Source organism: Ochotona princeps, chromosome 22 (assembly GCF_030435755.1).
Source record: "Ochotona princeps isolate mOchPri1 chromosome 22, mOchPri1.hap1, whole genome shotgun sequence".
Classification (NCBI taxonomy): Eukaryota; Metazoa; Chordata; class Mammalia; order Lagomorpha; family Ochotonidae; genus Ochotona; species Ochotona princeps.
Genome location: NC_080853.1, coordinates 15,793,529 through 15,862,523, shown reverse-complemented (window position 1 = coordinate 15,862,523; position 68,995 = coordinate 15,793,529). Strand labels below are relative to the sequence as shown.

Here is a 68,995-nt window from a genome sequence, read left to right as displayed (position 1 = left end):
TCCCAGAGTGGATCCTGGGCTCAGCCTTGGGCCTGGAGCTGGCCAAGGGCGCCAGGCATGAGTCACCCTGCTTCTTGGGAGCTGCAGTGGGGGCAGCCATAGCCAGGAACTGCCAGCCTCTTTCCAGCCTCTGCCCATAGGCTGGGCACCCTTGAGGTCCTGGAACTCGCCAGAAGCTGATTCTCTAGACCCCCGGGGTGCACCTTGGCCTCGCTGATGAGGAGGGGACTCAGGCTTCAGCATTTGTGGAAAGGGTGCCTGGGAGGAGGGCTGTGGCACTGAAAGTGAGTCATCCCCTGGGCCTGGGCCCTGTTTTCTTCCCCTGGGAACACCAGAGCTGGAGGCCTGGTGCCCGTTCAGGGACCTGGAGACTTTGTGCCTACACAGTGGCTCAGAGCCAAAGGCCTCCCTGAACGTGACCCTCAGCCTGCCACTAGACGGGTGGAAGTCTTGGATACCAGCCTGGCAGGGGCCAAAATGCTCAGTGGCAGGGCCGGTGGGGGGAGGAAGGGGCTGCAGATGTGCCCAGACCTTGTGCCAGGCACTGGGGACACTCCGTCTGTTGTACATCTGTGGGACAGGTGGACTCATGGATGGATTGAAGAGATTGGTGAACTGACCGTTGTGGGTAGGCATGGGAATGTAGGAAATGTACTATCCATGCCTGGAAGTAGTCCTAGGGAGTTCCTGGATGGAGGTGGCGATACCCCATGGCCGGCATCTGCTGGAAGGAGGTAAGGACCAACAGCAATGGGACCTTCGATCAGCCCCTTCCACACCCCAGGCAGGGGCCAGGAAACACTGATTTTGGCATCACAAGCCATCCCATAAGTTCTGGTCAAAACTGAAGTCTGAATCTGGCCCCTGTGTGGGCTTCTACTGGGTTTCTCAGTTCAGTAAACAGCAACCCTACCCACCTTCCCCGGGAGCCTTGCTCTCCAAGTATCCCACGCTTGCAACTCTAGTCTGTCATCAGGGTCAGTGGGCTTCCTGTGAATGGACTTGAAATGTCCTCTCCCATCACCTCTCTTGTCCGACCTGAGCATTTTCACCTTCACACCCTCCAAGGAGTATTTCAGAAAGACACACATTAGCTCATGACACTGCCCCTGCACTGAATATCTGCAGGGAACTCCTAAATCTCTGCGTTTTAAATTTTTATTTTCTATTTGAATGATAGAAAGAGCAATATCTCATTTGTTGGTTCATTCTCCAAATACCCACAGCAGCCAGGGCTGAGTCGGGCCATCACCAGGAGCCCAGAGTTCCATCTGGATCTGGCAGGGGCCCAGGTACATAGACAGTCACCTGCAGCCTCCCAGGGGCAAATCAGCAGAAAGTTGCTTCAGAATTGGAGCAGCTGGAGCCAGGCTCTCAGGTGCAGGACGTGGGTGGCCCAAGCTGCTATGTCCAAGGCGCTCACCCAAAAGGTCTTCAAGCGAAGCTCATGCCCTTCCCCAGCAACCTACTAGGGGCTCCGGCTTCATCTTGCATCACCCTTCCTCTACCCACAGTACCTGTGGAGCTGTCCAGATCAGGTCCCACCTCTGGGTCTTAAACCCCCACCCCGGGCTCCGTGCCATCACTATTTCCCTCCCTTCATGCTGCAGCTCTCATCCCCACTCCTCCAGGAGCCCTCTCCTCCTGTTTACAGTGTCCCTGCCCTCCCCCCATCCCACCCCATCGCTGCCCACAGAGCATGAGTGTCTCTGCCTCCATAGCTCTGTCCTTGGCTTCACCATTCCCACACCAGCCCGTGGGCTTCCTGGCTGAGCTGGGAGGCATCTTCCACACTGCTGTGAATGTGTGTGTGCTGAGGCAATTGGCCCTGTCCCAGGGGCCCAGGGAATACAGAAGCCACCCAGCCCCGGCCCCTCCAGGAACTCACAGGCTGCAGAGAGCCAGCTGGAGGCTGGAGAACTCACTGTAACCATTGGGTGATTCCAGGTGCCTGAGTTTTGGGAGGTGTCCCTGGAGGCTTTGAACAAACTGAGGCAGTGGGGTGGAGTCTCCCCATCAGCTCTGGGTCCCCCACACCCGATCAGCTGCACAGGAGGCCTTGAGGGCTGCAGCAGAGGAGCAGGGAGATCTGCACTGGCGTGGGGCTGGGCTTCTTCTTGGCTTTTCTGGGGATTCCCCGCCCCTTAAATCTTTCTCTGAGCTAACAAGGGTACCAGGGAAGGTGGAGGCCAGACTCAGGGTGTGACCCAGGGCAGGGTGATTGGCTGGCTGGGCTTCCATGAATGTGCTGGCCTTGGGCAAGGGCCAGGCCTGCTTGGCATGGCTCCAGCCAACCTGGGGAATCCAGGCCTGAGATTCCAGTCCCAACAAGCTGGGGCCTGGTCAATGTCAAGTCTGCTCTGAGCAGTACGGGAATGCTGGATGACCCAGCTTGAACCTCTGCCCATTCACTGGCCTGCCTCCATGACAAGCATTCACCGTGATGAGGCAGGTGGGCTTGGCAAGCTTTGGCACCAACCTGAGGAGTGGGAGAAGGAATGGGATTAAAGGAGGAACAGGAACTAACAGGGAGGTGGGACTAGAGCAGCAGCTCTCCCCCCACACATATGAGAGGGGAAGTAGAGGCAAAGGCCCAGTGGGGAAATGGAGCTGGGTGGGAGGTTGGGGCCCTGGGCTGCTGAGGGCCAAGACATGCATTTGGAAAGCAAAGCACCAGGGCTGCAAGGCGCCAAACCCATCTCACTCCAACTCTGTCTCCCTCTCTGTTGCTCTGCCTTTTAAATACATAAATAAATCTTTAAAAAAAAAAACCCAGTGGGGTTGTGTCATTTACACTGTAATATTTTCAGGGATGGCATTGCAATGCTGGTATCCTCTATGAGCACTGGGTTGAGTTCCTTGAGTTTCAGCTGCTCCATTTTTGATCCAGCTCCTGCAAATACCAAGTCCTTGGGACCCTGCCACCCACCTGGGAGACTGGATGAAGCTCCTGGCTTCACACTGATCCGGCTCTGGCAGTTGCAGCCATTTGGAGAGCGAAGCAGTAGATGGAAGATCTCTCCATCTCTATCTCTTCTTCCATTCCCTGTAAGCTCACTTATTTGAAGCATTATAGAAAGAGAGAGAGAGAGAGAGAGAGAGAGAGAGAGAGAGAGAGCGCTCCTCCAGTTGCTGGCTCACTTCCCAAAGAGCTGTAATAGGCAGGGCTGGGTCAGGCCAAAGCCAGGAGCCAGGAACTTTTTCTGGGTCTCATGCATGGATACAGGGGTCCAAGCACTTGATCCATCCACTCTCTGCTCTTTTCCCAGGAGTGTTAACAGAAAGCTGGATTGGAAGTGGAGCAACTGAAACATGAAGTGACATTCATATGTGATGCTGGTGTTACAGGTTTTTGACCTGCTATACCACAGTGCCGGCCTTAATAACTTTTTTTTTAAACCTGTGTCAGTTCTATTTACTATCATAGCATGGATTTTGCCTGTGTCAAAATAACCAGATCCACCTCACTGACTTGAAGGCTGGCAGAGTTGTCCACTTTATTGATAGAATCATGTGTCAATTGAACAAGAAATAAAAACTTCCATTTACTGAATGTGTGTGTGTGTGTGTATGTGTGTGTGATGTTCAGTGTTCAATAGCCGGATGGGGCATGTTGCTCCCAGATCACAGGGTGACATCACTAGCCCAGAGTCACTTAGCCCCAAGTGAGATAGGATTTGAACCCAGGAGTCTGTGGCTGATCTTGCTAACGCTGCTCAGCCAGCTGGTGGCTCTCCCTTCTAGAGCACTCCTATTTCATTGTTTTCTTTTGCTTAACTAAAGATTTACTTTGTTTGAAAGGCAGAGTGAGAGGAAGAAAGAGAGAGATCTTCTGTCAGCTGTTGAATCCCCAAGTAACTGCGAGGATGGGGCTGGGCTGGAGCCTGGTGCTCCATCTAGGTCTCCCACTTGGGTTCAGGGCCCAAGGACCTGGGCCAGACCCCTGTTTCTTTCTGCACAGGAATTCTGACCAATCGGAGCCCAGGGTGCGAGTCTTCCAGTTTCACTTGGAGGGAAGCTTGCCTGGGGAAGTGGTGTTGAAGTGGATGGGGTGGGGCAGTTGGCATGGGGGAGACACTCCTGGCTGTCCCTTGGGCCTGCTCCTTTGGGCCCCCTAGACAGGCCACCTCTTCTCTCAGCAGCTGGGGAAACAATGCTGACCAGGGTAGTCAGGTATGTACTTAAGGCCACACCAGGTAGAGGCTGCCCAGGACTGGGATCCTGGCGCCAGTCCCTCACCATGCCCTGGGCAAGGTGCGCAGGACACAGAGGTCATGAGAATGGCACACCAGCACCTAAGGCTGGGGTCATGGCTGGGTCTGTCCCCACCCCCAGCACAGGGCCTGATGCAGCAGCTGTGACACAGGCCAGAGTGCAGTGTCTATGAAAGACTGAGGGGTCCTGGAGTAGGATGGGTGGGATGCGTGGGGTTCACATGCAGAGGAGCCCCAATACTGAAGGGGCCGAGGCATTGCAGGCAGAAAGGATGGGCACATGGGAAAGCGAGACTGGAGCGGGACTGTAGGGAAGGCTGGGGCTTGGGGCTGAGGGTCTGGGAATGACCAGCCCCCAGGAGGATCCAGGCCCAGCTTTGGGTCGCTCCACCTCCAGCCCTGCCTGGGTGATTCAGAGCAGAAACAGAAAAGAGAAGCCATCCCACCGACACTCCCACTCAGCTGGTGAGTAGGAGGCAGGGCTTGGTTTCCTTTCCCAGCTGGCCCTGGAGCCTGCCCCCCCCGCCCCTACCAGTCTGTCCCCGATTGCTTCTGCCCTTGACTCAGGCACTGGTGAAGCATGGGATGAGGGGGTGTGTTGGGGGGGGTGGGAAGACAAGAGTCACCAAGGCCAGGGTGTGGGAAGTTCCATTACCACGTGGGATCCCGGTGGGCGGGGGAGTTGCCTCCTCCTCTTCCTCCTCCTCGGCAGGGCCTTGCTGAGCTGCAGTTCCTGCCCCTGCCTGCCTGGTGAACTCCTTCCCAATCGTCAGGACCCTCCCAAAGATGTCCCCACTGGGGTAGCCTAACAGGTGCCAGCGCCAGCTCCTAAAGGGAGCTCTCAGCTCACACTTATACCACCACAGCAGCACTGTTGGAGGGGCGTGCAGGGAGCACGCAGGCCTCATGGCCTACCTGGGAGCTGACACCAGAGAGCATGGGTGACTCAGTGAAACCTCTGGGGCTGGTGAGCTGAGGTCCTGGGTGCCAAAGCTTGGGTCCCTCACCCTCCAGCTCTGAACGCAGCACAGTCCATTTCCCCTTCTGGCTTGGGAGCCCGCAGAGGATGGGGTCCATGGTCCTAGACAGTTGGTCCCCAAGAAGTGCTGACCAGCAGGCTTGTCTCCAGCCTCCTTTCACTGGGACGAGGACTTTGGCTGGTGCCCTGTATATATAGTTGGCAGCTGCTGAATTCTTGTGACAAGGGCAAACAGCTTGATTCCGGTCCAGGGTTGGCCATGAACTTGCAGTGTGACCTTGGACAGGTCCTTTCCGTATGCTCAGCCCTCAGTGTCCCCAGCCTTGGAGGGAAGTGTATAGAGATGGCTCCCTTTAAATTATTTACTGAGAGAGAGAGAGAGACAGAGAGACTGAATCTTCTATCCACTGGTTCACTCCCCAAATGCCTGCTTGGCCAAAGTCAGGCACCAGGATCTCCATTTTGGTCTCCCACCTGAGTGGCAAAAACTTAAGCCCTTGAGACATCCCTGTTGTTGCCCCTCAGGGTGCACGCTGCAAGGGGACTGGCCTGGCAGTAGAGGTGAGACTGCATGCCAGGAGTTCTGCCATGACACGGGCGTCCTGGGACGGTGGCGTAGCCGGCTGTACCATGCTGCCTGCCCGCTGCCCGCTGTGTCCCTTATCTGCTGGCATGTACATTAATGTGGCACCGCTGTGGCAGTCACACGCCAACCCAGTGCTGGGAGCCACAGGCTGTGCTTCTCCAAAGTCCCCTTCTGTGCTGGGACCACCTCTTTTGGCACTTCAGCTTTTTTTTGTCAAGGATCTTGGTGATTCTGGGCCACCCTGCTCAGGCTTTAGGGGAACCTGCCTGATGATCTTGTGTGTGGCCAGACAGGAACTCTGGGTTCAGGGCAGTGATCACAGGGTAAGGAGTGTGAAGGAGACAGAGTAGGAGCTCTTTCATCTGCTAGTTCTCTTCCCAAATGGCTGGAACAACCAGAGCTGGGAGGATCCAAAGTTGGGAGCCAGGAGCTTTATTTGGGTTCCCCATGGGGGTGCAGAGGCCCAAGCACTTGGGTCATCCTTCATTGCTTTCCCAGGCCATTAGCAGGGAGTGGGAGTGGGTAAGTGGAGCCACCAGGACTTGAACCGGTATCCATGTGGTATTCATGTACCACAGGTGGCAGCTTTGTTAGGCCACAGTGGCAGCCCCAAGAATTGTTATTTTCAGTCAACCCTTCAAGCTCTGTCTCCAATTGTCTCCTTTCTGCACGGCAGGTGTCAGCCCATTCCAGTCTGCAGGGTCATAGCAGCACAAGGTAGATTTCCGCCCCACTCCCTGCCCTTCCATTAGCCCAGAGGATCAAGGACCTTGGCTGCTTTCATCTTTTTCTGCAAATGTGCTGGGGTGTGCCAGCGGGAGGCCTTGATGGGAGGACAGGACTGCCTGTCTGTGGTTTCCTGAGGGGCCCTGGGAGGGGCCGTCCCTCTCTGGGCCTGAGGGGAGGGACATGATGAGCAGCTGAGGGTCTTGCCACTTGGCCTGATTCTTCACAAGGGCAGGGCTTTTCTGTCTTTCATATCCGTGTTGGTCTCCAGACTCTGGACTGGGTAGAGATGCACTTGAGTCTCAATTTTCCCATCTGTGAACAGGTCATGCAGCCCAGAGGCCAGAAGGGTCCTGACTGGGTCATCACTTGGGTTCCACCTGCTCAGGGTTGGGGTCAGCTGCAGGTGTTGGGGGGAACCTAGAGAGTGTGGGCACCTGCTCCTGGCTCCTGTCTGATTCCATAGCACTGGGATTGCCTCTCTCTAGAGTGTTTGGTGTGAGGCCTCGTTCCCTGGGACATGGATCCTGGCAGGTGCCCCCCCACCACCACCACCCATGTAAGCCAGGCTCTTGTCCCTGGTATTCAAGGGTCTTCACCTCAGCTTCCCACCACCCCACTCTGCCTTCCCCACTCCCAGCCCATGCCCACACTGAGCTCTCTTGGCATGGGGATGATGCTCATAGCGCTAGGGTTCCTGCTGTCCTGCAGCCTGCATACCTGCCCTGCCCCTTATCACCTGGCAGCCATGTGCTTGGGCTTCCAAGGCATACACATACACACATACACATGGAGACACATATAGACATAAGGACATGTACACAGACACATAGACACACACAGCCACACAAATACAAACACACACACAGAAACATAGCACCCCCCGACTTGCCCCTTCCCCGGCTCCCCACAGCTGCAGTGTGGGCCCTGTCCCTCACTGTGATTACCCCTAACTCAGCAGACCTGGGTCATTCACAGTGTGTCCCTGGCACCTGAGAGGGCAGGCAGCAGTCAGGCAGAGGACCTGGCAGGACAGGAGGCCCGCCTGGGGTGTGTGGAGGTGGCCTGGCAACTGGAGGGCTGCAGCACAGTATCTGTCCGAGTTTCCACCAAGTGCCTTCTTGCTGAAGATTAAGCTGGGCTCAGGCAGGGCATGGTGAGTTGGCCACCACCACCAAGTCACAGCGCTGACCGGCTGTGGGCAGCAGCCCTGATCCCACAACATGGGGGCAGATCTGGCCCATGATGCTCCTGCTGGTAACAGGGCAGGGACAGGCCTCACCACACACTCTCCATCCTGTCCTGACCAGTGTCTTTGACCCAGGCAGAGGGAAGGAGGGAAGAGGAAGTAGAGAGTTGTGTAAACCCGAGTTCCCATGCCTGCAGTGTTGTCCATAGCACCTATCCTGTTGGGCCTCTGGACGCTGATACGGTCCCTGTAGGCAATCCAGGCTGGGCCTGAGGCTATATGTTCAGTCAGTCGTTAAAAAAAAAAAATGCCTGGCACTCAGCATGGTAGCCTAGTGGCTGAAATCCTCGCCTTGCATGCGCCAGAATTCCATGTGGGTGCTGGTTTGTGTCCTGGTGTTCTACTTCCCATCCAGCTCCCTGCTTGCGGCCTGGAAAAGCAGTCAAAGATGGCCCAAAGTCTTGGAACCCTGCACCCACATGAGAGACCTGGAAGAGGCTCCTGGCTCCTGCTTCAGATTGGCTCAGCTCTGGCCATTGTGGTCACTTGGGGAGTGAGCCAGCAGATGGAAGATCTTTCTTTCCTTCTGTCTGTAAATCTGACTTTCCAATAAAAATTAAAAAAAAATCTTAGAAAAAAAGCTTGTGTCCATTACCAGTGATGAATGGGTTACAGGCATAATGCAATGAATTGCTCTTTCACTAACAAGAGTTTAAGCATTGGGTCAGATCCCTCTACTCGCTTTCTGCTGCCCCCATTTCACTGATGACAACATTGAGGCCCGGAGAGGGCAGGGTCCTATTAATAGCGAGTTAGAACTTGAAGTCGTATCTGTGCATCCCGGAGTGTTCTCCAGCCTTGGGACCTCCCTTGGAAAGCTGCTGTAGCGGAAGTGACATTGGCTCTGGCTTCCCAGGATAGGCAGGTGGCGACAGCTAGAGATGAGGTGAGCCCTCCTTGGTGGTGGAGCAGGGGTGAGAGTCCTGGCCAAGATGCTGAAGCATACAGAAAAATCTCAGTTTGGATGCTTCGTAATAAAACATGCTGGCCACATCCTTCTGGGAACCTCGGTGGCTGAGCCAGGCCTCCAGTGCCAGCTGGGGCTCCAGGTGAACAGCCACATCCGTGCTGGCTGGTCAAACGTTTGCCTCAGTGACCCATTCCCGCAAGAGAGCTGAAAAACAAGAGCTCATGTGGTCTCAACAGACCTCACTTGGGGAACAGGTGGGGAACCTTCCTGAAGGAACCCATTTTTCAGATTGGCATATTGAGGCTCTGAGAGACGTGGCAAGCTCAAGGTCACATATCCAAAGAAGTGGCACCATGGAGACATGAAGCTAGGTCCCTGGGTCCTAAGTCTGTGCTTGTCAGCTGTCACCCCTGTTCTTGAAAAGCCTGGCATGTTTTGTTAAACCTCCAAAGGATGGATTCAGCCACGTGCTGGGGGAACACTGACCCAGCAGTTCTCTGGAAGAGACAGCTTGTGTGACAGCTGATGTCTGAGGTGTTAATTCTCTGAGCAGCAGTACAGCCTCTTGAGCTGGGAGGAGCCAACCCTGGGGGAGAGTGCTACCTCTTGGCGGCCAGCAGTGGCCTTTAGACACACATCCAGCCCTGAGCAGTCTGCAGGAGGGAGGGCTGAGGAACCTGCTCCTCCAGCCAGCTGTGGTTAATCTTTAAGCCAGCCTTGCAAATAGGGATGCTGGGTTCTCCAGCCCAGGAGGGCTCCTTCTGCTGGTCCCCGCTACTGCCGCCTTCTCCAGGGTCCCTGGAGCTGCTGCTCGCTCCTCTAGCCTCAGACACAACCCAGGCCTTCTGCTACAGTGCAGGTCTGCTCTGCCCTGAGTTCTGCCTCCTGCAGCTGATCTTGTGCTCGTCCATCCCACCAGCCGGGGTTGGGGCCCTGATGAACTTGAGACCTCCGAAACCATGACCCTAGACCAATCTGGCTCAGACCTGGCTCATTCCCAGCCTCCTGGAAGGTCCCTTCCACCTCAAGCTCATTCCCAGCTTTCCCACCCATTCTAGAGGGATTCTCCTAGCTCCTCTGGGTGGGACCTTCTGGCCAGAGAGAAGCCCAGGCCTGGCAGGGCCTGTTTCCCCTTCATGAAACTTCCAAGGAAGAATTCTGAGGCAGGTGCTGGGTTCAGGTTTGGAGACTCCTGGCCTGACTGTAAGAAGAGAGAAGGCGTGTGACATCTCTCCGACCCCACTTAGCAGCCCTGGAGCCTGGGGACTGGGCCGGGTCTTTGTGGTTTTATACAGGATTTCCTACCCAGATCTGTATTCTGCTGGACCTCGAAGATTCAGCCTCTGCATTTACTTGGACTGGGGAATACTTGCCCCTAAACTGGGTTTCAGTATCCTCCTAAAGCTTGAAGCTCCTCCACTTTGGATGGGCGACCACTTAGGTTTGCCTGGACTTCCGCCTTTGAGATGACCAGGGACCTATAAAAGCAGAAATTGCGGCTCCCGCTTGAGTCCCCATGTGGTTTTGGTCAGTGCCTCAATGTTCCCATCTGTGCAATGGGGTAACTGTGGGACACTCAGCCCAGTTGGCTGGTTAGGGTTAAATCCTAACCCGGGTCACTCAGCGAGCACCCCACCAGTGCTGATATTATCACCAGTAACAACTGCGGGAGAGGTGGATCAGAGCGCACGGAGACGGCCGGGGGTGCGCACTCCCGGGCAAGGCGGAGCTTGCTGCTCGGGCCCCGCCCTGCGCGGACCCTGGCCCGGCCGCGCTTGGCTGCCTCCCAGGTCAACCAACGGCTGGGAAGCCGTCTCCGCGCGCTTCCTCCTTCCTCCTCCTCCTCCTCCCGGCTCCCGCCGGCCCCTCCTCCCGCTCGCGCGCCCTCCCTCCTCTTCCCCTCCCGGCCGCCGCCGCCGCCTCCTCCTCCCCCTCCTCCCTTTCTCTCTCGGTCGCTCTGGGCCCCGACTCCATTCCGGCCTGGGAGCCGGCGCGGCCAGGCCGCCGTCAGTCCGCTCGCCCCGGCCCCACCGGCCGTCCTCGCGCCTCCGTCTGTCCATCCGCCCGTGCGCCCGCCCGAGGCCCAGGTGAGCGCCCCCACCCTTTGCAGGCCCGGCCCGGCGGCGCGGGGAGCCCTACCCGGGACCCCCCAGCGCCCGACCTCCCTCCCTAGGTCCCCCGTAATACCAACCCAGGTCCGCACCCCTCGGCCGCGCCGCGGCCCCCAAGAAGCGCTGGGCGAGCGCACCGGGATGTGCCCAGAGCGGCCTTTTGTTGTGATGCGGCCCTGGGAGGGGACCGCGTGGGGGCGCGGGGGGTCCTGTCGGCTTGGGGACCCCAGTAGCTCCCCTCTGCCTGAGGACCCCGCCTGCTCCCTAGCCGGCCAGCCTCGCTGGCCCTGGGGGCCAAGTCTAGGCCAAATCTGAAATCTGAGCCAATCAGCGCCGCTCCTGCCACCCCCCCCCCGCCGGCCCAGCGCCCCCCCCCGTCCCAGTGGGAGGTGGGAGCCTGCGGAGCAGCAAGAGGCCCAGAGTCAGGCCACTGGGACCTCGCTGCTCTCTTGGGGCCACAGGTAGGGCCTGGTGCTGCTGGCCTCTAAGGGACTGGGCCAGACTAGGCTTGGTGCCCCCAGCCTCATGCCAGGCCCAGCCTGGGCGGGCTTAGAAGTTGGCAAAAGTTTGGGGTTTCACCACTGGGTCCAGTCCACTTGCCTGTCCTGCCTGGGGCTTAGGGTGGGTTGGAGTCCCCACGGTTTGCCTTGCTGTGTGTCCGCCTGCGACTGCCAGCCGTCTCTGAGCTGGGTCCCTCAGCATCAGCAGGTGGGCCTGGCCAGGGTTGCCAGGCTTGGGGGAAGGAAGGGAGTAACAGATGGGGCCCAGCTGTGTGGCTCTGGGTCAGGGTTTCCTGCTTTTTGGGGCGAGTGGCCCCAGGTCTCCTGGGCTGAAGCCAGATCTGGCATCCCTGTGCCTGAGATGGGACTTGTCCTCTCCCTGGCTGGGGTCAGGACATCTAGCCTCAACTCACTGGGTTAGCCCAGTCTATTCCGTGGGGTCTTCAGGGTGGGTGGACATTCAGTGTGCCTTGGTGTTTAGGGGCTTGGCATGTAGCAGGTGCTCTGGGAGTGTGTCCTCTCAGGATAAATGACTCAAGAGTGCTGGGGGGGCTCTATGGCTGCTGACCTGAGTGAGTGCTCAGCCTCAGAAGATGGCCTGGGCCTGGGGTAGGTGTCTTCTGGCCCCTTGAGAAAGCACCGTTTCTGGCACCCAGCAGCAGCAGCAGTGGCTGTGGCTTGATTCCTTCTTCTGGTCTCGGTCTTAACCAAATGGAAAATGGGCCCACACTCGAATGCTTCTTGTTGATCCTCTATGTGCTGATGGGGAAGTGACCAGACCAGGGCTGCTCAGTTTGCAGCTGGCTTCTGGGGCCCTCCAGCGATGGCCCAGTGTGGACCCGGGCACGCCATCCGTGTCGGAAAAGCGGCCCCTGCCGAGCCCCGGGCTGGGAGCCACGAGGGCCTGCTGGTGATGTGCTCTTTCCACAATGTGTCACCTCCCTCAGCTGACTGCCTGCCCCGAGTCCTGCCAGGAGTACCCGCTCTTCCGTGAGCTGCTTATCAGCTCCTGGAACCCAGGCCCACCTCTGCCTGGAGAAGAGGCCCCCCGCCCAGCTCTGGCCTGGCCCCACCCCCGCCCATTTCCCTCCTGTGTTGCCTCCTGCTTGGGCTTCTAACTTGACTGTGTCCTGAGTGAGGGTAGGGAGGAGATGGCTCGGTCACCCACTGAATCCCCCTTCCCAACTCATCTGCCTGGCTCTCAGCTGACCCTGGTACAGGGTACCTGCTTGGTACAAGCTCTGGGACACCACTCTCTTTCCCCCATCAAGTGCTGAGCTCCTACTGTGTGCTAATAGCCCTCAACTCAGGCTGAACAGGGCTGTAACAGGGTTGGCCGTGGGTGCTGTAGGAGGCCTTGGAAGGCTTCCAGGAGGTGGTGTTGCTGGAGCCAAGTAAGGAGCAGCCGTTTGCCCAAGAAAGAAGGGAGAAAAAGAGGGCACTTCTCCGGGCCCTTGGGGTGGTGGGGTGTGGCCAGCCTGGCTGCGGAGTCAGGATCAGGTCCTTGGCCTCCAGGAGACCTGGCTCTGGAAGGTGAACCCAGCGGCAAACAAGTTGCCAGATGAATTAATATATAATCTTGGGTGCGATAAGGTCTGAGCAGGGAGGCCTGGGATACAGAGGCTCCTTGAAGGAAGCGTGTAGGAGTTGGCCAGGCATGGAGCTAGGGGAAGGGCTTGCCAGGCAGGGCTGGGATGTGTGTGTGTGTGTGTGTGTGTGTGTGTGCGTGCAAAGGCCTGGGGTGAGGGAGGGGAGCAGGTGTTGTCTGAACAGATGGAGGGCAGGTCTGTACCCAGATGACTGATTGGGGTCCCCTGTGGAAACCAGTCCTGAGCTGGAGGGCACCTGGTAGAAACAGGTCTCCTGCGAGCACCTGACTCAGGTCTGCCCAGGAGGAGGTGGGTGGCCACGGGCAAACTGGGGAGCAGAGTGGGCTCATGAGTCCGCAGGTCTGGTTCAAGTTCCGACTGTCCCCGCTCTGTGTGTGTGTGTGTGTGTGTGTGTGTGTGTGTGTGTGTTCTTGGTTGCAGTGAGAATACAAGTGGTAACTGTCTCCTGGGGAGGGTTGGTTCTCTGGGGTCTGGCTCCAGGGGTCTGGAACCCCATGGTGCCTTGGACAGTTTGGCTGGTGTCTGGGGTCTGGCTTCGAGTGGATGAACTCACATGTCTGAAAATACCCGTGTGGGCCTGGGAGTGGATGTTGGCAGTCAAGGGCACCACTGGACTGGGTGGCCATGATCCCTGAGCTTCCCTGTCCGTGCACCATCTCTGGGTGTGAGGGGGCTGGTCTTGGGAGCTCAGCTTCTGGAGAGTCTGCCTTGGGAGGCACTTGGTTCCATTTTCCAGATGAGAACGTTACGACTCTGAGAGGAGAAGCCACCTGCCTTGTTGTTCCAGTTACCAGGCATCAGAGCTGGGCATTTGCGTTGCCAGGGCTTCCCAGGGCAGCAGCACTTCCTGCCTGCTTGGTGAGCCCTTGCTCCTGCAGGGCCCCCGCGCAGCCCCTGCTGCTGTCCTCTATCGCCATGGCAAACTGTTCTGGTTTCCCCCCGACCTCTGCAGGGGCGGGGGTACTTCCTCCACTCAGGGTTTCCAGGGTGGCCTGCGGGGAGTGGGGGTGGGCAGGGGAGGCAGAAGGAAAGTGCTCTGTGACTAGGGGTGGGGCCAGCCCAAGCTGGGGTTTACATTCTGAACTCGTGGATGGAGTGGGCGGCTTGAGCCTGTAGTGGTAGCCTGATGGTATCTGTGTCACAGCTGCTGGGGGAGGGAGACCCCATATCCCTGTGTGCAAGGAGCTGTCCCCTCCCCCCTCTTGATGTTCACAGCAGGTCAGCTTGTGCACCTCCCTTGACCCAGTCCACTCACCTGCTCCCACAGTCTTCAGTCTCCTGGCTGCTGCTTCCCTGCCCTTGTCCTCCATCCAGGATAGGGTTGGCCTGGGGGTTCAGATAGAAGCATTCTGAGGTCAGAGTGCTGTGATAGATTAGTAATGTCTGCTGTGGGCAGAACGTGAGGAAGTACCGCCTGCGTGCTGTTGAGTTGTCATTCCTCATCCATTCTGACCTTCTTTTTCTCACAGATGGAGGAAATTAGGCCATAGAGAGCCAGGGCAGCTCTTGGAAGCTGGCGGGAAGGCCCAGGCCTCTTGTGTTTGGGTCCAGGCCCTTTGCTGAAGTCCAGTGTGGTGGAGCTGAGTCTGGGGTGGGTAATGGGGGCGGGCGTTGGATCCCAGGATGGGAGGTTCGAGTCATGTCTTGCTGCTTTTTGCCTCTCCCCTTCCCCCTCTCCAAGTCCCCACCTCCCATCCCACAGCGTTCTAGGAATTTCCAGGAGAAAGAGGAACAAGAAGGGAGATGTTGAATGCTGCTGTCCCAAGCCTTTCCTGACTTGGCTTGGGCTTCTGGGCTATCCTGTAAGGGTTCTTCTCTCATGACCCTACCCTTGCACTAGGAGGGGATACTGAGCTGCTGAGAGACAGTCAGAGCCCAGAGCCTCTGGGCTGTGTGGGGCCCATGGGACTCAGGTGCGGTGGATGGAGATGGCTGGGAGGCTGTGGTGTCCAGCAGGGCCTGGCTGCCTTTGACCCAAGCCTGGCCTTGGCTCCTGACTGCCACTCACAGCCTCACGCTGCATCCTCCTGAGCTGGGGCACCTTCAGGTTGTCTGGCCCTTGCCTCACACCTCCGGGGAAGACCAGGGCATTTGCTCCCATTGCCTGGAGGAGGAGACTGAGAGAGCTCGAGGGCTGCTGCCACCCAGCAGAGTGAGGCGTCAGGCTGGATCCTGGGCTTTCGGCTGAGTCTGCGGGCCTAGCACTGCTGCCGGGGGTGTGTGTGTGCCAGGTCCGGGGCGGTGCCGTGTGCTAGCGACAGGACCCTGGCTGAGGCTGGTGGCACCCTACGACACTTAGAGGAGTGCCAGGAAGCTGGGAAGGGTAGCCAAGAGGAGATAGAGTAGCAAAGTCTTTGAAACCTGTTGGTTCTGGCTTCAAATCCTGCTTCAGCTACTGAACCTTTAGTCTCTGCCTCAGGGAAATGGGGACAGCAGTGCCAGTGCCAGCATGGAAAGTGTTGTGGGTTTTTGACCAGCCATGTGTGGCCAGTGCCCAGGATGCTGGCCTGTGCATGACGTGTACCATGTAATGATGAAGCAGGAGTGGTGGGCCTCCGGCAGCCTGTGAATCTGGGAATCCTCAGGCCTGGGGGCTGGCGCCTCGGTCTGGACAGAGAGCTGGGAAGGTTAACCAGGCACAGCCCAGCGTCCCGAGTCTGGCTTCTGCCCCCGGCCCAGCTCGGGCCCCCTTCCCTTGCTTTCCAGAGCCCCGTGTATCCTCATAGCCTTTGGGGTCCTGTAAGGGGCAGGGGCAGGTGCTATGTACCCTCCCCTGCCCTGCTGGCTGCTGCCCTTGGCTTTGGGGGGAGGTGACTGAGGTGCTGAGAGGGTGCCAGGGAGCAGTCAGGCCCCATGGCCAGGGACTGTGGAGGTGCTGTTGGAGATGCCATTTCCCTCTGCCCATTGCTGGTCCTCCCCACATCTCCTTGGCCCTCTGTACCTGTTGCCTTTGTGAAATGTTGGCTCTCTTCCTGTCTGCCCTGGTGCGTGTGTCCACCATGCTTTAGCCATTGCAGGTCCTGGCGCCTGGTGTGCCCTCCTTGCCAAACCCTTCCAGGGGCTCAGACCCCAGCTCTCACTGTCTCCCCTGCACTCTTGTATCCACACTTCCCTCTCCTGCACCCCCCCCCTCTTGCTCCCTCTTTGCCCTCCCTTGGGCTCTGACATATTCTGCCTTGGCAGGTTTACAGAGAGGAGAAAAAGATCTTCCATCTGCCGGTTCACTTCCCAAATGGCTGCAGTGGCCGGAGCTAAGCTGATCCAAAGCTGGGAGCCAGGAGCCCCCTCTGATTCTCTCATGTGGGTACAGGAGCCCAAGACTTTGCATTCCAGGTTACAGACAGGGAGCTGAATGGGAAGTAGGGCAGCTGGGACATGAACTGGCGCCAATATGGGATCCCGGCACTTGCAAGAGGATTAGCCAATTGAACCATCTCACTGACCCAGTTGGTGATTCTTGGGATTTTTTTTTTTTTTTTTTTGCATTATTTTTGGGATGATTGCCACTCTCTGTGAGAGTTTATGAAGCACTGTCTGTAGTCACCTCGGAGCATCCGTAGCAGGGCTGGGAGAGACAGAGCAATGTGCTAACAGCCCTCATTTGCCAGATGAGGATGCTGTGGTCTCAGACTGGGCTCCCACCTGCTTCTCTGCAGACTCCGCAGGTAGAAGCCTCTCTCCCTAGCACTCACCATCCCAGGGAGGACCTGGAGTGACTGCCAGGGGCCACATACCCCTAGTCTGGGAGAATGAGGTGACTTCTGGCAGGAAGTAGAGAAGGGTGGGTGCCCAAAGGCTCCAGCGTGTTACCATGGTTCTGGCTCTATGGTTCCCACAGCAGGTGGCCAGGGCAGCAGTTCGATAAGGGCCTGCTGCTGCCCACTCCTCTCCAGGATGGCTGGAGAAGCACAGGGACTTGCCTGAGAGTCTCCCATGGAGGAGTTTGAACCTAGAGCTTCCAGGGCCTGGCCTGCCTTGTCTGGGCCAGATCCTTCTCTACCTGGCATTTCCCTTCTGGGAAATGGAACTAGCAACAGGACCCACTCAGGGTTCTGAGTGTGTGATTGTGCACAATAGGCCTGGCAGTGCCTGCATGTAGTAGGTGCTCTGTAACTACCAGCTGTTAAGTGAGTATGTATCTTTTTTTAAAAATATTTATTTATTTTATTACAAAGTCAGATATACAGAGAGGAGGAGAGACAGAGAGGAAGATCTTCTGTCCGATGATTCATTCCCCAAGTGAGCCGCAACGGCCGGTGTGCGCCGATCCGAAGCCAGGAACCAGGAACCTCTTCCGCGTCTCCCACGCAGGTGCAGGGTCCCAATGCATTGGGCTGTCCTCTCCTGCTTTCCCAGGCCACAAGCAGGGAGCTGGATGGGAAGTGGAGCTGCCGGGATTAGAACCGGCGCCCATATGGGATCCCGGGGCGTTCCAGGTGAGGACTTTAGCCACTTGGCCATGCCGCCGGGCCCAAGTGAGTATGTATCTTCAATCAACCCGGAGAGGGAGGGAATGACTGCTCCATTCCTCAGATGAGAAAATAGAGGCACAAAGCAAGGAAGCCGCAGCCACTGCAGGGAGTGTCACATCCCGCTCTCCAGATGGGGAGCCTGAGGCTCAGTGCCCTGGAAGAGACTCACCCAGGACTCTGTTTTGTTGCCTTTGACCTGGGCGGAAGCTCCTCGTCTGCTTCCTCACTCTGGACTCTGGGCAGCTGATCTTCCCCTGCTGAACCCCAGCTCCTCTCTGGGTGGCGAGGGTGTGGGTGTGCCCGCTTTGGGCTCACGATGGAGGTTCCACTCCAGGCCAGTGTGTCAGACTGTTTTCCCATCTCAACAATGGGTCTGGAATGCCACGGAGGGAGACATGGCTGTCCCCACCCACTGCAGTGGCTCCCCCGGGCTTAGTGGCCACATTGGGTGAGGGGGCTGGGGTGATGGGGGTGGGGGGCTGGTTCCTGTGTCCTGCCAGGTCCCTCAGGCTGAGCCTGGTTAGGAGGTTAAACTCAACTCCGCAGAGCTTCTGGGTGCCCTGAACCGCACCAGGCAGAAGGCTCCTCTTCCGGGGCCCTGGTCTGGGAGATGGGGGAGGAGTCTTTCCTGTGGGGAAGACGGCCAGCTCATGCTGCTGGGCCTCCAGGAAGTGCCACAGTTAATCATCAGTGGTCAAAACTGCAGGGATGGGCAGGAAGTAGAGTGGCAGTGAGGACCTGGAGTGGGACAGGCATGGGGGGGCCCTCTAGCCAGGGGTCACTGCCGGGGCTTGGACCGGCCCTGAGTGGGGAGGGTGCAGGTGTTGAGTCCTGCGCACAGTGATGTGGGTAATATGACCTCTTCCTTTCGAAGTCAGCGCGGTAGGCGCTCAGCTGCCCCACCCCCGGTCCTTGCCAGGTGTTCCCGAAGGCCCCGGAACCAGATGAGCCACAATTCTATTTGGGGACCATTCTGCTGTTCCCATTTCTCCTTGCCCTAGTTTTAGAAACGATGTGGGTTGGTTACCAGTTGGCCATTGGCAGAGAGCTCCCCTCCACCCTGTCCACCCCTTTCAGATCTGTGGACATCGTGGGCACAGCAGGACGTGACACTGCCATGGGACATTGCTCCCAAGTTCTGCCCTGGGGTTTTCTGAGCAGGGGCAGAACCTATACTGTAAGGGAGCCAGGCATAGCCCTGGCATTGCCCTACCATAGAATGAGTTCCAGGTGAACCATGGCAGCCCAGGACAGTACTAGGATGGTTTCCTGGAGGAAGTATTACTGGACTAGGGGGTGGATCTTAGAGGTTGAATAACTCATGAGAAAAAGGGAAGGATGAGGGTGTGCTGGGAAGGAGGGACAGCATGTGCAAAGGCCTGGAGCTAGGAAGCAGCTTGGTGTGTGTGCGCGTGCGTATCTGTGTGTGCACGTGTTGGGAGCCTGCGGTCATGCTTGAGGCTGGAAGGTTGCTCTATGGATCGGGCAGGTGCTTCAGTCTTGCCCAGCACTCAGCTTTGACCTGGGACCCCCCAGGAGCAGGACAGTGTTTGGGTGGTTTCCTGCTGAGTTGTGGAGAGCGACAGCTGGACTGGACTCATTGCTAAGCAGCAGCCCTTGGGCTTGGAAGGGAGTGAGTCTGAGGGGCCTTTCTGGAGGAGGAAATGCTGTGACTCACCTGTTAGTGGTTATGTGTTGGGGTATGTGACTCTTGCTGCAGGAGCTCCCCTGATGTGCTGGGGTCTGATCTGGGAGCCTGGCTGGGCCATCGAGGCCCCTGGAAAGTGACAGGTACGGCCCTGTGGCCACTGCCCCATTCAGGTGGGCATGGCCCATTGGCTTCAGTGATATGGTCCTAGGGGCTCCGCTGAGCTGATGGCCCCAGAGAGCAGGGGTCGAGTGGCAGGGCAGCCACAGTGTGAAGGGGGGACCACTGTCTTGTCACCTGCCTCCTGCCCACACCTTCCTTCCTTGCAGCTACTTGCCTGGCAGGAAGTAGCCAGGGCATGTTCTAGCCTGATGGCCCTTTGAGTCCCGTGGCTAGTGAGCTGCCCCCTGTTGCAGGGCCCTGGTGGATGCCCTGTCCCTGTTTGTCCCTGTTTGTCCCTGTTTGTCCCTGTTTGTAAACCTGCTTTGTTGTCTCTGGGGGATCCGCCTTCTGAACCTGTTTCCTCTTGTGCAAAAGTGGAGGGAAGGTCCCCCTGGAACCCTCCTCAGGCACAAGAGGGTGGAGGCAGACAGCACTGTGGCCCCAGCTGGCAGGGTGCCGGGCCTGGGGGCTGCGGAGGGGTGGCTTCCTGTCTGCCTAGGCTCTCAGCTCAGGGGACAAAGCCCCTTTGTGGTGGGACAGAAGCTAGCTGGGAGCCCCCAGGGGAGCAGGCACGGGGCCCCTCCTCTTCCCTCAGTCCCCAGGGAAGCAAAAGTGGGGCAAAAGTGAGGTGATGGCACGGGCTTGTGGCTGCCGGCATGGGCTTGTGGTTGCCCTGGCTGGGTTCTGGCTGCTGAGCTGGGCTGGGGGTCTGGGAGGCCCCAGTGGGCACTCTGCTCACTGACTCGTTCACTCAGAAGTTCCCAGGAGCCCCTGGCCTTTGACATTGACCCTTCTGACCTGAGGGTCCCCAGGCTTCCTAGCCGATCACCAATTTGTTAAATTTGTGTTGTCTTATTTTCCTCCATCTGTTGGAAAGACAGAGATGGAGAGAGAGTACTTCTGTCTACTGTTCCCTTCCCTGAGGCCAGGCTGCAGCCAGGAGCCCAGACCTCCATCCAGGTCCCCCTGTGTGGGTGGCAGGGTCCCAGGCACTTAAGTCATCCCCTGCAGCCTAGAGAATCCTATGAACTCTGCCCACTTCTTTCTTCCCCCCACCCCAAGTTCCAAGCAACAACTCTGAAGCGTGGTAGGATTGCTTTCTTGTCCTAGGAAGATAGAGGTTGCCCAGTGTGATGTAGAGGTACCATCTAAATGCCTGGACTCCAACTGGCCATATGAGTGGGTCTCAGTTTGTTCTGTTGTGAAATGGGTGCAGCCATTGGTGCTGGCAGGACCAGCAGAGACTGTGAGAGCTGGGGCCACCGTGTGTGTGTGTGCACATTGATGGCAGGTGTTTTTGTTGCTCTTGGACTGACAGGAATCAGGGCATATAGGTGAGGGGCTATGTCCACTGGGCTCTGACTCTGTCCACTGGCAGGGGTGGCCCTTGAGGTGGAAGTGCAGTGGTCCAGTGGCCCCTGTCAGGTAACAGCACTGTGGCATTTATGGGTCCAGGTGGGGAAACTGATTCCAGAAGGGTATCTGGGTTTGCACATGGCTGTAGGCCTGCTCTGGGAGTACCCAATCTCACAGCTGGAGCCAGCCCCGGCCTGCCACCGCCCCACCCCGGTTACACTGGCAGAGCAGGTTTGAGGCCTGCCGGCTCCAAGCATGCTCGTACCAGGAACACGGGACCAGACTCGCCCAGCGGCCCCAGCCTGTGGATAGCTCCCCCGGCTTCCTTGGCAACCATCCCCGACCCCAAAGTCTGAGTCAGGCCTGTGCTGGGCGATGCGTGGGCTTAGTATGGTCCCAGACTTGCCCCCTGCCCTGCCTGAGTCATGAGGGGTTAGAGGACCTCCTGGGCAGGTGCAGGAGGACACCGCAGTGTGTGTGTGGGGAGGGACACGGGCCGAGTGGACTGGAGGGCTGGAGCCAGCTACGTCTCCCCCCACCATGGAGGCCTGGGTCGAGCCCGTGTGTCTGACCATTCAGTAGTTACTGAACACTGTACTGTGTGCTAGACAGCGTTCTAAAGGCTTGACACAGCCAATAACCCATCAGACCCAACCTCCTGCTTTGGTTGAGCTGGCATTCTATTGGAGCAGACAATCAGTGTGGGAGGAGAAGAGAAGCCTTCTGGGGTTGGGGTGGGGTGTTATGGAGGATGAGTTGAAATTAGGCTGAGTGGCTGGCAGATGGGGCATCCACGGAGCACCCCTTGCTGGGTCTGCATCCTGCTCTGGACTTAGGAATCCCAGCCCTTTAATCCTTGGGTTGTGTGTTCATCCCTGTTAGGGGAGGGGTCTGTGTCACTGACAGGTGGAGTCACTTTCCCAAGGTGAGGAAGCGCCAGAGCTATTTTTTTCCCCCAAGATTTATTTATTTTTCTTGGAAAGGCAGATTTACAGAGAGGAGAGACAGAGACAAAGATCTTCCATCTGCTGGTTCATCCCTCAAGTGGCTGCAATGGCTGGAGCTGAGCTTTTTCTGGTTCTCCCATGTACGTGCAGAGTCCGAGGCTTTGGGCCGTCTTCCACTGCTTCACCAGACCACAGGCAGGGAGCTGGGGCGGGAACCCGAGGCCTGCCTTCTGGTGTGTGACCTGGCTGTCCTCAACACCTTGGCTGCTGGGCCAGTGCCTCTGCCCAGAGGCTGTTTCTGGGCGCAGCCCGGCCAGCGCTCCGCCCCCAGGTGGTGGGATTTCCAGAGCTCAGACAAGCAGGTGCGTCTCTGAGTCTGGGGGCAGGTGAGGGCAAGCGGCCCTGAAGGAGGTGCTGGAGTTCCTGGGCGAAAGGGGCAGGGGGCTGGTGAACAGGGTGTGCCAAGGCTAGAGACTGGTCAGGAGTTCAAGAGGAGGGTGAAGGTGCAAGGCAGGAGGGGGCAGGCAGGGCTGTGACTTGCTGACCACTGTCAGGGTCAGATACCTTGTCACTTCCATCTGCCAGACAACCATTTTATGGATGAGTAAAGGGAGGCCTGGACCTCCCTGAGCTCACATAGTTAGGAGAAGCCTTGCCCCGCCGCTTTCGGTAAGGGTAGGGTGGGGTGGGCTGCAGCTCAAGGCTGACCACGTGGCGGGGGCTCTCCATTATATACTCCTACCCACCAGTGTCCCTGGAGGGAGCTGCTGCCTGGGCGTGGGCGGGCAGGAGGGGGCACTGTGTGTTCCCAGAGCCCAGAAGCAGCCTGAGCTGCTGGCGGGGAACAGCCGGCACCCGTGGGTAGGGGCCGCCTGGCAGCCGCACCCCCAGGCCTTGTACGGATGGGGCAGCTGGGGGAGGGCAGAGCCTGGGGCCTCAGACCTACTGCTGGGTGTGCAGAGGTGAGGCCAGGGCCAGGTGAGGGGCACAGTGCAGTGGATTGCAAGTGCAAGGCTTGGCCCAGCCCAGCTGTGTGCCCTGGGGAAAGGCCTGCCCTTGTCTGAACCTCAGCCTCCTCTGCATAGGCAGGTGGCTCTGAAGTCAGGATCAGCACTGGAACCTCCTGCCCTCGCCGGTCACCCTGGCCAGCCTGCTTGAGGTTGCCTGGCTATGCTGGGCAGGGGCAGGGCAGTATTGACACTACCCAGTGCTGCCAATTCCCCAGCTGGTGATACACCCAGCAGCTTCTTCCTCAGTGACCCTGGCCTTGGGCAGGGCCTGGGAGGAGGGTGTGATGGTGGATGGGAGTAGTGAGAGGGATGATGAGACCCCGTTCCTGGTACCACCTTTCCCCTACTTAGCTACTGAGGTCCATGAGGCCGCGGGACTCCCCTGAAGGCTTCCTTGCCTTTCTCGAAGAGGCCCTGTCTCCAGGCACAGCTGACTGGACCATGCCTGCCACGCTCCTGCCACAGAATGCCCCATTTATGGGCTTTGACTGAAGGATCCCTGCCTCTGGGAAGCCCGCCATGGTTTAGGAACAACCTTTACCCCACCCCGAGGCAACCGTGTCCGCCTCCCAGACCTGAACGGATGAGCCCATTCTTCCTGGGGAGTCACCCCTGGGCCTGGACTGTGGCCAACAGTGACCTAGTCAAGCCATACCTCCCATTGCCCGCCACTCCAGCTCTGTGATGTTCTTCTGCCCGGGCCTGAGCGTGCCTTGCAGATCCAGTGGAGAGAGGCAGGGCCTCATTGACACTCAGGTCTGGGTGGGTGTCTGGGTTGTGGCAGCTCCTGTGTCTTTGGAGGGGGCGGGGATGTCCCAGTGCCCTGCTTTGCTACTCTGGGTCATTAATTTTTACTGCTGCTTGCAAAATGTGGGCGTCTTCTTGGCCCTGAAGAAAGCACCGCTCTTCCCCACCCCCCAACCACAGTGCCTCACCTCCACTTGGTGTAGGTGCCAGCCTGCCAGGGGCTGGGTGGGGTGGGGGAGGGGGCTTTTCACTAGGGCTAGTTTGCCACCCAGTCCTCCTCTGTGCTCCACCCCCCACATTCCAGACAGCGTCAGCCTCTGACAGCCGGCCCTCTGCATCCCATGGGGTCACTGTTATCAGGAGACATTCCTGCACCAGTTGGCTCCTGCCCCGGGCTCTTGGGCAAGGGTGATAGTGCCCACTGAAGCTTGGGCGCCTGCTGTGGGACTGGGCCCTTGACTAAGGGTGGGTACTCAGACTGTGTATGTTTGCTTCCTCGTGAGCTGTGGAAGCTTGGGTCTCGTCCCACCTCCGAACCCCCAGGACTCAGGTGGGCTTGTCAGACTGTGTGTGCTGCCCCTGCCAGCACGGTGCCCACTGTACATGGGTCTGCCCACCCACGAACCCGTAATCTCTCCCTGTGGGACCCCTAGTGTCACTGCGCCTGGTTTCTCCTTGTGATGGGTCAGTTGGGACCTGGAATCTGGGGGCAGGTGAAAGTCAGGTCCCTCTCTGCCTCCATTTTCCTGCCTGGCCGTGGGTAGAACTGTGTGCCACGAGCTGGTTGTCCCTGAGTTTTCTGTAATTGCTGCCTTTCTGTAATTGACTGGTCCAGCCTTTTGGCTTTTCCAGAGCAGTGCTTGGGGCATAGCAGGTGCTTAGCTAAGCTCTGCTGAAGAAGCCAGAGTGGCCACCTGGGACTTTGTGGCAGCCACGTCTCTGCCTCCATTGCTTTCTTCCTTAGGAACGCTGGCCACACCCATCCCTACTTGTGGAAATCTTTGTCTCTTGACCCTTCTCATATGCTGCCTCCTCCAGGGAGCTCTCCCAACTGGAGAAGATGGCTGATCCTCTGCACCCTTGACTGGAGGCTCTATGGTGGTCCCTGGTTTGACCTCCCACCCCCGGTGTCCATCATAACAAAGTCATGACTAGGAGGCCTGTACCCCTGTTCCCTTGTTCCCCCTCAGCTATGCCCAGGAGGCATGAGGATAATGAATTTTTAAAAAGATTGATCTCATATGTTGGAAAAGCAGAATGACAGAGGAACACACACACACACACACAGAAGAGATATGGCTCTTACATCTGTTGGTTTACTCCCCAAATGTTTATAACAGCTGGGGCTGGGGCAAGCAGGAGCTCCATTTGGATCTCCCACATAGGTACAGGGGCTCAGGTACTCAGATTGTCTTATGCTGCTTATCCCAGGTCGTAAGTAGGGAGCTGGTGGGATTGCAGCAGGTGCTGTGCTATGGGATGCCAGGGTTGGCAGATGGAGACTTCACCCACTGCACCCCGACATCAGCCCCAGGTGTAACAGTCTCCAACTCCTCTTTGCAGAGCAGCACGTGAGGGCTCTGAGAGGTGGACCCATTCGCCCAGCGATGAGAGGCAGAGCCAGGCGTTGAAGCTAGGTAAGCCTGCATTTCTTCTTAAACAGGAGAGAGAGAAGCATAAATGCACACACACGTACGCACACACAGGGCACACACAGGGCACACACACTTGTGCACACACAGGGCACACACACAGGGTACAGAATCTTTCTTGTGGTCCTAGGGGATTGGAAAAGGCGCTGGTGCTGGTACTCGGATACATGTTGCCCCTATGGCAAGCAGTGGCTTGGCATGCTGTGCCACAGCACCAGCACCTCCTCATGGACTTTTAGTGGTGTCATTCAGGACGCAGAAACTTTTGATGTTGATGAGGTCCAGTTTTTCTCTTTGCTACTTTTGTTTTGGGCCCAAGGTGTCATATCTAAGAAACCATTGTGATCAAAGGTCATGATATTTCTGTCTGTATTTTCTTATGAGTTTTGCTAGTTTGATCCCTTGCCTTCTGATTTGTGCACATCTTGGAAGTGAGCTTAATTTTTTTTCTTTTTTAAGATTTATTTGTTTTTTATTGGCAAGTCAGATATACAGAGAGGAGGAGAGACAGAGAGGAAGATCCAATGATTCACTCCCCAAGTGACCGCAATAGCCGGTGCTGAACTGATCTGAAGCCAGGAGCCTCTTCCAGGTCTCCCACCCGGGTGCAGGGTCCCATGGCTTTGGGCCGTCCTTGACTGCTTTCCCAGGCCACAAGCAGGGAGCTGGATGGGAAGTGAAGCAGCTGGGACACAAACAAGCACCCACATGGGATCCCGGTGAGTTCGAGGCAAAGACTTTAGCCACTAGACTACTGCGCTGGGCACCATTTTTTCTTTTTTTAAAAAAATTATTTATTTTATTTGAAAGACAAAATAGAGAAAGAAAGAGAGGGAGGGAGGGAGAGAGAGAAAAATAGAGATCTCTCCATTGGTTTACTCCCAAATGGTTGCAATGGCAAAGGTGGAACCAGACCAAAATCAGGAGCCATAAGTTTCTTCTAGGTCTCCCATGTGGGTGCAGGGATGCAAGGACTTGGGCCATCCTCCACTGTTTTCCCAGGTACATTATCAGGGAGTTGGATTGGAAGTGGAGCAGCTGTGACTTGAACCGGTGTCTGTAGGGATGCTGGCATAGTGCCAGCTTCTGGAATGAGTTTTGTGTGGGGAAGGTGCCAGCCTCTTCCACCTGCATGTTGATGGCCAGCTGCTCCCACACCACTTGGTGCAAGACCAAGTGCATTGCATTGTTTCGGCATCCCTAGTCACGTGTTTGCTGTCTATGTAAGGGCTTACCTTGGACGCCCCCCCCCCCTTTTCTTTTTTTTAAAGATTTATTTTGAAATAAGTTACAGAGAAGGAGGCAGGAACACAGAGAACAGGGGCTCTTCCATCTGCTGATTCATTACCTCGATGACTGCAATGGCCAGAGCTGGGCCAGGTTGAAGCCAGGAGCCAGGAGTTTCATCAGGGTCTCCCATGTGGGTGCAGGGGCCCAAGCGCTTGGGCCATCCTCTGCTGTTTTCCCAGGCCATAAACAGGGAGCTGGATCAGAAGTGGAGTGACTAATACACAAACCTGCATCGCTAGGGGATTCTGGCATTGCAGGTGGCAGCTTAACCCTCTACTGCATGACCCTTAGGTTTGTAAGTTTGTAAGCTCATATTTATCCAGACATCATCTGTCTCAGTCGTTGTGGTTTGGCAGCAAGTTAAGAAATTTTAGTCCTCCAACTTTTTCAAGGTTGTTTTGATTCCACTGGTCGTTTTGATTTTCCACGTGAGTCTTAAGCTCAGGATGTCAGTTTTTGGGATGCAGCCGGCTGGGTTTTTGCTGGGATTCTGCTCAAGGTGGGTGTCAGTGTGGGAGATGGCGGGGAGCTCTGGCATCTTAGTAATATTTGACCTTCTGACCTGAAAACATACATTTCTGTCCCTTTACGTCTTTCTTTTTTTCCTCTTATATTTTATTTTTAATTTTATGATATAATTCCATAGGCTCTGGGATTTCCCTTACACCCTCCCCAAACTGCCTCCCCACAACTGATTTTCCCCATATTATTACAATAGTGTAGTTCTTCACAGTCAGTCATAAGCCCATCATTCTGCTATTTAAGTGTGTCCTGACATTGCGGTACAAACAATGGCAGAGAGCCCGGCATCCTGTTGTCAAGTTATATCCAACAGTTTCACTGGGAGTCCATCTTTGATTTGGAAGTAGAGATGCATACTGCATTGTGTCTTCACATCTGGATATGATAGTTTCTTTTTTTTTTTTTTAAGATTTATTTTATTTTTATTACAAAGTCAGATATACTGAGAGGAGGAGAGACAGAGAGGAAGTGGAGCTGCCGGGATTAGAACCAGCAGCCATATGGGATCAAGGCGAGGACCTTAGCCACTAGGCCACGCTGCCGAGCCCCTGGATATGATAGTTTCTACCACACAGTTACTATACATCCCCTTAAATGAGAAGCCATAAAGCAAAATCAACAACAGGAATAAAGGTAAAAAAAATTTACCACACATGGAGTTTAATAACATGCTACTGAATAACCAATGTGTCAATGAAGAAATGAAAAAGAAAACAAAAAACCTTCTTGGAGAAAATGATGCTACTGTGTGGTCTGTGATTCAGTGAAGCATTCAATTAAGAGAAAACCCATGAGTTGCAGCAAAAGCAGCATTGAAAGGCTATAGATCTTATCATTTGCATGAAGGTTACCCTTTACTTTTTTCAACAACTTTTACGGTGCTCAGAGTGTAAGGCTTATGTTTCTCTTTTGTTAACTTTATTCTAAAGTAGTCTTCTGATGCTGTTGTTATTTGAAAAAAGGATTTATTTACTTATGCGAAAAGCAGAGTGATGGGAGTTAGAGGGAAGGAGAGAGAGAGGGGGGCGGGGGGAGAGAGAGAGAGAGAATCTTTAGTTTCCTGGTTCATTTCCCAAATGGCTTCCAGTAGCCAAGAGCCCAGAGCTTCATCCGGGTCTCGCATGTGGGAGCAGGGGTCTGAGCATCTTCCTAGGTTCATTGGCAAGGAGCTGGAGTGAAAACTGAGCAGCTGGGTCTTCAACTGGTGCCCTCATAGGGATTGCTGGCATCATGGGTGGCAGCTTAGATCACTGTGCCAGCATGTTGGCCCCTACGTTATTTTGTGTTTGGATTGTTCATTACTGGTATATGGAAATACGATTTTTTTTTTAAAGTTGATTTATTTGAAAGGCAGAGTGACAGAGAGAGTTAGAGACAGTGGAAAAACTTCCAGCCACTGGTTCACTCCCCACATGCCTTCACTAGCTGAGCCAGGAAATCAGTCCAGATCTTCTGCCTAGTCACAGGGGATCCGAGTCCTGGGGCTGTTACCTGCAGCCTCCCAGGAGCACTGGCAGGAAGCTGGCTGGGGAGTGGATAAGCTGGGAGTCTGCCCCAAGCACTCAGAGAGTGGGAGGTAGGTGTCCAAGCGTGGCTTAATGTGCTGCACCTTGCACCCTCATTTTTGTTTATCTGATTCTTTGCAGCCTTGCTGAGCTTGTTTATTAGTTTCAGATTTTTAAATGGGATCCTTAGGATTTTCTGTGTACAAAACATGTTATCCATACTGGTACTGTGGTGCAGCGGATTAAGCTACTGTCTGCCTGCAGCACTGGCATCTCATGTAGGTGCCAGTTTGAATCCTGGTTGCTCCATTTCTGGTCCAGCTCCGTGCTCACGTACCTGGGAAAACAGTGGAGGATGCCTGAAGTCCTTGGACCTCCCCTGCCCCCCATGTGGGAGATCCAGAAGAAGCTCCTGGCTTCTGGCTTCTGTGTGGCCCAGCCCCAGCCACTGTGGTCATCTGGGGAGCAAACCAGCCCATGGAAGATCTCTCTCTCTGTCTCTCCTGTCTCTGTAATTTTGCCTTTTAAATAAATAGATCTTTAAGAAACATCATGTTATCTGAAAATGGAGGTCCTTGCACTTCTTCTCAGTGTGGATGCTTTCATTTTGTTTTCTTCCTGGATTGCACTGGTGAGCGCCTCCCCCACACAGCCTCAACCAGGAGCAGCGAGAACACTTGTCCATGTGTCCTCGACCTACTGCAGGGGTGGCCGCTGTCCTCGACCTACTGCAGGGGTGGCTGCGTCCAGCCCTTCACCCCTGAGGGTGATGTTTGCAAGCGGTTCTCATCCGGGCCCTTGACTGAGTGCAGGAAATCCCCTCCTATGGCGTGCTCCTGTGAGGATGTGGGTGTTGGACGTGGCCGGACGCCGTGGCTGCACATCTTGGGATGAATCTATGGTTTCTGTTCTTTATTTGGCTAATGGGGATGGGGCATTGTTTGAGCTGATTTGCAGAAGTTAAACTGGCCTTGTGCTCCCCAGATGGAGAAATGTAGTGCTGGGAACCCCCGGGGGTTCCAGTCTCTTTTATGATGTGGGGTGGTGCTTACCCCACTGGGTTTGCAGCTCCAGGTTACCCAGAACACCTCAGGCAGTGTCCACACTCCATAAATAGTACTTGGGGTGTATTTTTGGGGGGGATTAATGGCAACAGGGATAAGTGTAAGTATTTCAGTGTAAATGCTTTTTTTTTGCTCCAACTATTTTGAACCACAGTTGGTTGGTTGCAAAAGAAGTGGAACCACAGGGGGAAAGGCTGACAGGACCTGGTCATTTGCTCTTTCCTTTCATGTATGCCTGGCTCCAGTGTTCTGGATTTTGCAAATTTTATTCTTATTTAAAATATATATAATATATATATATATATATATATATATATATATTTAATTTGAAAGAGTTCCAGAGAAAATGAGAGAGAAGAGAGATCTTCCATCTGCTGGTTCACTCCCCACATAGCTGCATGGCTGAAGTTGGGCCAGGCTGAAGCCTAGAGCTTCATCTGAGTCTCTCAAGTGGGCCGTCCTCTGCTGCTTGCCCAGGCCATTAGCAGGGAACTGGATAGGAAGTGGAGCAGCCGGGTCATGAACCAGCTCACGTATTGAATGCTGGCCTTGCATGTGAAGGCTTAGCACACTCGGCCACGGAGCTGGCCCCTTACAGAAGATGTTGACTTTGCTGTTCACAAGGGAGAACCGTCTGTGGTTCCGTCATGATGTCATGGTGTGGTTATGGTGACGTGGCCTGGGGTGCAGTGCTTTCCTCCCTGGTGATGGGGTCTCCTTCCTTGGGGGTTCATTCCAACCCTCTGTCCTTGGTTCTGGTGGTTTTCATAGGAATGCAGCCATTTCCCTGGCGTTGCATCCTTTGCTGGGGGACAGTGGTGGCCATGTCCCCCTAGGATCCTCTTCACTCTTGCGTTTCCCCGCTTACCTCGCCAGTCTCAGCCATGCAGGGCTGCCTCCTCCCTTCCGGCCACGCTCAGTTTAGCTAAAGGTTTGCTGATGTCGCTGATCTGATCTGAGAGCCAACTATTGGTTTTGTTGATTTTGTGTATTGTTGGGCTGTTTTCTAGTTCATTAATTTTCGTTCTGATCTTCATTATTCCCTTTCACGTGCTTTTGGGTTTGTTTGGCTCTGATTTTGCTAATATTAATCAAAGTGGAAGGTTAGGTTATTGAATTGAGTTTTTTTTTTAATTTTTAAAGCTTATTTGTTTATTTATTCTTGCTTTTTGAAATGCAGAAGGACATATCAAGGGAAAACAGAGAGAGAGAGATTTTTTTGTTTTCATTTTCGGGTTTCACTTCCCAAATGCCCTCACCAGCTGGGGCTGGGCTAGGCTGCAGCCAGGAGCCGGCAGCTCCGTCAGCGTGGAGTACTCGACCCACCATCTGTCGCGTTTATGTATGAGCAGAAAGCTGGGTGGGAAGCAGAAGTGTGACTCCATCGCGGACACCATGTCCTGGGATGTGAGTGCATCCACGGGCAACTCAACCCACTGTGCCACGTTGCCCGGTCCTTTCTTACCTAAAATCATCCACAGCTGTCAGTTTTCCCCCTTTCAGTTTTGGTTTGCTCCGTCCATCCGTTCTGATAAGTTGCACCTTCATTTCCCTTCCTAGCAAGTGGTTTTTTATTTGATTTTTCTTCTTATGATTTCCTCATCAACTCATTGGTTATTAAAGAACACAAGGTTTAATTTTCACTTATTTGTGACTGCCCAGATTTCTTCCTGATGTTGTTTTCTTTTTTGTTAAAGATTTATCTATTTTTATTTGAAAGGCAGATTTACAGAGAGGAGAGACAAAAAGATCTTTCACACACTTGTTTACTCCCCAAGTGGTCGCAGTGGCCGGAGCTGAGCCAACCCAAAACCAGGAGTCAGGAACTTCGTCCAGGTCTCCCTTGTGGGTGCAGGGTCCCAAGGTTTTGGGCCGTCTTCTACTGCTTTCCCAGGTCACAAGCAGAGAGCTGGATGGGAAGTAGAATAGCCGGGACATGAGCCAGCACCCATATGGGATGCCTGCACTCGGAGGTGGAGGATTATCCTGTTTAGCCAAGGCGCCAGACCCTCCAACTGTATCTTAAAACTCTTCCACCTTTTCCTCACTAGGATGAAATGCCGCCCTCATTACACATTTATTTCCCACACGTTTGCAGTCTCTTCTGCTGTGCTGCCGTATTTATGAACCAATAGCACTAAAGCTGTGACTTTCAATTCTCTCTGGTTGGTCAATTTCTTCCTCAGCACTCTTCATTTTGGGATTTTCCTGGCTGTTCTCATCTGTAGACTTTTACTTCTAAATTTAAAACTTAACTTGCCTGGTTTAAAGAAAATCCTTCTGAGTTTCTTATTGGGCTCCCATTCAACTTTTAGATAGAACTAAGAATAACTTGTGTATTTATGTATCTACGTACATTTAAAGGATTAATTTTTAAGGATTATTTATTTGAAAGACAGATTTTATAGAGAGATGAGACAGAGGTCTTCCATATGCTGGTTCACTCCCCAAGTGGCCGCAGTGGCTGGAGCCAAGCTGGGCTAAAGGCAGGAGACAGGAGCCTCTTCTGGGTCTCTCATGTGTGTGCAGGAGCCCGGGCACTTGATTCCCCTGATTTCCCAGGGGCATTAGCAGGGAGCTGGATCAAAAGTGAAACAGCTGGGACTCAAACTGGCGCCTAGAAGGGATGCTGATGTCAGAGGTGGCGGCTTTACCTGCTACTCCACACTGCCACCCCAGCTAATACTTTTATAATACTGTTTTCTTTCATTGTATCTCAGGCAGGCTGTTCCTAGGTAGATGCGTGATTGATTTTTGAAACAGCAAAGTTAACATCTCTCTTCTTTACTGGACCGTTTCCCAGTGGAGTCTCATGGGTCTCCCAGCTTCACATCCACACTTAATGCAGATGGTGATGCTCTGCCTGTTTCTGACTCTTGTGTTATTCTTTCCCTTTCTGTCTGGAGGCTGGCCGCATCAGCAGGTGTCCCAGAACGAGGTGAACTTGTGGGGCAAGGGGTGGCATATGCCTCTCCTGTGGCCGCTGTAGTGCGATGCTGGGGAGTGGACAGCACAAGTAGTGTTTTTTTTTTTTTTTTTAAGATTTATTCATTTTTATAAGTCAGTTATACAGAGAGGAGGAGAGACAGAGAGGAAGATCCTCCGTCCAAAGATTCACTCCCCAAGTGACCGCAATGGTTGGTGCTGTGCTGATTCGAAGCCAGGAGCCGGGAACTTCCTCCAGGTCTCCCACGCTGGTGCAGGGTCCCAAGGCTTTGGGCCGTCCTTGACTGCCTTCCCAGGCCACAAACAGGGAGCTGGATGGGAAGTGGAGCTGCCGGGATTAGAACCGGCACCCATATGGGATCCCGGCGCGTTCAAGGCGAGGACTTTAGCTGCTAGGCCACGCCGCCAGGCCCACAAGTAGTTTTTTCTGCTCTCAGGCTGCAAGTCCAGGATCCAGGTGCTAGGTTCTGCTCTCTGCCTCCTTCCTGCTGTATCCTAGTATTGCCAGAGTGAGCGAGTGCCCCTGTAAGGCTCTCATGTAAGCCCGGGCACCTTCCCCAGGCCTCATCCTCTACCCAGCACCTGGGGATGAGGCTTCCAGTGTAAGAACCTAGTGGGGACACACGGTTCATCCGGGCAGTGTGGTCTTTCCTGGACTCCCCTCCCTTCCGAGGGGTGGCTTGGATGGGCTCCACTGCTGATCAGTGCCCTGTGCAGGGAAGGTACCTTGTAGGGCTTTTGGAGGCCTACTCTGCCCAAAGGTGAGAGTGGCCAGCAAAAAGGACAGGGGTCGACAGAGCTCTCCCTCCACCCGAACTGATTGTAGCACCTGTTGCCAGGTACCCCCACCTCTTCGCCATGTGTTCCTCCACCCCTGGGCAGTCCCAGATGAGGGGGAAGCTGAGTGAGCCCACACCGGGCTGGGCAGCCAGCGAGTGGCCATCTGGCACCTGCACCCAGGCAGGCGAAGGGCTCGGCTGTGTGCTTGGTGTCACTCATGCATGCTCGCATGTGGCTGTCCACGGTGACAGCCTCAACAGGAGACAGTGCTGTGTTCAGTCTGTCGGGCACTTCCTCCTGTCTGGCAGGTGGACGCTCTTCCGTCCCTGTTGTCAGATTTGTCATTTTGAAAGGCAGGGAGACAAAAGAGAGCGAGTGGCAGGCAGGCGGAGCTCCTGTCCACCCAGTCCCTTCCCGAGTGGCCACAACAGCTGGGGTTGAAACTGACAGCCGGAACACTGTCCAGCTCGCCGTCCAGCTGCTTATCTCCCTTGAGGGTCGGGACAGAGTCCTCACCGCTGCCTGTCAGGGTCTGTACTGGGAGGAAGCTGGGATCAGAAAGTAAATGGAGCCAGGGATTGGGATGGGGAGTCTGAACCTGGCCCCTAACAGCTGAGTCCAGTGCCCACCTACATGCCCATTTCAAAGACAGAGAAACTGAGAGGCAAAATGACCTACCCAGGGAGATTTTGCTTGCTGGAGTGCCTGCTCCCAGGTCCCAGGCGCCTGTCCCCCTCACCCGCCCTGGGTTGTGCTGAGGCCAGGAGGCCGGATAGTGGCTGCTGGGGGGCTGTGAGTATTTGTGTGCATGAGGTGAGAGGCAGGGCTGGCTGCAGGCTGCTGGAGCCAGGAGTGATGGCGAGGCCAGGAAGAGGTGGCGGCATCACCCACAGGGCAACTGACACCAAACGGAAAGCAAAGAAAGGAACTTCTCTCCCTGCCCCATGCCTTTTGGATGAGGCACAGAGAACTAGGAATCCTTCCAGAACTTTCAATCTCCTGAACACACAGGTGCATTCCCTATCTGAGGAGTGCCTGGGTTTGAATCTGGCTCTGTTTCCAACCCAGCTTCCTGCTAATGGACCTGGGAGGCAGCAGGTGCTTGTGCCCCCCACCATCCATGTGGGAGACTGGATGGAGTTCCTGGCTCCTGATTTCAGGCTGACCCGGCCCAGACTGCTGTGGGCAGTTAAGTAGCACCCCCATGGCTGTTGCATCTCTCTTCCTGTCCCTTCAATAAAACAACAGCTTTCCTCAGATATTGTGGTGGTTCGTGCTTGCCACGTGCCACGCACCATGCCACACCCTGGTGTGCATTTCCCATTTAACCCTCTTCCCAGTCCCTTGGTGGTCAAAGTGTCACTGTCTCAGATGAGGAAACCAAGGAAGCACAGAGCTAGTTGCTGGGGAGGGCTGGGCAGGGGAGGCCTCTGGGGTCTGTGGGATTCAGCAGTTTGTCCAGGAGAGGGAATGGAGGCAGGTGGAGCTGTCTCAGGGCTGTCTGAGGGCTGCAAGGGGCAGAACCCGGCCTGTAGCAGGTGCATTGTTGGTGAGTGAAGGGCAGCTGTGAGTCACTGGATGGCAGGGGGTTGGGGGTGGGAGGACAGGTTGGAGGTTAGGAGACACTCAAGTTACTGTGCTGCTTCTTGGAGCCTGCACTGTGAGCACAGCCGGGCTCTGGGGGAGTCACAGAGCCTCTGCTGAGGGGGGCTCCCTAGAGAAAAGGGGCACACCCAGGACAGAGCCTCCCTGCTTCCCTTCTGTCTCCCCCACCATGGGGGCGTGCGAGTGGTGGAAAAGATGCCAGAGGCTGGCCCTTCTCAGATGGGCAACTCACGGTGACTCAGTATTTATGCTCCAGGAAACCCCCGGTTCTCTCCCAAGCTCACCGGATGTTGCAGCAGCCCTACTGAGACCCAACTCACTGTCCAGGGGACTCACTTCCTGGGATTTTCTCCAGGATCAGGGTCAGGCTGCTGGTGGCAGCTGGCTACTCCACGGAGGAGAAAGGCCGCGACATTCCCCTGGGACCCTAAGAGCATCCCTGAGTCTCCCCTGCCCTGTGGGCATCGCTCTTCACTATCAGGCATGCTGTGCCACCTCAGGCAGGTTCCCCTACCTCTCTGGATCTTAGCTGCTTCATCTGAACAAGGACAGTCTGAGCTGTCCCCACCCACACAGGTGGAAGGGCTTGCTGAGTCAACATTTGCGCAGAGCTCAGCAGGGCCCAGGGCAGGACCTGAGCTCTAGGAGTGTGTGGTGGGTATGAGCCATGCTTCATGTCCATGCAAACAGCCTTACCTGGATCTCCATTCAAAGGGCTCAGAGGACATTCCAGATGCATGCCAGGCCTTTAGTAGCCCCTGGAGAAACCTTAGAAGTCCCCTGGCTGGGGTGCCCAGGGTCCCCAGGCTGCTCCCCGCCTGCCACCCTGTGAGTGTGCTGTGAGGGCGGAGGCTGTCTGGGGTCTGGGCCTGTAGAGTCCCACGGTGTGGTGGCCTGACAGCATCCTCTCTCTCTGACCGCAGCCTCACGGAAGAGCCCTGGAGCTTGGCCTTCTCCTTGCCCAGCAGATGAGGACGGCGGCGGAGTGACTTGCCCCAGGGGACACACAGCTGGGAGAGGTGGAACCAGGACCCCAGAGCCTCTGGGACAGGTGAGGTGTGGCTGGGATGGCCTCTGCACCGGTTCAGCTGGGCGCCGTGGGTTGGGTGGGAGCTCTGAGCCCAGCCAGGGGCTGTAGTGGGAGTGGGTCAGTGGGTTCACCTCTGCCCTCATCTGCACCTCCCAGACCTCTGACAGGTATCTTAACTCATGCTCTGGCCATTCATCCATTCAGCCATCTGCCCAGCACCTTTTGTTTGCCAGGCCCTGGCAGTACCTGCCCCCTCTCAGGCGTGCCCTCCTATATGTTACTCTTAGCGCCTCTCCCCCAGTGTTGGGCCATCTCAGTCAAATAGTCACTCAACACTCCTGCAGTGGGTCGTCTCCCGTGTGCCCGATGCTGGGGACAGGGATGTGATCCAGATACTGTCCCTGCTTGGGAGGGACTGAGCAAGGGCCCCAGAGGAGGTGGGGGGGGGCAGGCTGAGGCTTCTGGCAGGAGCCGCCCTTGCACCCATGTCCCAGAAGCCTGGGATTTCTCTCTGCGTTTGTTTCCCTGCTGAAGATGGAGTAGGGTGGAGACAGTCCACTGCCCCCTCCACCTCCCACCCACCCTTCTACCCGGCAACCCGCGCCGCAGGCTCACTTTGGCCTCTCTCATCCAGCCAGGACCATGGGCAGCAGCAAGAGCAAGCCCAAGGATGCCAGCCAGCGGCGCCGCAGCCTGGAGCAGACCGAGAGCACACACTGTGGGGCTGGGAGTGCCTTCCCCAGCGCACAGACCCCCAGCAAGCCAGCCTCGGTTGATGGTCACCGTGGCCCCAGCACAGCCTTCACCCCCGCCACCGCCGAGCCCAAGCTCTTTGGCGGTTTCAACTCCTCGGACACCGTCACCTCCCCGCAGAGGGCCGGGCCGCTCGCCGGTCAGTGCGCCCAGGACGGGAATGGGGACGGCCCCCCTTGGGTCAAGGGCTTCCTGGAGCAGTGGGATTTATAAAGCGCAGTAGCCTCAAGGTCTGGGTCCCCTGCAGAAAGACCATTGGAGCGTTCAGGGGACCCAGAAGCCTCAGGGGCTCGCCACTGGCCAGAAGCCACGGAGCCCAGCAGGTGGCGAGGCAGCCGCCAGGGCCCAGTTCCCAAGGGCGCCCAGGTGCGCCCCTGCGCCCTCTGCTGGCAGTTGGTGGATGTGGCAGCCCCAAGCCTGAGGGGATGACTTCCAAGAAGTCCTGGAAACTAGAATTTCCAAGATTTTGAAATCAGCGTGTAGTTTCTTCATGACGCGTATTTCTCATACGCTTTCAAAAAGGCCCTTCTTACGTATAGATTTCGAAGTCTTTGCACAAAAATATCTTAAGAGAATTTTAATAATGAATATATTTGTAAGGTTTAGGAAGACAGAGCTGCCAGCTGCTGGGTCACATCACAGTGGCTGCAGTGGTCGGGGCTGGGCTGAAGGTGGGAACCTGGTCTCCCCTGCAGGTGGCAGGGACCTAGCTACTTGAGCTGGAATCAGGAGCCACAGCCAGGTGGATGGAGTCCTCCCAGACTCCTCAGAATCAGAGTTACATCGGGGAGCAGCAAGTGACCAACTCTGGGGGCTGGCCCCTTTGTTCCCTGCTGCGTGCCTGACTCTAGGGATAAAGGGGCTTGTCCTCAGGGCTCCTTGCTGTATGAGGCGGCACCACCAGGGGGCACACTTGGAACAGACTCATGGGCGCACCCGTACCTGTGTGACCGTGCCTGTGTGACCGTGCCTGGGCTGGCTCCTTTGCAGGTGGAGTGACCACCTTTGTGGCTCTCTATGACTATGAGTCCCGGACGGAAACCGACCTGTCGTTCAAGAAGGGGGAGCGGCTGCAGATTGTCAACAACACGTGAGTGCTCCCTTGCCTGCCCACAGGCCCCAGGGGATTCCCCGGGCAGGGAGATGGGAGGAGCCCCCCAACTCCGTGCTGACTATACATACACAAGGGTCCCCCTGCTGTCCTCTGGCCCCCAGCGCACTCTCAGCCTCTCCCTCTCTCTCTGCTTCTCTCTCGCGGCCTTAGGAGGAAGGTGGATGTCAGGTGTGTACGCTTGATGGCCGGGCGGGCAGGTGGGCAGCTCCCTGCATGCGCTTGGCCCAGGTCCCTGCCTGCGGGCTCTGGTTCCCAGCTGGCCCACCTTGCCCCGCTGTCCTCCACCTCATGGATCCCACCTCAGCTTCCCCATCACATGCCTTCTCCCCACCCACTTTCCTGTTCACTCCCCTGCCCTCTCTGGCTGCAAGACTACCTTGAAAGCCTGCTGCATACAGGGCCTGGTGCTGAGAAGACCTGGTCCATCTCCCCTTGATCCAGCCCTGGGCTCTGGCCGTCCACCCCTGCCTGGCTGCGCAAGGCCTTGGGGTTTGGTGCTCACCTCCTTGGTTCTACCCTCCCTCTCCTGTGCATGCTGAGATCCTAGAGGAAGCACCCTCCTTCCCAGATCTGCCTGGCTAGCTCCTCTTCATCCCACAAGGTCCTGGGCAGGAGGCTGTCCCAGTGGGGCGGGTGGGAACACGGGTGCCAAGCACAGGTGCCCGTGGTCCTGACCTGTAACCTTCTAGGACCCCAGTCCTGGGCTGCAGCCATGGGGCTCCGAGAGGTGAAGGTCTTGTCCAAGGTCACACAGCTGCCAGTTAGACAAGCCAGAACTGGGACTTTGGGGCCACTGTCTTTGTGGGGAGAGACTCCCCAGCCTCCCTAGCTCCCTTCCCCTCACTGGGTTGCTGGTGGGTGGTATGCTGTTAGTGGAGCAGCTGTCTGCCTCTCCCCTCCCGCCACAGTGGGAAGTGCACTCTGGGGATGCAGGGGGGCGCCGGGCCCAACACCTGAAGCCACATGGGACCACACGTGGGCCTCTAGGGCCCTGAGCACAGACAGCGCGTATTCGTACCATTTTACAGATGAGGAGACTGAGGCTCAAGGTCACACAGTGAGCAGAGGCAGAGCTGGGAGGAGAATGCAAGGGGGGGTGGAGTCGCGGCTGGTTCGAAGGGGAGGGACCAGCGGCAGCTCCTCCTTCCTGTGCCCAGTTCCTCCCTGGGGCTTTCCATGGTGGGAGTGATGGAGGAGAACCCTGCCCCACCCCCTCCCCCAGGATGCAGGGTGGGATGGATCAGGAGCCTTCCTCCAGTGGCTTCCTCCTGGCTGAGTGCCCAGCCTCCCCTCCGCTTCAAAGTCATCAGGGAATTGAGTTTGGGGGCTGGCGTTCCAAGGAGAGGAGGAGAAAGGGGTAGGGCAGACAGCCACCATGGAGGTGTTCTGATTTCATTCAGGGACCACTGTGCCTGGCCTCTGCCTCTCCCCACCCCTTCCCCTCGATTGCTGTCCGAGAGACTCAGCCTGGGATTCGGTGCCACCCATACGGGGGTCTGGGTTGGTGTCAGCAGGCCGAGAGCTTACAGAAGAGTTCCTTCTTGATGCTGGCTTTTGACATACCCCACCTGCCTGGAGGATGCTGCAGATACGATAGAGAGACGGCCAGGCACTTGCCCAAGGTCACACAGTCAGCCCCTGCTGCCCACCGTGCTGCTTTGGAGCTCAGGGTGGAACACCCCAAAGATATGGATTTAGTGCTTTTCATTGTGTTTTTGCCCAAATCCAGACAGCTGAGGCCTGTGGAGCACCTGCTGGTGCCTGTGTAGAAGGGAGTAACTGTGCCATCCTGCAGGTGATGCACTGACACAGGGGCTGAGGTCTCTGCCTCGCCCTGGACTGGGCAGCCCCAGACTTTCCTCATGGGGGATTCTGGGCTGCCATGCCTCTGTGTCCTGCTCCTCGTGCGGGGCTCCTGGGATGTGAGTCCTCGGAGAGTTTGCTCAGCCCAGTTCGTCTCTTTAAGAAGTCCTATTATTTTGTTTACTTGGAAGGCCCAGACAGAGGTCTCTAATCTGCTGGTTCACCCCCAAGATGCCCACAGCAGCCAGAGCTGGCTCGGCATTGCATCTGGGTCTCCTATGTGGGTGGGCCTGAGCTGCCGAGCCATGCACTGCCACCTTCTGGGATGTACTTGAGCAGGAAGCTGGATTTGCAGGTGGAGCTGGGACTAGAACATGGGGCATCTGATGACTTGGGTGTGGTGGACAACCCTGAACTTTGTCTTCGCTGCACTGAGTGCCCTGTCCATCTGACTCTCAGCGTCTCCATCTTCAATGTGGGTTGAATAATCTGGCCGGAGACAGCTCAGACAAGCCAGGGATGTGGGGCCAGTTTGCTCCATTGTGAGATGGGACAGGGTCTTGCTCTGTGTGGCCAGGGCCCAGCCTGCATGCTCTGCATCTTTCTGGGCACATGGTGATATCCCAGGTGGCCTTGGACTGGGAAGAACTCCCCAGGCTCTCAGCTCCCTCCACACCTCATGGGGAATCAGGAGCCTGTGACTGGCTGTGTGACCTTGAGCAGAGATCTTTGCTTCTGTGGCCTCAGTCTTGTCATCTGTGCAGTGGGAAGTGGGTTTGGGGGTGGGAGCTGAACCCTGGTTCCCAGCCTCCCCTCCCCTCTGACCTCCCCTCATCCTCTCTGTTGGTTGCTGTGGATGCGAGGCCTTTGTGGCTGTCCCCGGTCTCTGTCCCTGGCACCGCCTGGCTCTCCTGCCCCTTCCCTTGCTCTCTTCTGCCACTCGCTGCCTCTCACCACCCCCATCTCTGCCTCTTCTCTCCCGGTGGGCTCTCGCTTTCTCCTCTCTCCTCTATGTCTCTGGACCCCCGCTCCAGCCAGACCTGGTTCACATTCAGATGGCTGCAAAGGTACTACCTCCCCTCCCCACCTCCACCTAGACCCCACCACACTGGGAGCTCCTCCCACCCCCATCCCCCATCCCCCTTCTTTTCCTCTTCCTCCTCCTCCTTCTCCTCCTCCTTCTTGTGGGGCAGTTAGTGCAGAAGTGTCCTGGCCAATGGGGCTTTGGCACTTGACCCCACTGATGTGATTGCTGTGTGACTTTAGGCAAGTCTCCACCCCCTCTGGCTTCAGTTTCCCCAGCAGGTGGGTAGGCTGCAGGTGGAGGCCATGCTTTGTGCTCTGGTCAGCAGGGCTGGGGCCCGGGTCACCTGTAGGCCCCTCCTGGTCTCCTCCTTGGGTCTCAGCAGCTCCTAGCATCTGGCTTCTGCATCCCATGGCTTGGGGAGACCCGGAAGGATCAGAATTAACATCCCTCTTTGGTTGGGGCTGGGGTCTTGTCTCTGTTTGTCCCCCAGGAGCAAGGAGCTTTCTCCTCAAAAGCCTGGCCTCTGCCTGCCCCTGGGCTCTGGGACCTTGGGCTGTCACCTCAGCCCCTCTAGCCCTGAGCTCACTCGGCAGCCATCTGCTGCGCGGGCACACTGGGAGAGAGCTCTGCTGGTCCCATGGGCCTCACTCGCCTTGGGGCCCGCGCTGGCTGCTGGCTGCTGATGCCTCCCTGGGCCCCATCCTCTCCTCTGTGCAGGGAGGGAGACTGGTGGCTGGCACACTCGCTCAGTACGGGACAGACGGGCTACATTCCCAGCAACTACGTGGCCCCCTCTGACTCCATCCAGGCTGAGGAGTGAGTATCTTTTTCTGTGTCCTTTTGTTACCGCTGCTGTGGGCCCCGTGGTGCTCCTGGGCTGCAGGGGCGGCTCTGGGGGCTCTGGTGCTGTTGTCTGGTCAGCACCTGGATCTGTTCACGGGCTCGTCCCTCCCTCCCCAGGTGGTACTTTGGCAAGATTACTAGGCGGGAGTCCGAGCGGTTACTGCTCAACGCAGAAAACCCAAGAGGGACCTTCCTGGTGCGAGAAAGCGAGACCACGAAAGGTACAGACGCCTCCGCCAGCCAGCAGAGGCCAAGTCTCGTATGGGGTTGTTGGGGCTGGGTGCTACAGAGTGAGTAGGAGTTTGGTACGCAGGATGGAATGGGGAATGGAATGAAAGTGCAAGGTCAAAGTCAGGGAGGCACGTTTCTGGCTCAGCAAAGATGAGGTTGAACTTCTGTGGCCTTGGTTCTGTCCAAGGAGAACATACGTGCGATGTAACAGGCTTGTCTCCAGAATGGGCACGGATGCCCCCCTCTCCATTCCCCTTCTCCTGGGGCCTCTGGGGCTGCTCTAAGTGCTGGGACCCAGCGCTGCGCCTCCCCGTGTGGGCCTGGAGTTCAGCAGGAGGTGGAGTGTGGAGCATCCATGTCATGCGCATGTGTGTGTGCGCACACACCTGTCAGAGCCCTCATGTGGCTGTGTACATACGTGCCTGCCTGTGTGTATGTATACATAAAGGTGCAACTGTGGGTTAGTCCTCATGCCTGGGGGCCTGGGGAGCAGGTGGTTGTGAGGCGTAGGCATGCTGGGATGCACGTGTGGCTTCCAACTTCAGCCTTGCACCTCTGCTGCTACCTGCACGTGGCCTGGGCCACCTGCAGGTAGCCATGAGACACTCAGACTCAGTCCGAGCGCCCAGCTCTGTCCTGAGCTGCTGAGTGGCCGTGGGAGGCCACTTCCCCTCTCTGATGCTGAGGCTATTGTCTCCCACCAAAGATTTCCCAGGAGGTGTGGCTGGGCACTGAGGTCTCATCCCCATGCCCACACCTGCCTTGCCTGCCAGGCCCCTGAGAAGGGCCTTCTGTGCCACTACCAGGGCCCAGTTCTGCCTTCAGTGCCTGGGCATGGGGTAGCTCAGGCCCCTGGCCAGGTGGGGTGGCAGGAAACTTTTCCAACCAAAACCTCTTCTAAGGGGAGCAGCAAAGGGGATGCCAGGGCTGGCCCAGCTTGACACTGGCCACTGTCAAGTGTCATCTAGCTGGCACGTAGGTTCCTGCCCAGGGCTGTAGAGCTCCCAGTGGCCACTGCACCTGGCTCAGGAAGGGGTCAAGGGCAGACCTGGGGAGGGTTAGCTGTCAGGCCATATGAGCTGTCCACAGGCTCCCAGCCACCATACGTGGGAGGGCCTGCTGTGGGCCAGGCTCTCTCCTGTGTGGTCTCCTTGACTTTTCCCAGCAGCCCGAAGGATAGTGTCCAGGGAGATCCTGAGACCAGCGAGGACCAGCAGCGTGTCAGGGTCACATGGGGGGGTCATGCAGTTGGCACTGGGGAGGTCTTGCCAAGGCGAAGGTCAGGTGTGCCTAGCTTTGGTGGGTGCTTCAGAGCTGGTGCTGGGAGACAGGAGGAGCTAGGGGCTAGGCTCTTTGTCCACAGGGCCAGTGCTGGGACCCGGGGAAGGTGGTGGCAGGCCTGGTGGTCACGGCCGCACCTCCCCTCTGGCCCACCCTGCAGGTGCCTACTGCCTGTCGGTGTCTGACTTCGACAACGCCAAGGGCCTCAATGTAAAGCACTACAAGATCCGCAAGCTGGACAGTGGTGGCTTCTACATCACCTCCCGCACGCAGTTCAGCAGCCTGCAGCAGCTCGTGGCCTACTACTCCAGTGAGTGCAGCCCCCTCCTGCAGGCAGGCCCCAGAATCTTTCTTCCTGTACTCCCTTCTCCTCCCTTCCCTCCTCTTCCTCCTCCTCCTTTTTTCGCTTCTCTCCTCCCCATCTCCCAGCTCTGCTCAGCGAGGATGGGGCTGCAATGTGTGAACTGGAGGGAAGGGGACATTCACTGGTGTCCCTTGTCTCTGCAGGCCTTGGTCTGCTCTGAATGGGTTCCTGGGAGAGGAAAAGGGTGGCTAGATTGATTCTAGCCTAGTGGGTGAAGGAGTGGAGCTTTGGGGGTGGGAGGAAGTCGGAAGTTCCAGAGGCTCATCCCCAATCCAGGATGCCCCAGCTCCCCTGGAGACCACAGTGTTGGGGGACTCTAGTTGCCCACTCCTCGTCGGCACTTGCTCTTCCTTCAAGCTTCTGGTGAGGGTTGGCTGGCATGGCAGGGCTCACCCTGACCCCTGCTGCCCTCCCCCAGCTCCCAGGGGTCTCCATGAGCTGGATGTCTGAGCCTGGCCACCTGCACGCCTTTGCCTGCTGCGCCTCACAGCCTCTCCCATCTCCCACAGTGCTTTTTGCAGCTGCTCTCTCTGGGCCTTTGCCTCGGCTTGCAGTGCAGCTGCTCCCCAGCTCATCCCTCACCCTTCTGCAGATCCAAGCCTAGCCACCACCTCTGGGAAGCCTTCCGGGACCTGAGCAGACCCACCTGAGTTGCACACACAGCTGTTCTCTATCTCATTCACCTCCCTGGGCTGTGAAAACTCAAGGGCAGGGGCCTGCACTGCCTCCCTCTTTGTTCCTGGTACCCTTCAGTCTCATGAGCAATTTAGCAAGCAGGTGCACAGGCAGTTGCCAAAAGTGCCAGGCGAGACTGAGCTTGTGTGGGATAAGGGGATAAACTCACACAGGTGTAGGCTCCTAGCTTCGAAGGCACAGGGGCGGGAGGCCAGGGTGGGGCCTGTCTGAGCCTCCTTCCCCTGCTCCACCTGCAGAGCATGCCGACGGCCTGTGTCACCGCCTCACCACTGTATGCCCCACATCCAAGCCGCAAACTCAGGGCCTGGCCAAGGACGCCTGGGAGATCCCTCGAGAGTCGCTGCGGCTGGAGGTGAAGCTGGGCCAGGGCTGCTTCGGCGAGGTGTGGATGGGTAAGGCCTTGTCCCAGCCCGCAGGAGAGCCTGGGCCCTTGGGCACACTGTGGGCTGGCCTGTGTGGCAGCTCGGAGCACCCTCAGTCCCCTCCTTCCCTCCAGTCACCAGCTGCCCGTTGGGGGGCAGGGAAGGACGGACATTCTGCTCAACCACAGCCCTCACAGCAGCCACTGAGACTCATCCCTGTAACAGCCCCATGAGGTGGGCTCTGTCCCTTGTACCCATTTTCCAGAAGGGTATGCTAAGGCTCAGGGCCAAAGCCTTTGTGGGCTAGTGTCACAAGGCTTGCTGGCGCCGACTCGCACGACACCTGTGCCATGGAATGGGGCCTTTGCCTGAGGCCAGCCTGTGTGTGTCTCCCTCTCCCACAGGGACCTGGAATGGTACCACCAGGGTGGCCATCAAAACCCTGAAGCCAGGTACCATGTCTCCAGAGGCCTTCCTGCAAGAGGCGCAGGTCATGAAGAAGCTGCGGAACGAGAAGCTGGTGCAGCTGTACGCCGTGGTCTCTGAGGAGCCCATCTACATTGTCACAGAGTACATGAGCAAGGGTGAGCTTGGCGCCCCACCCCAGGCCCTGCCGCACACCCAAGTGTGGGCCCCCGTCCCATCCAGCCTCACACGGATAGGCTCTGAGGCCAGATGCCGCCTTCCTTGTTGCATATGTTGTTTTTGGTTTTTAAAGATTTATTTATTTCAAAGGCAGAGTTACACACACAGAAAGAGAGAGAGAGAGAGAGAGATAGGAGAGAGAATTCTTTCGCTGATTCAATCCCCAAATGGCTGTAGTGGCCAAAGCTAGGCTAAAGTCAGGAGCCAAGAGCTTCTTCCAGGTCTCCTATATGAGCGCAGTACTTGGGCCGTCCTCTGCTGCTTTCCCAGGCCACTAGCAGGGAGCTGGATCAGAAATGGAGCAGCTGGGACATGAAGTGGCACCTGTTTGGCAGGCGGCTTTACCCATCGCATTGCAGTGCTGGCCTTGTGTTTAATGAATTCCTACGAGGTGTCTGTGTGCTCAGAGTGCTGGTTTTTTGAAACCGGCTGCCCCTCTAGGGCTGTGGCCATTCGAATCCCCACGTCTACACGCTGAACCATGTGGGGGTGCAGCACCTGGCTTGACCTAGACCCCACTTTGAAGTTAACTAGCTAGTTTTCAAAAATTCCCTATTTGATGGCCATGGGATGAGATAGCCCCAGCATGAGCATCTGGTTCCCTGAATTTTAGCCAAGGGATTCTCTGCCCCAGCCCCAAACCTAGCAGCCGCTGGTCTATAGTCGCTCACAGGGAGCTGTGCTGTTGATGTTGGCTTCACACACGAGGTCTGGCCTGGCTGCTCCTTCTCTTTGCACGCCAGCCTGGGGACCCCTCCTTGCAAACCCTGCCTGGGGGCCTGCAGCTGCCTCCCAAGCCACTTGTCTCTGTGCTGGCAGGGCGAGGCCAGCCCTCTGGCCGCACAGGGACTGGGTGGTGCTGCCTGCTGCCCCGGAAGGGCACGGGGCAGGCACTGGAACATGTCTCTCCCTGCCAGGGAGCTTGCTGGACCTCCTCAAGGGGGAAACGGGCAAGTACCTGCGGCTGCCTCAGCTGGTGGACATGGCTGCTCAGGTGAGTCAGTCTCCTCTCTTGACCTCTCGATTCCCCTCTGGGAAGCCTGCCTGGTTGACCCCACCTTCACTGACCTTGCCATCCTGGGCAGAGGAGACCCTTCCTTGGATGTCAATTTTCTTCCTTGTAAAGGTCAGCCAGTCACTCACCAAATGTTTGTGTTCAACAGCCTTCTGTGATCAGGAGAGGTAGAGCTGTTGTTTCCATTTGATGGATAGAAACACGGAGGCTCCGAGAGGGGCCCCAGACAGCAGGCGGAATTTTGCGCTTCCCTGTGTCAGGGTCTGTGGAGGCCTCCCTTTCACGGTCACCACTGGCATGTCATACTTCCCCTTCACCCTGTGTCCTGCTCCTGCTGCCGAGTGCGATTCCTGCCCTTCCGGCTTGGCTTGCCTGAAGAAGTAGGCAGGCCGGGGAGCCAGGATGGCTCTCCACCCCAGGGATGGCCCTGACCCTGAACTTGTACCTATGACCCTCTGCCCTGCAGATCGCCTCAGGCATGGCCTATGTGGAGCGCATGAACTACGTGCACCGGGACCTCCGGGCAGCCAACATCCTGGTTGGGGAGAACCTGTCGTGCAAAGTGGCAGACTTTGGGCTGGCGCGGCTCATTGAAGACAATGAATACACGGCCCGGCAAGGTGTGTGGGGTCTCGCAGAGGTGGAGTGGCAGCAGTGGGGAGCCTTGAGCAGTTCCTCCCCCACTTTGGGTCCCAGGAGATGTGAATCCATGGGACACATCTGGCAGGGTGGCTGGGGAGCACCCTTCCTTCTCCCGGGCCTCGCTGACCTTCCTTGTTCTTGCAGGTGCCAAGTTCCCCATCAAATGGACAGCTCCGGAAGCTGCGCTGTATGGCCGGTTCACCATCAAGTCAGACGTGTGGTCCTTTGGCATCCTGCTGACGGAGCTCACGACAAAGGGACGAGTGCCCTACCCTGGTGAGAAGGCCTTGGGCAAGCCACCCTGCTTTTGGTGCCTCAGTCTCCCCACCTGTAGACCACAGGGATTAAGCATTTCAATGTGGACTCTGTGGTCAGGGCTGACCACCTCGAGGGGGTGGGACTCACTCCCCGCTTGTCGTATGCAAGGAGTCCTCTTGTCGCCAGCAGCCCTTTCACTCCTCACCTCTTGCCACTTCCCGGCTTTCCCCTCTGGAGCCTGGCTGCTCATGCCTGCCCCCACCTGCAGGGATGGTGAACCGCGAGGTGCTGGACCAAGTGGAACGGGGTTACCGGATGCCCTGCCCGCCTGAGTGCCCTGAGTCGCTGCATGACCTCATGTGCCAGTGCTGGAGGAAGGAGCCGGAGGAGCGGCCCACCTTCGAGTACCTGCAGGCCTTCCTGGAGGACTACTTCACGGCCACGGAGCCCCAGTACCAGCCGGGGGAGAACTTATAGGAGCAGGCAGGGCCGGACCAGGGTCTTGGCTCGCACCCTGGGCTGGGCAGTCTCCTGCCCACTGTCGGGCCTCTCTGTGGAGCTGGGTTGCTTGGGATGAGGCCTCTCAATCTTTTGTGGCCTGGTTGGGTGACGTGGAGGCCTGAGGTGGCCTGTGAAGCCAGGGCTACTCTGTCCTGCACCTATTCTCGCTCTTCATCGTCTCTGCTGGCTCCTGCGGGAAGAACCAGGCAGAAGAGCGGGGCCCGGGTGCCCTGTGTGCCACCTCAGCCTCCTCCTCATTTCTGGCTCCTATCCACTGCCCACGTGGCCCCAGAGCTGGTGAAAGAGCCTTTCCAAAGAGGATGGAGGGCCCTTGGCCAAACTTGCCTACCACCCTGCCTCTTGCCATCCGTGTCTGGTCGGGCTGTGGAGGTTAGGGCCACTGTATTCCCCATCCTACCACCCCAGTACTCCTAAGCTGGCCAGCCCAGGACTGGCTGGACTTGATGAGGGTAGGGTGAGCCTGCCCTGCTCTCCCGGACGCCAGGGACCCTTCAAGGAGCACCCATTCCATGTCCCTTTTCTCCCTATGCGACCACCACGTCCAGAGAGCGGCTGTGAGCTGCCCTAGGCCATAGAGCAGCTTTGTATGGAGGCGAGGTCGGCCGGTGCTCCTCTGTCTCAGAAACCGGCAAGCGTGGTCCTTGGTTGGGTGGGCAAGAGCTGGGAGCCCCAGGTGGGGCGAGGCGGGGTGGAGCTGGAACCTGGCGGGCTTGTGTAAGGGGAGTGTAGGGTGGCCAAGGGCTGCTGGACGTGGACCCAAGGCTTTGCCAGCATGTTCTGGGCACTGTGTGGCCTCCAGAGGGAGTGCTGGACCCTCGTGCCCCTGTCCTGTGTGGGCATTTCAGCCTCTGGTCCCTTCCCAGGGGAGGGTGGGGGGTGGGCAGGGCCTCAGCTGGGATGCAGGTGCAGGTGCTGTCCATCCACTGCTGTGTGCTGGGCCTGGCTACCACCCACCCTGGCTCTGTGTCTTCTCGCTTACTCCCTAGGTGGCAGGGTCTGTCCCACAGGTGGTTTTAGCCTCCGCAGCCCTGCAGTCCTCATCTGGTCCCTTTGGCAGGGCAGCCATGGTGATCCCAGGCCTAGGGCTACGGGAGACTGCCCTGGCATTGCTGTCCAGCCTTGGGATGCGTGGTGGCTTCTCTTCATTGGTGGGTGGCATCCTGCCCAGGGCCCCTTTGTGTGTGTGTGTGTGTGTGTGTGTGTGTGTGTCCACGTGTGTCTGTATTTAACATGTAAACACACCCCCACTCTATCCCTTGAACCTGTCATACATTTCACCCCCGACCCTGGCCCCATCAGAGCAATAATGTCCGCTGGGGGAGTACCCCCCTCAGCCAGCCAGGCCCTGCAGCGCGGTTGGGAGGCCGCGCCTGCCTAGGAAATCTCAACTTCTCCCTTCGTCCGTGTTTTTCCCCTAAGTCTTCTCCTGTCCATCCCCATCCACCTTGGCCCTCCAATGACAAATCACTCCAGGCCCTTGCTAGTGGTGTCCTGAGACTGTCCTTTTTTTTAAAAAAACAAAACAAAACAAAACAAAAACAAAAAACAGGCAAAAAAAAAACCCCAACAAAAAACCAACCACCAGTGTTTTGTAGATTTCAGATGACTATGCAGAGGCCTGGGGGGGCCATCCCTGGATTGGGGGTCCTGTATTCCACCACCCAGGCTTGGGGGATGGGAGGGTGGCACCCAGAATTGGTTGTAAATACTTTGCATACTGTCTGATTAAACACGAGCAGACCTCAGCTTTGCCCCAAGGCTTTCTTGAGCATCTGTGGTGGGTGAGGGCATCGGGGGCAGGAAGGAAGCCAGCGTAAACCGGTTTGGGCTTCTGGCCAGGAGGTGACCCTACCAAACACTGTGAACCATGAGGGAGGGACAGAGTGGGGGCTGTCCTGTGTGGTCAGACTCAGCTGTGGTGGGCTGTGGTAACCCCAAGATCTCAAGATAGGGCAGTGTGGGGGCTGTCTGTGGGCTTTCTGAACCTTTGGGGTGGGGGAGCAGATCAGGAGAAGCCCACCCCTTGAGACCACAACCCTGGCCGGCCACCATCCATGCAGAGATGTTCATTTCACGGGGCAAGGCACACCTATGCTGTGCATCACCTCTGGCCTTGAAAACAGGATACAGAGCTATGGCAAGCTGGGTGCTAACGCATCTGGATCTCAGCCATGCTCTCAGCTTCCAGGAATGTGGAAGATGGCAGGGCAGGTGTTTTGCCCCCGTGTTGAAGAATGTATATACTCTCAGGGATGCGGTTGGAGTGTGTGTCTGGGCCGGTGGGAGTACCCGTCACCTGTGGAGCTGGGCTCAGCAGGGGACAAGTTGGTTTGCCTTAGCAGCTGTGTGAGCTGCTGCCTGATCATAGATCTATGTGGTGTGGGTCCCTGTGGATGTACATACGGCTGGTGTGTGCGAGCTTGGGGAGAGAGCCCAGGTGCACATTGCGAGGATGCAGGGGTGCCGGCGAGTGCACCTGCCAAGGTGGGGACAAAGCACTCGACCACTTCGCTGCTGCTGCTGCAGTGACGGTTCGGGAGAGCACTTGCGTGGTGCGGCTCTACCCTTCCTGTCCTCGGTGGTACACATGTCTGTTTCTATGTCTCTACCTCATGCCTAGGCAACCTCGGCCCTTTATGGTGAGCCATCTGTACAGTCCCTGGCCCCTGACTTACAGGCTCTTCTTCTCTGGGTCTCTCTGGGTACCTGTCCCCTGCCTGTGCTTCCACACCAGGCTCTGGGTCCCTTATCCAGACCTGTGTCTAGGCTGTGTCTGCATCGGACAGCAGCCTTGCCTTCCTCCCTGCGGAGCCCCTGATGTTGGGGGTGTGGGCGTCATGGTTCCAGGGCTACCAGTGCCCACGTGGTGCTGGGTAGCCAAGGCAGGAAATGGCCTTTCCCCTCCCAGGTGTCTGGCTGCTTCTCCCGGTCCATTGTCCTCACTCTGGGCCCGTGGTTACTTTGATTTTGCCAGAAGCTGCCTGTGAGGCAGACACAATTCCCCACTCTGACCCAGCTTCCCCGCAACCCTGTCTGGGATCTTGGGGATCCCCCACTCTGCAGCCACCTTTTTTGGTTTCACTAATTTTGTGTTGATTCTATGTGCATATTTTTCAGGATTAATTTATTTTTTTAAAGATTTATTTTATTTTTATTGCAAAGTCATATACAGAGAGGAAGATCTTCCATCTGATGATTCACTCCCAAGTGACTGCAACGGCTGGTGCTGCGCCGATCAGGAGCCAGGAGCCAGGAGCTCTTCCAGGTCTCCCACACAGGTGCAGGGTCTTAAGTCTTTAGGCTGTCCTTGACTACTTTCCTAGGCCATAAGCAGGGAGCTGGATGAGAAGTAGAGCTGCCGGGATTAGAACCGGCACCCATATGGGATCCCAGCATGTTCAAGGCGAGGACTTTAGCCGCTAGACCACCATGCCGGGCCCGATTAATTTATTCTTAATTGAAAAGCAGAATTACAGAGAGAAGGAGAGACAGAAAGATCTTCCATCTGCTGGTTCACTACAATGGCTAGAGCTGAGCAGGTGACATATTAGCCTGCCCATGCTATTCTTGCATTTTTTTTAAATTAAAATATATATATATATTTTATTGGAAAGGCAGACTTAGAGAAGAAGAGACAGAGAGAAAGATCTTTTTGTCTGCTGGTTCACTCCCCAAGTGGCTGCAATGGCCGGAGCTGAGCCAATCTGAAGCAAGGAGCCTGGAGCCTCTTCTTTGTCTTCTACACGGGAACAGGGTCCCAAGGCTGTGGGCTGTCTTTGACTGCTTTCCCAGGCCACAAGCAGGAAGCTGGATGGCAAGTGGAGCAATCATGACATGAGCTGGAACCCATATGGGATGCCAGTGCATACAAGGCGAGGACTTTAGCCACTAGGCTACTATGCCAGGCCGAAGTTTTTTGTGTTGTGTTTTGTTTTTAGAAAAACGAACGAGTTCCTCTTAGTAACGTGAAATAAAGAGTATAAGGTAAAAGGGCACATACGCACACACCCGCCCACCACAGTGCCCTGCCCCTTCTACCCAGAGGCCTGGCCACTCCCTGCACCTCGTGTGGGCCATGTGCCTGGGCATTCCTCTCACACCTGCATTCAGGGCCCCTGCTGGAGCCAGCATGCCTGTGTGATCTGGCGCTCGCATGGGAGGAGAGAACACCCCGACCCGTGTCACTCTGCAGCACCCCCCTCCTCCCCTTCTCATGTTTTCACTCATGGCCCCTGGCCCCCCAGGCCATGCACTTCCCTCGTGTGCCAGGCGTGCCGTGTCCATGACCTCCAACCCAGCCTGGGGCTGCCCATGGGCTTGGACAAAGCCTGCCCCTCCTGTCCCTGCCTCCCGGAGTTCTGTGACCCCCTTGTCCGTATTTCCTCTCATCTCTCTCTTCTTTGATTTTTCTCTCCAAAGCTCCAAGAGCTGTGGTTTACAGAGAGCAGATGAGACTGAGGCACAGACAGCAGTGAGAGAAATGCCGAGGGAGACGGGCCAGGAAAAGCAAGAGGGCAGAGGTGGGCGCTGTGGGCAGGCTGGGAGCGGGGCGGTGGGCGGCGAAGGGTGGAGCGCTGTCCAACCACCATTCTGCCAACTCCATCTTGAGTCCTGCCCTTCCCTGAGGCTCTGCCCACCACGGGCTGGGACAGCTTGTGCCCTCAGAGGAGGTCTCATGGGCCCTGCTGTTTGTCCCTCTGGGTGTCAGCCTCTGCTTCGGGTTACCTCTCATTTTTGTACTGTCCCATCCCCAGGGTGGTGTGTGTGTGTGCATGTATGTGTCTGTGTGTGTATGCACGTTGTGTGGACCCCTGTGCTGGTGAGTGCCTCTCCGCCTTCTCCTGGCCTCCCTTTCTTCTTTTCCCCCTCCTGTTCTTATAAATAAATAAATAAATAAATAAATAAATAAATAAATAAATAAAGTTTTCATTTTATTTGAAAGGCAGAGTGGTAGATAGAAAGATGGAGAGAGACCTTTCATTCACCAACTGACTCGCTGAAGCCCCCAAGAGCCGTGGCCTGGGTTAGGCAGAAGGCAACGGCTGTGCCAGCTGGGTCTCCCACACAGCTGGCAGGGACCCGGGAACCTGAGTCACTTCCTGCTGCTTTGATATGGGATGTTGGTTTCCTGAGTAGGAACTTGAACTCTGTGCCACATGCCTGCCTTTCCTCCTGGTGTGTGTGTGTGTGTGTGTGTGTGTGTGTGTGTGTGTGTGTTTCATGGAGTGCTGTGTGCTGTGTGATAACATTTGGCCCTTGCTGTGGGCTATGCTGCTGGTCGCTGCCATAGGGGCTTTCTCCATCCATCCATCCACCCATCCATCCATCCACTCATTCTTTCCTAAAACTAGGAGGAGCCATTTTTTCTTTTTCTTTTCCTTTTGTTTCTTTCTTTCTTCTTCTTTTTTTAAATAATCTTACTTAGTTGATTAGGGTACAAACGGTCAAGAGCTACAGGAAAATGGGTAATACCATTGTTTGTTTCCACACTAATATCATTTTTTCCCCTGTATCTGGGGTCAGGGGAGAAACAAAGGGAAAAGCCCCACCCAGCCTCCCACCAATCCCAGGTCCCTGATGTGAGACATGCTCCTAGGGTCCTGCTCAAGCAGTTTTGATAGTTCAATAGTTCTGAATTGCTGCCAATCTCGCTGTTCCAATCGCGATGAAACCCACTCAAAATCCACTGGCTGACATAGTCTCTCCATGGTTGGGGCTCCGAGACCAGCAGTTCAGTTGGAGGGATCTCCAAAGAAACTTCATCTAAGATGATCCCAAACCTGATTCTTGTGTGATTTTGCCAGTACAGGGTCCGGCACTGTCCATTGTCCCAATCAGCTTATGCACATGCTGGTCGTTGCAATTGTTTGGTCAGTTCTGTTTCCAGCCCTGTCTTCCACGTGAACCAGTGGGTATTGTAGTCCAGCTCGATCCTACCTTCTTCATACTCAGTCCTCACGCAAACCAGTGGGAGCTGTAGCCTAGTTGGGGCAACGCCCCACAATCCCCACCAGGCCTGCTCCCTACCCTGGTTCCCATGCATGCCAGTAGGTACCACAGGCCTGCTTAGTCTGTCCCACATCCCAGTTAGCTCTTGTACTTGTCAATGGGCATTGAAGCCTAGTTCAACCCAACCAACCTACTATACTGGCAGGTGCCTTTCTGTCTAGCCACCCCTCCCCTGTCCTGGTTTTCATGCTATCCAGTGGGAGTGGTAACCCACGAGGGAGGTGCCCACTATCTCCCTACTAGGCCACTCCCACTCCCAGATTATGCACTCTCCAGGTGGTTCTGAAATTGAACTTGACAGAATTAGCCCCCAGTGCCAGCCTCTGCCATCTGATGATGTGGCAAAGCCCAACCAACCCTCACCCACTCTAATTTTTGCTTGCACCAGTCAGAACAGTCAGCCCAGCCTGGCCCTTCTCTAATCTAGCTCACATGAGGCCCACAGGTGTTGTAGCCCTGCCTTGGTCTGGTCTGCCCCCATCCCAACTCATGCTCTCCAGTGGGAGTGGTTGTCCAGCAGGGGAGCCCACATTCCCCTGTCGGCTTTGCCTGGGGGAGCCATTTTTGTGAGGCAGCCCTGGCCGGCCTGTGCGATCTCTCTGGTTCTCTATTTTCCTGCCTTTCTTTGTCCGTGTTTCTGTGTCTGGTGTTTCGCTATGTCACTTGCGTTCTGTCTCCAGTGTGTTATAGCCTGTGTGCCTCTACCCAGGCATTCGTTAGTTTTCCCCATTAAGACGTGTGTGTGTGTGTGTGTGTGTGTGTGTGCACATGTCTCTTGTGGTTCCAGGGGACTTGGCCATCACTCCACCTCACGCAGCATTTGTGTGATCCCCCTCATGCCTCAGCGAATGCAGGGGTGGGCAGCGCCACCTCCACCGGGCAGTGGCAGGTGGATAGAAGCACAAGTGGCACAGCTCCCTGCTGGCCTTGGCTTTTGTATTCATTCTGAGACCCTGGTGCCTGCCCCTTCATTCATTCAACCCCCTGTGTGTGTGCAGGCATGTTTGTGTGTGTGTCATGTGTGTGCACCTCTTCCTCCTTCTTGGCTGCAGTTCCCCCCCTCTAGGCATTTCGAGGGCTCCCCTGGCTCTGTGTGGGTAGCTCTGAGAGTGGCCACCGTCTGTCAGGGCTCCCCCCTCTGCCACTTCACCCAGACCTCGGCTCCTGCCCTGGGCTTCTCGCCTCCGTACTTTGGTCAATAACCTGCAGAACAGTTGCCAGGGAAGTGTGTGCCATGTGAGTGGTGCATGCGAGAGAGAGAGAGAGAGAGAGAGAGAGAGAGAGAGAGAGAGAGAGGGAGGAAGGGGATGGGGAGAGACAGGGAGACAGAGGGAGACACAGGGGGAGGGAGAGAGAGAGGTCTTACTCCCTACCCTCTACTTCCCATTCATCTGGAGTTTTCCAGGCCTGCTTTACCCTGTCTCTCCCTGTGCTGCCCCTGAGGCCGCACACAGCATTACTCATGTGTGGATGACCACGGGGCGGGCTGTCTGATCATCTGTCCATCCATCCTCTATTGACCCGAATTCTCACTGAGTGCTTTTGTCACCCTCAGCCCCAGCTCTTCCCTGGGCATCCCCATCACCCCTCTCCTGCTGGGCTGTCTCAGTGCTCAGTCCCACCCTAGACTCCAGCCCCTTGCCCGTGAGTTCACCTCCACCTGCCGCAGGTGGCCCTGCCCTGTGAATCCCCAACTTGTTCGGTCTCCCTGGGGCTCTCCCCATCTGCCCACAACCCTGGAAGTTGCCTTTTGCTCCTGGGTAAGTTTTTTTTCCTTTAGACTTTGTCAGGGTCACCTGTTACCTGGGTGCCTTCGGTAGGTGTCCATTTCCGGCCCTGTCATCTTGCCTTTCCTCTTCTGTTTTATTTTACATGCGGGAATATGATGTACACGGTGCAGCACACACACACACGCACACACACACAGGTATGTGTACACATCATGTGTATGGCACAGGACGCACAGGCTGAAGTGGAGGCCTCCCTGAGTGCTGTATGCCTACACTGCAGCTCCACAGCCCCCAGCCCTCTGTAAGATCATTGTTTTGTATCCGGCCAATGAACGGTCTGTTTGTTGGTCTCAGACCTTGCTCAGCTGCGCTTGGCTCCTGTCAGCTCCTGCTCTTTGTTCCCTCCGGCAACAATGAGTGAATTTCTCCTTAAGACGGTGTGTGTGCGCTCTGTGTGTGCCTGGCTCCCACCCCATCCCTCCACTCTACTCTCCCGCTCCCTCTCCAAGTCCTTATTGAATTCTGCTTCTGTTCTGTGCATCACTGCAGTGCTCTGTGTGTGTGTGTGTGTCTCCCCTGCTCGCCCACCTCTGTCTGCCTCCTTCTCTCTCCCACTCCTGGGAGCTTCCATCTGAAGTTTGCAGGTGAACCCAGCCCTGTTTCTCTCTGCCCCCAACCCATGTCACTGCTATCTTGGAGGGTGGGTGGGGCCTGGCCACCCCAACCCTGTCTGGCCTTGCTCCCTCTTCCTGCCCTCTCCTAGTCTCTACCTACCCCCTTTGCAGGGTTGCTGCCTCCCAGACAAGCCCCCGGCCTTGAGCACTTCAGCCCACATCCTGGGGCTGAGCCCACCCACCACCAGGACCACCCTTCCCACCAGCACCCTCCAGGTCCCTGAGTTGTCCACATGTCTAAACCTCCTTCTCGCTCTGTGTTCAACTGCATCCTGTGCTGGGTCCCTGCAGTGCCCGTCATCACAACCTCAACCATCTTCCCACACACTGGCCTTGATCTAATGTCGCCAGCTCTCGGCATCTGCCCGGGGACTCCTTCTGCCTCAACCTCATCTCCCTTTCCACCCAGGCCTGGCTACCCCGCCTCTGGACCTCTCCTTTTGGAGGGGTCTGCTGGGGATTCCCAGACCTGAGTTCCAGGTCTCCCTGCATTCCTGTCTCTGGGACACAGTGCAGGAACACACCAGGGGCCTCCTTTCTGCTCCAAGCCACAGGCAAGCCGCCTCATAGCCCCACTGCCCAGCTTAGACTTCCCACGTGACTTTCTCCCCTAGGCCACTCCCCTGGGCCCCCTTGAGTGCTGAGGCTGGTGGTCCCTTTGCTGTTGGCCCTGGCTGTTGGTGCCCTGTGGCTCGGGCTCTGCTGCACCTGCTTGCTGTGAGGCAGCCGTCTGTCTGGCCCTCAGTGTGTCTGTCTGGGTGTGTGCCTGTCTGTGGGTTTGTCCTATGTGCAGTACTTCTGTGGGTTTGTCCTATGTGCAGTACTTCAGTGGGAGTATGTGTGAGGTGGGGCCAGACTGGCTGCATCTCTCCGCATGCTGGGCTTGGTCTGAGAGACCCTATGTGCTTCTCGCTCTCCCAGGGCACCCTAGGGGTGTCCCAGGCTCCCCCTCTCCGCTCTGGCCACCACCTGCACCTGTTGCTAGACTCACATCTGCCCCTCCCGCTCCTCTGCCTTCTTTGTATCCCCTCTCCTGGGGCTTCTGTCGGGGTCTGTACTTGTTGTGAGCAGGCAGAGGTGTGTGTCGCACTGTGGCCCTGGCTCTCCATGAGGATGCGGTGGTGCGTATGTCATTCATTCACTCATTCATTCATAAAACTCATCCTGCCAGATGTTGGTGCCTGTAGGCAGGTGTGTCTCGGTCCAGCTCGCAGGTCCCAGTTGTCTCCTTCCCACTCTGCATGAGCTCCCAAGCGTGTGTTGGGGACCGTGGGTCCGCAGATCCGTGTGTCTGACCAGTGCCTATCTGTCTTCCTGCTACAGTGCTCTGGGGTGCATGTGTCTGCAGGTACATGCGTGTTCCCTCCACTTGTTTCTTGCCTCCCACGCTGCCACTCCACGGCTTCCTCGCAGTCCTTCACCCTGCTCCTTGGGGCACTCCCATTCGTTAAGTTCTTTGCTCATTTGAATCCAAAGCCTCGTGCTTTCCTGCATTGTCTGCCAGGCACACAGAAAGCTTGATTGTTCTTGTAACAGGAAGATCCGCCCGCCACTGCTGCATCCCCTGCAGGGACATGGTGGGGGAAGCCGCTGCCCTGGCAGAGTTGGCCAGAGTGGAGGCAGGGCATCTGTCTGTCCATCCATCTGTCCATCTCCTGTCACTTCAGCCTCTGCCCTCTCTGCTGACCCTTCAGGAACTCAGCTGATGTCTTTATGGGTCCCCATGTGTGTGTCCACCTGTCCTTTGGGTCTCTCAGCTCCACTTGGCCCTGCTTTTGCTTGCTTCTGATGTAGCAGAGAAGCCCATTGGTGCAGCGCACAGCGCACCTGACACTAAACTCACCCTGGGCCCCAGGCAAGTGACACCCCAGTTCTTACCTGCACATGGGGCAGCAGGAGTGTGGAATTTGGAAGCGTGGGGCTTTTGCATTTAGTTGTTGGTTGCCTGTGCCCCAGCCTCAGCTGACAAGGTAGAGTTACTCCCTGCCCTTGCTTCCAGCTCCAGGCTCTGTGGGGCAGTATTGTGCACGTGTGTGTGTGTGTGTGTGTGTGTATAGGGTTGTGTGTGCTTGGCTGTGCCTGTCTGAGTGTGTGTGGGATTGTGTTTGCCCAGGCATGTGCATGGCTGTGCCCACATTGGCATGTGCTGTTGTTCAGGTTTCCATGAGCTTAGGATGGGCTCTGCCCCACCTCCCTCCTTTGCCCCTGACTTTAGAGCTGCCGGGGGTGCCCTCTGGGCATCCTTGTGAGGTCTGCCTGGATCCTTGCACACCCCCACCCCTAGTGCCAACCCAGTGTGCCCAGCACCCCAAAGGGCACATATCTGCCCCCAGCTCCTGCTGCCCATGCCTGAGCTGTGCTGTTCCTGGTGAGCCTGGCAGCACACACTCCTTAGAGTTCCCTCTTCTCCTGGGGCCCTTGTCCTGGCCTACTGTTTGCCGACAGCCCCTCCCTAGCTTGTATCCTGCTTGGAGGGAGCCAGGCCAGGCATCCCAGGGTGGGGGTGGGGACAGGGAGCAAAGGAAGGGTAACGCTAAGGCAATATTCTCGGGAGGTTCCCAGCAGGGGTGTGCAGGGGGCATCGAGGAGGGGTTTTGCATGCGGCACTGGCACCGAAGCTGAGGTGCATCTGCCTCAGCCTCACCCCAGGAGCCTCAGTCTCCTCATCTCTGGAATGGAACTAAGGGCAATGCTGCCTTCACAGGTGCCGGGGAGGATCGTAGAGTGGATGGGTAGGATGTGGGTTAAGGACATTTGCTTACTTTGTTCTGGGGATGTCCTTGTCTTTGTAGACCAGGCTTGTGCCAGCATTCCCAGCACCTGGTCCAGCATAGAACAGGTGCTCCCAAGGCTGACACGTGCATGGACAGCTCTAGGCAACCTGGAGAGCAGGACAGCTGGACAGATGTGTGGACACAGGTGCCCAGGAGGACTGGCCTGTGAGTGGAAGGAAATGAGTGAGCACTGGTGATGGAAGCAGAGAGAGAGAGAGAGAGAGCGCCTGTGAGCTCACAGCTTGGGGCCCCGTGTGCATCCTCCAGTCCTCTTTCACGGAATCTGCTCTCCACACCCTAGCTGCTGACAGCTCTGCAGGCCAGCCTGCCTTCAAGCTCACAAGCTGGCAACTCAAAGCCAAGCCCGAGCAGGCCTTGGCACTGTAAACCCAGAATATATAACAAACTCACCACTTCCTTTCCGCACCTTTAATGTGTTTTTTTCCTTGTTCTCATTAGCATTGAGTGTCACTGCCTGCTTGGGTCTGCAGCCAGGAGCCCCGAGTCAGCCCCTAGTCCTCATTCTCCTGCCGCCTCCAGTCCATCTGTTCTCCCTGTAGAAGCTTTCTGCAGAAGCTGCTTAGCAGTTTTCCTGTTCTTGCTGTCTTATTCACCCTGGTATCAGCTCAGAGCTGGACAATGGAAACCCAGATCATCGCATCCACCTATCCATTACCATCCCTCCATACACCTGTTTGTCCAATCATCCATTCATTCTTTCACCACCCATCCACTTACTTACATATCTATGAACAAACCCTCCCTGAGCACTCCTGAGACACGGGCCCCAAATCCCAGCTTGCAGCCTGCAGCCGCTGAGTCCAGACCAGGCTACTGCTGCCCTGAAAGACGGGGGCCAAGGGCTCCCCACGACTCTGCATCCCTGTACCACCATGCTGTATGTGCTTGGAGGAGGTACATCCATGTTATCTGTCTAAGCCACAATGTCATGCTTTCTTTTACCTTCCAGCCCTCCAGAACTGCTCTGCCCTTTCACTCCTACCGTTCTTCCATCAACTCTCCAACCACACTAACCACACTGTCCGCACTAGGGGCTTCCAACCCCTCCTTGCGCCGTGCATGTGACCTCTTGTGTAGATCTGCCATGTCTTGCAACCCTCACTCTGGATGCCTGGCGACACTTCAGGTGTCCCACAACAGGCTTAGCTCATTCAAGATCAGAAATCCCAAACCCTTCCATCCCCCTGCCCTCCATCAACCCTTTAACTCTGAGCTCCTGCCGATTCTCCCTTCCACGCCTCTTTTGAGCCTTTTGGCTAGATCCTCTCCATCCTCATGGTCAATATCATTGCTTTGCAGTGGTCCCCCTGGCCCTCCTTTCCCTGTTCCTCCCATCTGGGAAATGTCCTCACCCCCTCCTCTCTGATCTCTTCTCTCCCTCCACTCCCAGAAGATCTGGGTGGGGAAGCTTTGCCTTAGCCCTGCTGCCCTCACGTCCTCAGTACCCACCGTGATGCCCAACTTGACTTCATCTTTGTCCTCTGTCCACCTTTGGCTCCCTGCGGAGGGGTCATGAATGTTCCACCAGCTCCTACTTGCTGTGGGACACACGGCTGCTTCCCAGACCCTCCCAGGCCTCTCTTTCAAGAACTATTGAGATAGACAGGTGTATGATGTAGCTATTCATTGATCCCTCTTCTTCCGAGTTTTCTATCGCCCCTTTCTGTCCTCTTTTTCTTTCTACAAAACATGACTTTGGTCTCACCTCTGACATACAAAAATATTATCTTGTTAAAAGATTCAAACATCATATGTGAGGTAAGACTGAAGTCACTTCTGCTCACTCCTTCCTTCCATCCTTTCTTTGCTTTTCCAACAGGGAAGTTAGTTACTGAATTGTGGAGAAAATGAACCATCTCCCACACACATGTCATATGCACTCATGCATTTGTGCCTGTACACACACACACACACACACACACACAGCATACACACTCTATACAATGGGAAACCATTTCCCCGTGTTGAAAGACTGCTTCCCTAGGAATCAGGAAGCGCAGGGCCTGGAGATCCATTGTCACTGTTCAGCATCATGCTGGAGTCTGAGCCGGTGCAGGCAGGCGAGAGAAAGGAGGAAGTGGAAATACAGACTGGAAAGAAAGAAACTGTCTCCATTAGCAGGTGACATGATTGTCTACATTGAAACTGCTAAAGAATCTGCAGAAATGCCTCCTGACACTACTGAGCTCGACAAGACTGCAAAATAAAAATTCACAAGCGACCCATCGGAACTGGGGGCACTAGTGCAGTGTATGCTTGGGGGAGCTTGATGTGGGAATAGTGTTACTCTTGCTTTTAAAGGAAACAGCGTGTGGCACGGTGTGGTGTTCTCCAGTGGACTTCCTCCTCCCACTGCTGTCTGAGGGTCTCCTTTTCCCCCCTAACGCCCCACATGGCTCTTAGCTTTTCCCTCTGCTGTTGGGAGGGTCTTCAGAGAAGATGAGGGGTATTTATTGAGCTCTCTCTCCCTAGTGTGTGTGGGGGGCACCTGGTTGTCTCTACTTTCGCCATCACAGATGACGTTGCAGTGTGCACCTGCCCCTCACCTTCTGGCTCCCTTTTCCAGGGTCCAGAGGCACCTATATCCACTTGTGCATTTATCTGTCGTTGCCTCATTCTCTGGCTTTCCGCTCCATCTCCCCCAGCCCCTACTTGCTGTACTTGTCCCCAGCTCTTGGGTATATCTGGCACGTTCTTCCCTCTGGGTGGGCATCATGACCCCATCAGGTGTCGATGCTGCCAGCCAAGCAGGATCATTTCAGGGGACTTTCTCTTGGGTGGCCTTTCTCTCCTCTCCCCTCCCCCATCCCGACAGCCACCACTCATGCTGGCAGAACTGACTGTGTGCCTGTCGGCCTGGGACCCAAATCTCTATCTGCCCTTCCCCCTCTTTCTAATATTCTGACTTTAATTTACACAGCGTCTCGCTGCTGTCTGGATCGTCCGCTTAGTCGTGCTTGTCCCAACTCTCCTGAGAAGCATTATTTAATTTTGCTTTGAGTCCCTGTGTCATCCTTGCTTTGTGTGTGTGTGTGTGTGTGTGTGTTTGTGTGTGTGTGCATGCACACACAAAGCCACCCCTCCGCCTCCTCTTTTTCTCAGGCTTGTAAAGTCTTTCCCTTTTCCAGGTCCTACTGTGTGTGTGTATGTGTACGTACAGGGGCTCATGTATCCGTTCTGAATGGGCTCCAGGCTCTGTGCAGTCCGCAGCGATTCTGTAGCGACCTCCTGTCTGTCCATCTTCATCTTGCTCTCCCTGAGCTGATCCTGGGCTCTGTGTGTCTGTCCCAACCCTCCCTCTTCTCCTGACTCCTCCTGCTCAGGTGTTCTGGTATCTTCACCAGCCCCCTGAGTGAGATCCCGGGTCCTTCTTTGTACCCACACCCAGAGTCCCCCAGATTCCTCTCATTTCTCCCCTCCTGCCATTGCCTGTGGGCTCCCACGGGCGGGCCTCCTGCACGCAGCTCTGGGCCTCCTCTCCCATCACTCTCATTAGCACCAAGCATCACCACCACTTGGGCCTCGCAGCCAGGGGCCCGAGTCATCTCTCATTCCCCTCACTCCTGCCACCCACTACCCATCTGTCCCCCTTCCTGGAAAGTCTCCCTCCAAGGAGCTGTTCAGTAGCCCCTGCCCACTCTGATCGCTAGTCCCTGTCAGTTCTGTCATCAGATTTCTAATGCCTGGACCCTTCATCTGACCTGGGCCTCAGGGTCTGTGGGAAGACAGCCCCATTCTCACTGCACTGCTGGCCATGTGACAGGACTGCCCACTTCCCACTGCACCTGCTCCGTCACTTGCACATCACTGTGTTGTGTGTGTTCAGGGCATGTCTATGTGTGCACATGTGTGTGCCTGTGTGTGGGGGACAAGAGTCTGTCCCTGGGGCATCTCAGAGACCCTCTCTTGGCCCTCCAGTGAGCTGCCCCCGATGCTGGAGCCAGGGCAGCTTCCACACACTCTGCCCCTGGTTTCCTGAACCTTCCAGGGGCAGGGGGGTGCGTCTCTGCTTTCCCTGAGGCATTGCCTTGTTTCCGCCAGCTTTTGTGGGGTCCTGGTGTCCCAGGGCTCTGTTCCCTGTGGCACATCTGAGGCAGGTGGGGACCAGGCTGGCGGAGAGGGCTAAGGTCCCCCATGGACAGCCTGAAACGGACCTTGGCAATAGCATGAATCCCACACAAGCGACCAGCCGGGTGCTGTCCCCAGAGCTCCAGCTGCTCATCCCCTCACAGGATACACCTGCTTTTCAACCAGCCCCACACTGTTTCAGGGCAGAGTTGCACAGTGGCTGTGGGAGGATGTCGGGTCAATCCCTCACTTCCATCAGGGCAGGCCAAGTTACCATGGACCCACATACCCAGCACCCACTCTGCCTCAGCCTTTCCTTCCAGGCCCTGTGGTGGTGCCTAGATACTGGCTTCTCGGGCCGGCGGCGTGGCCTAGCGGCTAAAGTCCTCGCCTTGAAAGCCCCGGGATCCCACATGGGCGCTGGTTCTAATCCCGGCAGCTCCACTTCCCATCCAGCTCCCTGCTTGTGGCCTGGGAAAGCAGTGGAGGACGGCCCAATGCATTGGGACACTGCACCCGCGTGGGAGACCCGGAAGAAGTTCCAGGTTCCTGGCTTCAGATCGGCGCGCACCGGCCCATTGCGGCTCACTTGGGGAGTGAATCATCGGATGGAAGATCTTCCTCTCTGTCTCTCCTCCTCTGTGTATATCTGGCTGTAATAAAATGAATAAATCTTTAAAAAAAAAAAAAAGATACTGGCTTCTCTACCCGTCTGTGCACCCTCTCCTGACTCCGTCTTTGCCTTGCTCATTGCATCCTCTGTTCTCCTCCCCCTCTGTAGATGCAGCCTCTGTTCCTAGGGCTATGGGTCATGTCTGCTTCTGGGTGGACATGTGGGTCACGGTTGTGCTTTGGTTTCCAAGGCAGGTTTTGTCCTCCCTTCTGTGCCCCAGCTTCCGGCAGTGCCTGCTTCTGCGCACCTGCTATCCTCTCCCCTCTCCCCTCCCTGAAGGACCCGCCTGCTTCTCTTCAGTTTATTTCTTAACTTTGCTATTGATTTCCTCCAACCCTGCCTCTGCCTTCATCTCGCTCAGCCACACGCCCTCCCGCTCTCCAGAGGAGTCTTATTGAATTTGACTGTGAGTTTGTGCGTCACTCCTGCTCCCAGCGTGTGTGTGCGCGCGCACCTGCTCTTTCCCCTTCGGCTCTTTCTCTGTCTGGCGCTGGTAGAGTTCTCTCTCTCTCTCTCTCTCTCTCTCTCTCTGTGTGTCTCCCTCTCCTTCTGTGTATCAGTGTGTATAGGAGTCACGTCTCTCTGCGGCATGGCCTGAGTCCCACCACATAATGCCTGGCCGGCTCCAGGGCCAGGATCTGTCCATCTGTCCCCTCTCCCCTTGTCCTTCTTGACTCCTGCTCCCTACACAGGTTCACCTGTTGTCTGCCAGGACACCCCAGGCCCATTCCTCTCCACAAAACACCCACCACCACATTCTGTTGTAAGGCGCACATTTGGAGCCTGGGGAATCAAGTACCCCCTGCCAGGTGCCTCCATCTCCTCGCATCCTCTCCACACCCTCTTCCTGTTCTCATTAACGTGCGATGTCACTGCCTTCTGGGGTGGTGCCGATGCCAGGAGCCCTGGGTAGTCTCTGACTACTCCTGAGTAACCACCCACGGTCCATCTGTTCCCCTTCCTACCAGCTTTTCCCTCAGAGGGGCTGCTGGAGCCCCCATCGCCTCAGCCCCTGCTGCAAACACAGTGTGGCTGGATGAGCCCACTGCTTCCATCCCTCCATTCCCTCATCCATCCATCCATCCACCCAGCCAACCGACCAACATCCATGGGGTGCCCGGTAGTATCATGGGCAGCTACTGCCAGTCCACAGCTGGTTCCTTGGGGGTGTAGGGAGGAGAATCCTCTGTCTTTGTCCATGGGATGAGGATGATGGGGACTCCCAAAGCTTCCCAGTGTGCATCACATGAGTGTGCATTGCACGTGCAGGTGTATGGTCTGATTGGCCTGCTGATCAGGTTCCTGCCTCCTTGCCCCACCTCCCCTACCAGTGTTGCTCAGGGCTGTCCCTCTCGCCCCCTCCTCCCATGTGCCTCTTGGCCTCCGGTCAGGTACCTCCTTCAGGTATCCACTTGCCTCAACCTCTGGATCCTTCAGGCCTCGCAGCCAGGTGCATCCCTGTTCTCTTCTGAGCCCTGCTGACCCTCCACCTCCAGCCTTGCTCTTCCCTCCTGCCCGCCCCCCACTTGGCTGATATGGCTCCACCACCTCTCTTTTGCACTGTTCTCCCTTCCCATGGCACACTGTGAGTACCAGGGACAGCCATCCCATCCCTTCTCCCCAATGCGGGAGATGATGTCAGTTGCCCCTCTCTCGCTTTGTCCTCTCTGTCCATCCATGGAGCAGCTGGGCAGGACCTCTGGGCTAGGTTGCTGCTGTATTCACTCAGCCCCAGCCTATCCATGCCCGGCTGATCTGGCTGTCCCAGCTCACCTGGACCTCAGGGATGCCCCACATCAGTCTCCCACAGCCCTTTCTGGTTTTAAGGTTTTGTTTTCTTGTTTATTCATTTTTATTTGGAAGGCAGAGGAAAGGAAGAGAGCTTCCAGCTGCTGGTTCCCTCCCCAAATGGCTGCAACAGCCAGGGTGGGGCTGGATTAGAACCAGGAGCCCAGAACTCAATTGCAGACTCTTTCATGGGCTGCAGGTGCCCAAGGACCTGGGTTGCCATCCACGGCTTCTGATTCCTGCTTCCTGCCGACGAGCCAAGGCAGGCAGTGGAGAGAGAGGGGATGGGAGGGAACCAATGGCATCTGAGCTTGTCCCAATGGCTTCTTTTGCTCTTAACTTCCCCTGGGTTGACGTGAGTCCTGGTTGTGGGTGCCCACCTTGCTTCAGGACCCTGTCTTCTCCCAGGACATGGGAACTTCTGACTTTCTTCCTAACCCTTGGGTGGCCTTGCTGCAACCTCCTCCTCCATGCAGCCCTCAAGATTGGTGCTCCTGAGGCTCAGTCTTCCTTCACTCCCTTCCCTTCCTTGCAGGATATCTGGTGCCAGCCAGTGACCTTCTTGGACACAAAGCTCTTTCCTGACCTGGGATTTATATGTTAGTGTTCCCCTACCCCGCCCTGCCCCAGCACTAGGGGACAGGAGCTCCTATGCACACCTGCGGACTCCCCCCACCTTAAGTGGGTTGTCTCTTCTCCAACCCAAAGTGAGCGGACCAAGTCCCAGGCCACCCTGCTCCGCCTCCCCACCTCACCTGGAGCTCCTGCCCCCACTCCCCGCCCCTCCTCTCTGGCCCTGCATCCCCATTCTCAGGCTTGCCTCCCTCCCCCCACCCCCATTCACCCTGGTGAAGCCTTTGCTGGCCTTACTCCCTGCCCTCCTGGTGAAGTTCAAGTCCATGGGTACAGCTGCAAGGCTTTCTAGATCATGCCAAAACCTCACACTCTCAGAAGCTCTTCTGACCCCACAACAGCCATGGTGTACTCCCTTCCCCACCACCTAGCAGGGCAGGCAGGCTCAGGCTTCTGTGTCCTCCCAGCCTTTGCCTGAGCTGGCCCTGGCTGCAGTTACAAGGGCCTTTCACCTGCTCGGCCGGGACGCAGACAAGTTCTTGCCTCTGTGATGCAGTTCCAGGCCGCCCCTGAGATCACTGCCTGATCTCCCTCTCGATCGACTCCCGTGTGCTGTTACAGTTGTGTATGCATCTGGGTCTCGCGTGGGCACCTCCTACGTGGAGTTTTCCTCCATTCTCACTCCTCTACAAAAAGCGGGTATCTTTAACTCTCATGCCCTGGGCCCAACCTTCTTCTGCCTTCCGTTTACCCACCTACGGAAGATGCTGCTCATCCTGCAGGGTTTGGGCCTGGGCTGGCTCACTCTCATGAGGCTGTGAGTGCAGAGCAGGGGCTGCTGCCAGGCTGTGACTCTCTTGCTGAGCTCCTTTCTCAGTGTCCCCACTCGCCGCTCTCTTCATCTTGCTCTGCCGTGCTCTCTCCAGCTTTCCAGAGGAGACATAGTCAATTTGCTTGGCTTGTGTGTCACCCCTGTTCTCTGTGTGTGTGTGTGTTTGGCAGGTGGGGGGTAGTCATGGATGGCTTACATCCTTGCTGTTACTTCTGTGGACTCTGCACCTGATACCCATCTCACTGGCTTTCCACGGCATACTTGTTAGCTCTGGGGACAGGGTTTTCCATCTCTGTCATCCTTCTTTCTCTCCTTCCTCCCTCTCATTCTTCACACTCCTACATGAGCTTCATCTTCTGCTTTCTGTGCGCCATCCCTGTACCTGCTGCAGTCCAGACATGCCTCCTGTTCCCTTTCCCTGGAGTCACAGACCCTGAGCCACCATTGGCTCTATCCCCCACAGGTGGTCAGATCCACTGGAGTGCCTCCATGCCACCACTATAATTCCCTACGCCTTCTCCTTGGCACCTTCCTGGGCCTACAGCAGGAGGCTGGAGATCTCTCTGAGTCCTCCTACTCTTGTGGACCTTAGTCCATCTATCTATCTCCACTTTCTGCCATGTTTCCTGCAAGAGGCCACTCTGAAAGCTTCTAACCCCAGACTTTCAGGCCCCGTCTCTGCTCAGGCTTCTTAGCATCTTGTGTCTGGACAACTGAACAGGTTTCCTCCTTGGTCTTCCAATTCCATGCTCATAATATCCTCTTCATCCTCCATCAACCTCTGGAAGAACCATGAGTTTTCTTAGCTCAAATCAGAATCAAAGTGACCTTCCTCCTCCAGACCCTCAGGGCTTACATAGTCTGTCTGGCTATTACCTTTCTCTCACTTCTCCCCTTTGGCCCTTGCTCATACTGCTCCAATAACACTGGCCTCCTGTGTGCTCCTTGAACAGAAAGCATCAGCTCTGTCACCCATAGTTGCTCAGGATGCATCTGGCATAAGCACTCTCATTAGGAGGCGGCAATGGAGGCCGTGACACAGTCCTTGTTTTGTTTTCCAAGTCATGGTTAGGGCTGCCTCTGCTTACAAGAAGGATTCTCTCTCTCTTTTAAATATAGGGCTATAAAAAGCTCCTTAATATTTTGCCTCCCTGTTCTAGCATCTCTGTCATTTTCGGATTTATATTGATTGTTCTCCTAGTTATGGGTCACAGTCTTCTGTTTTTTTGGACTGTCCAGAAAATTTTGATTGGATGCTGGAAATTGGGTGGATTTTATTGTTGGCTGTTTGAGTTTTTGTGATTTTCTGCAGTTGCACTTCCTGGTAATTACTTTGGTCATCTTGAGTCTTGTTTTGAATCACTTTGGGGCTGGGTCCACAGTAGACTTTACTCATGGGATAGCTTATCCTCCTACTAAGACATGGCTGAATACACAGAAGCAGCACTGAGGGCTGGCTGAGGACTCAGCCACAATGCAAACATCTCTGCATCCTACTGAGGTCTGAGAGAATGTTGATGATGAAGACTCTTGGGTCTTGACCGCTTGGAGCTTCACTATACACAGGCAAAGCCTTGCATTTCATAATTCACCTCTGTGGGTTTCTGCAGCTATTTTTCGCTAAACAGGTACTCCACTCTCAGCTAACAGCTGCCTCAGTCTACCTCAACTTCTGTGTCTCCAAGATCAGCGCAACAACACTACTATATTTGTAGAGTTCACCTTGTTTTCTCACCTTCCTCGGGATCATTCCCTCGTACTGCCTGCTATTCAATGCTTAGGAGAGCCCAGGCCTACATATTTGTCCACTACTGGAAGAGGATGCTTGGCGGCCCTTCCTTAATTCTCAAGAAGCTCTTGATGGGTTGGGAGGGGGGTACTGAGTGTCATGATCCCACCAGAGGGCCCTTGAACCTGCTGTCCTCTTCCCTGGGAACCCCTCCCCACACCCTCTTCCTAGGAGGCCAATTCACTCCCCCAAGTGTTCAGCCTTACCGCTTCCTCAAACTCTTCCCAGCCACCTGCTAAGAGTGCAAGCTTGTGTTCTCTCAGAATTCATGCCCTTAATCCCTAGTGTGGTGGATTTGGAGGTGGGATTGTTGGGAGGTGGTTTTAAGCAGAGGAAGACACCAGAGCTCTCATGCACACAGCAAGAAAGTGTCCACCTGACCATCAGCAAAAGGACTGCTTGACCTTGGCCTTCTGAACTGGAAGCCTTGGATGCTTCTGCTTCAGGCAGCCCATTAAGCAGGCATGTCTAAGACAACATCCTGTTTGGGATTACAACTGCCTCAAGCCAGCAATCCATGCTTTTCTCTGCGGGATGCATTTACTTGTTTCTAAAAATCAATTCTGCATCTCCTCCTGACCTCAGCTCATGACCTATATTTTCTCATTACCATGGAAGCTTGGCAGACTGGAGTCTTCTCTATTCACGGCTGCATGATCGCAGGCCTCTCTGTGCATCTGTTTTTCACTCCTGTAACAAAAAGCCTGAAGCTGAGCAACTGTGAAGGAAAGAGGTTTGTTTGGCACAGTTCTGTGGACTGCCTCAGTGGTTTAACCTCCAACAATGAATGGCATTGTGTAGAGGGACAGGTAGGAGTGAGACAGCAATCCAGAGGAAGGGGCTGGGGTGAGCTTGCCTTCCATTACAGCTCCCCAGAGAGCGTGAGA

The 68,995-nt window shown here is 56.2% G+C and overlaps 1 protein-coding gene and 1 long non-coding RNA gene across 4 annotated transcripts; both read left to right on the top strand.

Moving 5' to 3' along the window:
- The first annotated feature begins 10,437 nt into the window (after positions 1 to 10,437).
- LOC131482951 (uncharacterized) lies at positions 10,438 to 35,617 on the top strand. Of its 3 annotated transcripts, none has more exons than XR_009247420.1 (3): positions 10,438 to 10,751; positions 24,791 to 24,864; positions 35,515 to 35,590. It is a non-coding gene; the product is annotated as an uncharacterized LOC131482951 (long non-coding RNA). The 3 variants fall into 3 exon arrangements; XR_009247418.1 differs by having other exon boundaries at positions 10,440 to 10,751; positions 35,557 to 35,617; XR_009247419.1 differs by lacking the exon at positions 35,515 to 35,590 and adding an exon at positions 28,461 to 28,688 and having other exon boundaries at positions 10,440 to 10,751.
- Positions 35,618 to 48,922, top strand: SRC (SRC proto-oncogene, non-receptor tyrosine kinase). The gene is made up of 12 exons (XM_004585796.2): positions 35,618 to 35,642; positions 36,256 to 36,513; positions 37,365 to 37,464; positions 41,036 to 41,134; positions 41,279 to 41,382; positions 42,834 to 42,983; positions 43,970 to 44,125; positions 44,500 to 44,679; positions 45,658 to 45,734; positions 46,222 to 46,375; positions 46,542 to 46,673; positions 46,924 to 48,922. The coding sequence occupies exons 2-12, from the start codon at positions 36,264 to 36,266 to the stop codon at positions 47,130 to 47,132; spliced, it is 1,611 nt and encodes a 536-aa protein (XP_004585853.1). The 5' UTR covers positions 35,618 to 35,642; positions 36,256 to 36,263; the 3' UTR covers positions 47,133 to 48,922.
- Positions 48,923 to 68,995: the final 20,073 nt, after the last annotated feature.

Bases quoted from the DNA above. Each gene is read 5' to 3' on its own strand.
- SRC (XM_004585796.2), top strand. From the start codon at position 36,264: ATGGGCAGCAGCAAGAGCAAGCCCAAGGATGCCAGCCAGCGGCGCCGC. The intron at 41,135-41,278 runs GTGAGTATCTTT...CTCCCTCCCCAG, and splicing joins GACTCCATCCAGGCTGAGGA to GTGGTACTTTGGCAAGATTA. The intron at 41,383-42,833 runs GTACAGACGCCT...CCCACCCTGCAG, and splicing joins AGAAAGCGAGACCACGAAAG to GTGCCTACTGCCTGTCGGTG.